The sequence below is a fragment of the Heterodontus francisci genome, chromosome 11, assembly GCF_036365525.1.
Source record: "Heterodontus francisci isolate sHetFra1 chromosome 11, sHetFra1.hap1, whole genome shotgun sequence".
Taxonomy (NCBI): Eukaryota; Metazoa; Chordata; class Chondrichthyes; order Heterodontiformes; family Heterodontidae; genus Heterodontus; species Heterodontus francisci.
In genome coordinates this window covers 56956005-57028093 of record NC_090381.1, presented here as the reverse complement: position 1 = coordinate 57028093, position 72089 = coordinate 56956005, and the positions used below count along the sequence as shown (strand labels likewise).

Here is a 72089-nt window from a genome sequence, read left to right as displayed (position 1 = left end):
TTTAGGCAAACTTTGACTTTTCGCCTTAAAGGGCTACAGCATGTGTTTAAAAGGAATGCTGTGGCTACATATGGGGTTGACATTTTTGGAGGCCTTTATAATGGCTGAATTTTTTAAATCCATTTTTCAGTCTAAGCAAAGGCTGTATGGGAATAAAAAGTTACAACCAAAAAACAAGAGAAGACATAAAAATTTGGAAGTACACAGGAGATTGTGGGCATATGACAAAGCAGCAGTAGAAGTAAAGAGGGCTGCTGTGTTGTCATGTGGTAAGTTTGTAAGGGAAAAGGAGATAAGGCTGTGATGTTAAAGGTACAATTTGATCTGCAGAAGAGATTTTAGTGTTGACGTGTGTTGTCATGGCTCTTGCAGTAAATGCCATCTGCATCTCCATTATTCCATTCTATAGTGCTCTTCCTCTCCATAATAGTGGTTTACAGGAATATGGTCATAGGGAATGCCAAACCTGCTCCCAAGAACCCCTGACTGTGGATAACAGCTGGAGTGGTGATCTGAAAATATGCCAGTGGTGTGATTCTGAGAAGCAAGTCCAGGTGTATGAAGGCAGAATATCAAAAGTGCTTTAAAAAGCATTTCTCAGCTGCAGAAGTCTGTATTCAAAATCTCCAGATTCTTCAGTGTCAGGGCATCCTCACTTCTAAATCAGCCGATCCTGGCAGCTGCTGCGCCTCATAAATCTTAGTCCACGTTACCCAGAGTGCAGTAACAGTGCAAGCTTAGAATATTTGCACCTGCTACATCACAGATTCCCACTCTGACATATACAAATTAACCCAGTGGGGATTTACTGGGCAGAGCTGGGAAGGCTCAAAAAGTGCATGGAGATTCACTTTAAAGGTACAAATGCAGCAGAAAAGACTGCCACCCAAATTTCCTGGCTAAAAAAAATCTATTTTCTTTATACACCTCTAATACATTGAAAATGGTGAGGACATTCACCCCAGGATTTCTATAAAAAATACTTAAAATAATAAAAATACATATCCACAGTTGCCTGCCAACTGGCCTAATGTTGAAAAACTTGGTACAGGATGTGAAAGTGCTATTCATGCATGAAATTTCAAACAATAATAAAGCAAATTCATTTAAATAGTCATTTAGTAATGCAGAACTTGAGTATGGCTGAAAATAGAGACATGTTGTCGAAGCTTTTCGTCTTGCACTCATCAGGACAATCCACAAGAATAACCAATGTAACGGAAAACAACAACAATACTGCATGAGAAGAGAGTGCTAATTGGTTGGCAAGTGAACTTTGATTGGTAGAGACGTTGCCATGGAGAATGCACCTGTTTACGGTGAATGACAGTTAACTGCCAAGCTTTGTTTGAAATTTAAACCAGGCAGCTTGACTCTGATTGGTCAAGGCATTGCCCTGAGGAATGAACCAGCGAATGGCTGTCACTTATTTTGTTCAGCTAAAACAGGCGCAATGTGTGTACGTGTTCTTTCTGTCTGCAAAGAACAGGGCCCTGTGTATTAATATATGTAGCTTCCAGTACGCGCAAATGCGCCACACTGTGAGCTCCACTGACAATCTTAAATTGGTTGTCAGCATAATTCTTAGCACACTGAGAATTATTTAGCAAATGATGTCCAATCACGGAATCACATTTAATGTTGGACACTGTGTTTTGAGTTTTGCAAGCACAGGCTGGTTGGATACATGTCCTATTTTCAGCAATACTCAAATTCAATTAAATTGCACCAAAACAAAATATTTACAAATAAACTTTAACAAGACAAATTTGTGTCACTTTGATGTTCATCTCTGGTACTGACAAAAGTGTATAATGTGTGTTTGACTATTAGGGTTATTGATCATAGAGATGCTGTTTTTGACGTTGGGATATAAGTGGTTTGCCAGTACTTTCATTAAGTTCATCACTGCTCCAGTTTGACTGAGTCATTGGCTGAAGAGTATTTTTGGAATATGAAAACTTGTTTAAGGCACCACACAATGCAAGATTTGAGTTGTTTGTTATATTCTAAGGAAGTTCATTTCTTCTTAGCAGATTGTGAATGCATAAATTAATGCCCCAGACTTTGCTATGGAAATAGCAGCGAGCCTGTTAGTGCGTTATTATGGAGTGATCAGACAGCAACTACTGGCGTCCACGCATGCAGTTAAATAAGGGAATCTGGAAGCCACTGTTCAGCTTTCCCTGCTGCTCCACAAGCTTTGCTACACAGATATGTCACTGAGAAATGTGGCATAAAAAAGCATGAAGGATGTGAATTTACATTATATATCCACTAGTTACTTCCTATACATGCCAGAAAAAGCTATAACTGGTGAATTCAGATACATGAATTTTTAATGACATGATAAATTTTAATTACTGCCAAACCTCCCTGAAAATTTAGTTTTACAAGTGTGGAGTTTCATTTCTTCAGAATTTAATTATTGTTGGAGTTTTTTTTAACTTTTCCTTTGTCTTTTATTTCTCTCAATCGGCCTCCAGGTTCCTGGAGGTGGCGGGGCCAGCTTAGCTGCCTGGAGGCAGCCTCCCAACAGCAGACCCAAGGGCCGGTGCTCCAGACAGGCTTAGAGGCTCTACCTGGCTGCCTGGATGCAACAACAACTGGAGGTCACCCTGTAGAGGGGATCCCCCTACTGCCACAGCATTGGCCCAGCTGCAAAGGCCATATTTTTATTATAAATTTTAAAAGGTTAGACAGAGGGCACTTTCATTTTGAAGCGCCCTCTCCCTCACTTACCTGCCATGACATCTGGCTGCTGCTTTCAAAATGGAAGGCCTCTGATTGGTTCCCAGGTTCAAGAGCCCACCCACCGTCCGTAATTGGATGGTGAAACCACCCTTGGGCCATTAATTGTCCATTCTGGTGGAAATCACATGAAGTGACTGTTTCGCATGCAGTGCGGGCTTCTGCCTGCCATTTGAGCCTGACAATGAAGTTCAGAAGCCCGCAGGGAATATCCTGCCCTGTGTGTCTCAGTGAAGATTCTTAAATCTGTTTGGTTGAAAAGATACTCTGTAGCTTTCTCTGTTTTCACATGCCGCAGATCCCCTGCAGAGGGTGCTATGTTGTAAAAGAGCTCTAAATACTGTAAGTTGCTGCTCAAAAGTCCACAAAAAGTCTGTGGACAGCTGTAAGTGCAAGGAATGGCAAGTGCCATTCCTTTGCCTCTGATCACAAAATGCAGGCCAATGTTTTTCATTTTTTAAGCATGCTGTCAAAAATGCAGACTTTCTCTCAGATGTATTGCAACTAATGTGCCTATCAAATCACACCTGCAATAATGCAACTGACTTACATTTTCCCAATTATTGCTATTAACAAAAAAAAAATTGGTCTGTGTGCTGATGTGCAATGGATGTGTTCATTCCTAGGAGCATAGGTCTACTCTACTAATGCATACAATTACTAGAGTGTAATGCACAGTTATTAGAGGTGTTACCTCTAACGCACATGGGACATTAGTACCCAATTGTATCTATTTGCATTTCTACTGGTGAACATGATGATACCTTAATTGCCCTCTTCCACCTCAGAGATCTGTTGTGTTGCTTCAGCAAATAAACTGATCTCTCATATGTCAAACCAACACAACAGAAGCATCTGAACTGTTTCAAATTTCATATGTGATATTATTAATGATCTAATACTCTTGTGATCTGCCTTACTTGTAGCATAATCCTTTTAGATGATTGACAAAGTGACCTAACTGCTGACTGCTACTGGGGCATAAATACTAATATTACACGCAAACAAGAATCAGTATTAATCTAAGTTAAAAGTCAAGACCAAACTGGAATTTGGGGAACAAAAATATATGTTGAGAATCTTGGTTTTGTATAGTTATTGGAGATCATCAGGAATTATATCATATATGGCCATTTTATGTGCTATGAGTCTTGTCTATTAACTGTCTATTCAGTATATGATGTGGACTGTAGCCTTTCACAACTATGCATAACAATTTCAGACAATATGCTCATGACAAACATTCCTTTATATACTACAGTGACAACAGTAGTTCGTATGACATTAATGGAATATTCAGCAAAAATACTTTTCATTTGGTTTAAATTCTGAATGCGATTAAGTGCTGAGGATGCAGTGGGCAATCAAGCTGAGGTTAAATATAAATTCATTGGCCTAAAAAGCTGATTTTAGAATTGTATTAAAACAATTGTACCACCAGTTTCAAATATTATGAACAAGTCAAAAAACAATCAAACTCCAAATTTGCATCCAAAATCCAAATTTTAACATTTATCAGCAGCCATCTCTCTCTTACTTAAATTTCTAAAAGTTATGTGCTGTATATTCTTCAATTTGAATTTAACTTATCTGTAAGTCTTTATATTCACTGTAAAGTTTGAATAAGTTGAGTATCAGCTGCCAAATTATAAAAAAGCCATACATTAACAGCAGAAATCTGTTAGAGCAAAGTTATGCACATTGGTTTGAAGCTGGCTTTGCACACGATTTTGATGTATGCATTTTTCTCTATGTTACATTCTTTAATGTAATATTTTTTCAGCCATCTTGTATGAAGTTCTAATTATATGCAATTGTTTTTGGCTAGCCTAACACGTTGCATATGACAAGGCTGCTCTGCAGCTCTATTATTTCAGATTTCCATTCAGCACCTCACCAAGTCATTCCTCTGGGACCTTTCAACAACGCGAACATGACCATGCATGGCTTGAACACAGAATAGCCATTATTTCACACAAGACTGAACATAGTTCAGGGTAATATGTTGAGCCTTTAGTTTATGTTGTTGATTCCTCTCCCTTATTTTAAAAGTAAGATTTAAAGAAACCTGTTTATTCTTTTTGGTGTACAGTTTTGGAAATGGTGATTTGCAGTTATTAACAACATGTTTTCCAGTTAAGGTTTACATAAGTATACACTCTTATTGCATTTATTGTAAGTGGTTTTCTAAAAGCATGTTCCTATCTTCTGTTGATGGGAATTGTTTAATTGGAGTGTCCCTAATTGTTTGAATACACAGTTGTATCCCATTTATATTAAGCATATCAAAGTTAGGATCAAATTCAGACTATAATTCATATCTGTTTGAATTAATGCCCGTGAATTTTCATTAACCAGCAAATATATTTTGGTGAAATATGCTAGTAAAGATACTGTTAATTAAAGTCACTGACCCAGTGAAATTGTGTGCTTTGTGTTCAATCTTGTGTGTAATTGAGTGCTGTGATTGTGCTCTCATAGCAAGAATGATGCTTCCAACAAAGAATTGATAGAATAAATATGTATTCTTAGCATGGCACTATTTAATCATCATTTCCTAGAAGTCACTAAAAAGCTGTTTATGTTGGTAAAACAATAGTTTTTGAATTAAAATAAATCCTTAATTTTGTCAAACATTTATTGAGATAATATTTCTGTACACAGTTAACTGAATTTTGGTTCTTTTTTTTCTGTTTTGCATGCTGTCAATTAAGGCAATGAGTGACCTCGTCTGGTTTGTCATGATTTACGGACATGAGTGAAAATATTTTGATAAAAAATTTTCAGAGACCAATGAAGCACTGCTACTTCAAGGGCTTAAACACATTAGAGCAAAGCTGAATGTCAGAATTACAATTTCCCAATAACAAGTAAAGGAAATATAATAGAGTGGGGAAAATTGCTAAGCCTTATTCCCTGACCTCCAGTAATAGTACACAATTGCTGACTGCTGGCCATCTTTTATTTAATATCTGAATTTTTCCAATAAAAAAAGCATTCCCAATGAGAACTGGTATGAAACAAATAGTTTACAATTATGTTGTTTATTATTGCTATAATTCATCACATTACTTTCATTTTTATAGTTTGAGTCAAGGTTCTGCACTTTAGAGGAATGCTGTGTGTCACATACCTAGCAAATCAAATATGATTGTTTTGAGCTATTTTGAGACTAAAGGTTTTAACAGAACAAGAACAAATTGAACCCAAATGGTAGGTTACCTCAAATTTTTAATGGCTAATCTGTAAAAACCTAGATGTTGGGCACACAGGTAATTTCAGCTGTAAGTTAGTCTGTTCTATTAAAAATCTCAATGGAAGTACACAGAAGTACCTGTTATTTTTGATGGCATTGTCAATGCACTGATTGGGATAGATAGTCTGCTTCTGTTGGGCAGGAGACGGGCAGAGTGAGTATGCTACCCGCACATTGGAAGTGATCAGAGACCTGAGGCATTTTCAAAGTCGGGCTCATTTAAATATAAATCAGTGAACCCCTAGAAATCCATTCAGTTGTAAACAATTGTTACAGAACACAAAAATAAAGAAAGATTGGATAGATCTATTGGTAATGGCCAGGACAAGACACAGGCAACCTTGGCTCAGCTGACCCTGTAAAGTCCTGTTCATTAACATTTGGGTCTGGGAGTTACTTGAAAGAGATTTTTTTCACAAACTAGCCAAGCAACAACCTGACTTACATATGGCTCTGTCAGTATGTCTATCAGCCAATATCCCAGACTCCATAATCAATCGGTAAGCATATCAGTGGGGCTGACCCAACAGAGGCAGGGTTAGTGGTAATACAGTCAATTGAATTTGGTTGTGGAAGTTCACAGCATGGAATCTGGATGTCATGAAGTCTCATGTCTTGAAGTCATATAAAGACAAGGAAACTTACTGATGACCAAATTAGGCCCTCCTCAACTGAAGAATTAGCACTCCTCTATGCTGAATATTACTTAGAGGATGCAATGAGGAATGCAAGGGTCTAGAATATGCTCTAGTGGATTGGCTCAATAGTACCATCAGTAACTAAGCTAACCAGTCCTACAGGACATAGCTGCCAGACTGAGCCTGTGACATGTGGTAATAGAATCAAAATTAGGGCATAATCTATTTGACCTTGTGCTGATTAAGCTACCTGGCATAGACATGTCTTGTCAATGATAACTGTTACGCTAATGTGCTTTGTTGAATGATCATTTTCTTTAATCCACTGATTGGAGATCTGAATTTATATTCTTTTTAAAAGGCATTTTCCAAAGACCAGCTAAAAGGATCACTTTTCTGGCAGCTTAAGATGGCTATCTAAGTTACAACACTGTGTCCTACACTGAAATGCTTGTGAGGAGGGAGATGAAATGTCTGCTCATGCTCCAGCAAGAATCAAGACCCAGGATGTTTAAAGGAACTGCCTGTTCTTTTTAGCAAGAGAGAAATACTGCTAACTGCTATGTTTGAATGGCTGTGACTGTCATGTGACAAGCCCCTCCCCATCTGTGGTTTTAAGCTTGTATCTTTCTGCAGCAGACAGAGAAGCAACTGGACTCTGACACATGCAGACCCAAGTGGGGGTCCCTCTCTCTCTCTTCATTCCACCTTGAAAGCTTTCAAATCCTGCTTGTTGACTGACCATCTCTGCATACTCTGGCTACAATCAGAAACCCTGTTGGAGGAAATCATCTGTCTCGCTGTCTCTAAGAAACTCACTGAACCAGCCTTTTCAAACTAAAAGCCTCAGGACCACTGAATTCAGCTAGAAGCCAGCCAAATCAACAAACTTCACAGACTGTATGCCCTTTTTTTTCCTATGAACTCTAACTCAACCAATTACCTTTCCCCACTTTGTAACCTATTTCTGTGTGTGTAAACCTCTAGTGTGTGTGTGAGTGAAAGTTGGCGTATTGCATATTGTATTTATTTGTTGGGTTTAGGTACAATAAAGTTAACCTCTTTGTTAACTCAAGAACACGTGTCTGATTGGTTCTTGTTATGATCAAAGCAAGTAATGAAACAACTACTGAATTGGCCAGTGTATCCACTTTAAGAAAGAATTTAACCTGTTGAGTCAAACAAGGAGAGGGAAAAGAGGGAAGCCCTTTGACCCCTCCTCACTTGACTGTAACAAAACATTGATAGGAATGACTGCCAGATAGGCTTTGTAAAGACAAAGAGGGTAAATTTCCATGGTGTTCTCCCACTCATCCATTGTAATTTCAACAGAAGAGCTATAGAAACTCCAGAACAATGGCATAAATAGTAAATTCTCTGCAATGTTTGGTCTTCACAATGAGGATACCCTCCATTGTGTAATGTGGCATGACCAACATGCTAAGTGGTGCTGATTAAGGACAGATCCAACAGCCCAAAATTGGGCATCCATGGGTCATCAGAAGCAGCATAATTGCAAACCACTAGCATCTGTAACCTTATGGCTCATCACCCCTTGTCCTGGTTCAATAGGGATTGCAGATGAGTGTCAAAAGCACACCAAAAAACACATTAAAATGAGGTACCAAGTCAGCAAACCTACAGCATTGAGCTACCTGCATGTAAAATACAAAACTCAACAGGCTATGGTTGAAGCCAAGAGTTCCCACAAGCAATGGATCAAAACAAAACACTACAGGTTCTAATCATATCCAGTCAGGAATGGTGTTGGGTAATAAGACACTTAAGAGGCTCAATAAACAAACTCATCTTCAATTATGACAGAGGCCTACCATGGAGAGTTTTGATAGGGCTTCTTGGTACCATACTCAGCCAAATGCTGCTTTGACATCAAGAGCAGCTACTCTTACCTCTCATTTAACATTCACCTCTTGTGGCTGAGTCAAGGCTGTGATGAGGTCTGGAGCTCAGTAGCTCTCGGGGTGATGCTGCTGAGCTGCTGGTCCTAAGATTGGGCCGGCAGCTCTTGGGGGTGGGCTGCTATCCTTAATTGGACAGCCGCCAGTAATATGCCGCCCCAGGTCCCGCCGTGTGCCGAAGCGGGTTCACCTTCCCAGCAGTGGGACTTCTGCCTTCTTCTGAAAATTCAGCCCAGAGTTCGACATCTCCTTTTTTAGATCTCCCACTCTCTCAGGTGACTTGGTCGACCACTTACTCTGCAAGCTTCTCTTGACAACCTTTGACATCATGTTCTGTTCACTCCCTCAACCTCCAGCACTGTGATGGGATTTATCCTGTTAGAGCCACTTACTACCGACCATGATTTTGTATTAAAGGGATGAGGGTAACTTGGGTACATAATTGGCTAAGAGATAGAAGGTAGAGAATAGTGGTGAACAAAAGTTTTTTTTTAATTGAGAGAGGTATGCAGTGGGGTCCCCACAAGGTTCGGTATTACATTAAATTTACAGCACAGAAACAGGCATGCGGCCTATTTGGTCTGTGCCAGTGTTTATGCTCAACATGAGCCGCCCCCATTATTAGGACCATTACATTTCTTGTTATATACAAATGAACTGAATTTGAGTATAGGGAGTACAATTTTGAAGTTTGGAAATAATACATAACTTGACAGCGTAGTAAATTGTGAGCAGGATAGTACAACAACTTGTACTTATATAGCATCTTCAATGTAAAACAAATGTGCCAGCACACATCACAGTGGCATTATAAAACAAAATATGACACCGAGACACAGAAGGAGGCATTAGGACAGATGACCAAAAGCTTCATTAAAGAGGTATGTATTAAGGACTATCTTAAAAGGATGAAAGGGAGGTTAAGAAGCAGAGAGCTTTAGGGAAGGAATTCCAGAGCTTAGGGCCAAAGTAACCAAAGGCACGGCTGCTGCTCCATGTGATGCATAAAATGACTACTTCCAAAAGCCTTTATTTACATATTTTGACATCAGAGGACACGTGTACGGCAAGGCAAAGTGTGCAAAAGTATTTATCAAAACATCCCCCTTTTCATAAAAGAAAAATTTGCATTTACATTGCAACTAAAAAAAATCATAGGGACCAGCACATTTACACATAAGTAAAACAGAATACCTAACAAATTTGACAAAATCCACAAAGGTGTACCAACAATTTCTGCCTTTTCTTAACTGTAAGTCCATTCAGAACCTTAGAGAGCTAACACCACACTCCAAACTCAATGGTCAGTGGTCAGTAGCAGGAAGGTGTGACTGCGAGTGAGGCAGGGAAGGGGATCGAGAAGGCAGAAATGAAGGAGTCTCAGCCCTTGCAATTGTCCAACAGGTCTGAGGGTCTTTCAGCTTGTATGGATGAGAGCGAGGGCTGCAAGGTGGATGAGAAAACTGACCATAGCACTGTGGTACAGGAAGCCATTCAAGCAGGGGAAGTAAACAGAAATGTAGTGGTAGTAGGAGATAGTATAGTCAGAGGGATTGACACAATTCTCTGCGGCCAAGAGCGAGAGTGCAGAAGGCTGTATTGCCTGCCTGGTGCCAGGGTTCGGGGCATCTGTTCTGGGCTGGAGAGGAACTTGCAGTGGGAGTGGGAGGATCCAGTTGTCATGGTCCATGTGGGTACCAACGACATAGATAAGACTAGGTCCTGCAAAGGGAGTATGAACAGCTACGGGCTAAATTAAAAAGCAGAACCTCAAAGGTAATAATCTCTGGTTTATTACCCGAGCCATGAACAAATTGGTGTAGAGTAAATAAGATTAGAGAGTTAAACGCATGGTTCAAAAATTGGTGTGGGTGAAATGGGTTTCAATTCATGGGGCACAGCATCAGTACTGGGGAAAGTGGGAGCTGTACCATTGGGAATGTCTTCACCTGAACCATGCTGAGACCAGTGTTCTGGCGAGTCGTATAACTAGGGCGGTAGAGAGGGCTTTAAACTAAATAGTGGGGGCAAGGGATCAAGTGAGAAAAAATATGTTAAATTAAAGAGAGAGCACAAGGCAAGAGAGCAAGGTAGAAACAAGGGAAATAATAATCAGAGCATGGCAGGAAGGGACAGGATGGACAAAATTAAGAGTGTGCAAGCAGCTAAGGCTAGAAGTTGCATAAAGAATAAAAAGACAGAACTGAAGGCTCTGTATTTGAATGCATGTAACATTCATAACAAAATAAATGAATTGATAGCTCAAATGGAAAAAAAATGTATGAGCTGATAACCATTACAGAGACATGGCTGCAAGATGACAAAGGCTGGGACCTAAATATTCAAAGGTACATGACATTTTGGAAGGACAGGAAACTAGGAGAAGGTGGAGGGGTAGCTCTGTTAATTACAGATGATATTAGTGCAATAGAGAGAGGTGACCTTAGTTCTAAAAATCAAGATGTAGAATCAGTTTGGGTAGGAATAAGAAACAGTAAAGGTGAGAAGTCACTTGTGGGAGTAGTTTATTGGCTGCAAACACTAACCACGCTGAAGGACGGGGTATACAGGAAGAAATAACGGGGGGCTTGTGAGAAAGATCCAGTGATAATCCTATGTGATTTTAATCTACATATAGATTGGAAGAACCAGATTGGCAAAGGTAGCCTAGATGATGAGTTCATAGTGTTTTCAGAACAGTTCCTTAGAGCAGCACGTTCTAGAGCCAACCAGAGAGCAGGCTATTCTAGATCTGGTAATGTGTAATGAAACAGGATTAATTAATGACCTCATAGTAAAGGCACCCCTAGGTAGCAGTGATCACAACATGATTGAATTTCTCATTCAGTTTGAGGGTGAGAGAGTGAATCTAAGACTAGTGTTTTAAACTTAAATAAGGGTAATTATGAGGGTTTGAGGACAGAGCTGGCGAAAGTAAACTGGCAAATTAGGTTATGGGATAGGTCATTAGAATGCAATGGCAGACGTTAAGGAGAAATTTCATCACACTCAGCAAAGATTCATTCCAGTGAAAAAGAGTCCAGGGGAAGGATGCACCATCCGAGGCTAACTAAGGAAGTTAAAGATAGTATCAAATTGAAAGAAAAAGTGTACAATTCAGTGAAGTGTAGTGGCAGGTCAGAATATTGGACAGAATAAAAAAAAAATCAAAGAACGATGAAATGAATGAGAGAGAAATTAGAGAATGAGAGAAAGCTAGCTAGAAATTTAAAAACAGATAGTAAGAGTTTTTACAGGTACTTGTAAAGGAAAAGAGTAAGTAAAGTGACTGTTGGTCCTCTAGAGAGTGGGCTGGCATTTAAGAGCCCGCCGCCAATCTCAGTGGCGAGCTCAAAAAATGATCTTAAGCTCGGCGACTCATTTAAATAGCCAGAGAGACCTGCCCTCCCACCACCCCCCCCAATCGTGTGGAGGGGGGGAGGGCTGTCCGTTCCCAGCAATGGCGTCAGCTGCCTGTGTGCAGGCACTGGCACCATTTTTAAAGCCCTGCCGGCATATTTATGTTTTTAAAGAAATATCCCCCCAAAATTAAATAACTATATTTCTTATGCCCCTTTCCCACCCCCCATTAACAATTACAATAACTATTTTCCCTTTCCCCCCAAATCACTTACCTTTTACATCTGACCTTCGCCCCCCCAAACCACACAAAGTTTAAGGTTCAACCCTTCCCACCATCCCCTACACCCATTACATATATTTGATCCTTTCCTCCATCCCCTGCATTGATAAACATACATCTTCCCTCCTCCCTCTTCCCCACCAGTGTGGCGCCTCATTTCCCCGGACAGGGATCTGAAGGCATGGGAGTGCTGGCTGTCATGCCGAAGATTGTGGCATGCCCTCAAGATTTCAGGTAAGTTTATTTAAATTTATAATTTTATTAATTTGAATAATTAAATTGTGGTCCTTTCACACAGTAGTGGGGCGCCACCTCGGAGCTACGCCACCACTGGAGGATCGGGCCGGGCCCTACCGGCATTGAGGTCCGTGGCGGGCCTCATCTGGAGCCATCTTCAGGCCTCCCCGCCATGGATCATGATGGCGAGGCCTTCTTCCAATCCAGCCCAGTGAGTCAATAATGGAAAATAGGGAAATGGCGGAGGAATTGAATAGAGTTTTTCCATCTGTCTTCACTGTAGAGGATACAAATAATGCTGGATATATTATTAAGGATGTTATGGAAGGTCATTTAGAAAATCTCAATGCAATCAGGCATTGTTTTGTGAACAGAAAATCATGTTCGACTACTTGATGAGCGTTCTTTGAGGAAGTAACAGGCAATGTGGATGAAGGGGCACCTGTGGATGTGGTGTACTTGGATTTCCAGAAGGCATTTGACAAGTTGCCACATCAAAGGTTACTAAACAAAATAAGAGCCCATGGTATATGGGGCAACATATTGGTTTGCTAAACGGAAACAGACAGTAGGCATAAATGGGTCATTTTTGGGTTGGCAAGCTGTAACTAGTGGAGTGCCACAAGGATCAGTGCTGGAGCCTCAACTATTTACAATCTATATCAATGACTTGGATGAAGGGACAGAATATATGGTTGCTAAATTTGCTGAGGACTCAAAGATAGGTAGAAAAGTAAGTTGTGAAGAGGGCTAAGGAGTCTGCAAAGGGATGTAGATAGGTTAAGTGAGTGGACAAAGATTTGGCAGATGGAATATAATGAAAGAAAGTGTGAACTTGTCCGCTTTTGCTGGAAGAATAGAAAAGCAACATATTATTTAAATGTAGAGAGATTTCAGAACGCACTGCAGCCTCACAGCTCCAGGGACCTGGGTTCAATTCTGGGTACTGCCTATGTGGAGTTTGCAAGTTCTCCCTGTGACCGCGTGGGTTTTCCCCGGGTGCTCCGGTTTCCTCCCACAGCCAAAGACTTGCAGGTGATAGGTAAACTGGCCATTGTAAATTGCCCCTAGTGTAGGTAGGTGGTAGGGAATATGGGATTACTGTAGGGTTAGTATAAATGGGTGGTTGTTGATTGGCACAGACTCGGTGGGCCGAAGGGCCTGTTTCAGTGCTGTATCTCTAAATAAAAAGTTAGTATGCAGGTACAGCAAGTGATTAAGAAGGCAAATGCAATGTTGTTGTTTATTGCAAGGGGAATGGAACATAAAAGTATAGATGTTTTGCTACAGTTGTACAGAACATTGGTGAGACCACATCTAGAGTATTGTGTGCAATTTTGGTGTCCTTACTTAAGGAAGGATATAATTGCATTGGAAGTAGTTCAGAGAAGGTTCACTCGACTGATTCCTGGGATGAGAGGGTTATCTTATGAGAAAAGGTTGGACAGGTTGGATCTGTATTCATTGGAGTTTAGAAGGATGAGAGGTGATCTGATGGAAACATGTAAGATCCTGAGGGGACTTGACAGGGTGGAAAGGATGTTTCCCCTTGTAGGAGAGCCTAAAACTCGTGAGCACGTTTAAAAATAAGAGGTCTCCCATTTAGGACAGAGATGAGGAGAAATGTTTTTCTCTCAGAGGGTCATGAGTCGAACTCTCTTCCCCGGAAAGCAGTCGAGGCAGGATTATTGAATGTTTTTAAGGCAGAGATAGACAGATTCTTGACAAACAAGGCAGTCAAAGGGTATTGGGGGTAAGCAGGAAAGTGGAGTTGAGTCCACAAATAGATCAGCCATGATCTTATGGAATGATGGGGCAGGCTTGAGGTGCCGAATGGCCTACTCCTGCTCCTAGTTCACATGTTAGTATGTTCATAGCCATCCAGTCCATGCAGAGCTCTGGAATGTCCAACTCTGAGGCAAATCAACAGAAGCTTTGTTTGAACACAAAAAGGTAGTCTTATTCGTCTTTTTAATCAAATTTGATTTTCTTTCCTTGAGGAGTCATTTTTCCACCTCTGAATCCTTCAAATCCACCCCATCCTCTTCTAGCTCTTCCAAAGGCTTGACCATCTCGCTGACTTTCACCCTTCAGTCTAGCAAAGTCAAGTGTAATTTTGCATCCATCAATCTCTCCACCTTCCACATTTCCTTAGCTGATTTTGCATCTTCTTCTGATGGGAAGTCCAGAAAGCCAAAACCTTTTGATCTTCCAGATTCTCTGTCTGTTGCAATTCCAGCACTCTCAGCTCCTTCAAAGGCATTTTTTAAAGTTTCTTCAGTGGTGTCATCAGAAAGGCCATGAACAAATAATGCCTTGCTGGCACCACCACCATTTCTGTGCCCTTGTTCTCCCTTTAATTTCTGCATTGCTGCGATTCTCAGGAGCTTCTTTAGCATCCACAATAGATTCAAATTTAACAAATGCAAACCTTTTTGGTCTGCCATTCTCTTCTAGTATTTTGATCAATGATGCTCTTTCAAAAATACTCTGAAGGGTTTCTTCTATTGCAGAATATGCCAAGTTATTTACAGTGAGTGTATCAGAATCTGGTTGAGTTTGTCTACCCTTTACATTTAACATTCTCTTATCGCCAGTCAAAGCAATAGCAGTGGCCTTACCCTGGACTTCACTGCTTTATTTCTGTTCCAATGCTGTATCTGCAGCTGTTTCATTTTCAAATTCAATATACGCAATGCCTCAAGTCCCTGAATCATCATGAGAAGCAGGAATTCTAATGTCAATGGCATCCTCAAAAATCTCTGAAGCCATCTTGAGTTAAGTTGAATAGGAGATTTTTGACAAACAAAGTCCTGCAGTCCCTTTCTCTTTTGCTATATGCATTGATTTCTTTGCTGCTGGCTTTATCAGGTTGGACTGCAAGTCCCAGCACTTTGTTTCCATTGAATTTCAATGCCTTTTACAGTTGTTCTTTAGTTTCAAAGTCTATGTGACTGAATTTTTTGCTAGATCCAATTCGTGACTGAAAATTTCTTTTTGGTGAAGAAGCCATTCAGGACTTTCTTTAATTCCTCAAAATTATTTTCAGAGTTCAAATTTCCAACAAATAGCAAAAAGGATGCATCATTCTCAATTTTATGCGTCTGTTCCTCTTTCTCTAGCCAACTTTCTTTGGCACACCTATTTCAGCTTCCTACTTTGCTTTTTTAGTAACAGCAGCTGCAGACTTGGAAGTAGATTTCTCGTCTGGTACGCAAAGGGTTACAAGTCCATGCTTTTGACTTGTTTCAGCCGAGATGAGGGAGTTTGCTTAATGTTCACTATTCGGAACTGAATTTCTTCTTTCTTCCCATTGCATTGGATGCTCAGCTTGGTTTCTCCTCTTAGGCTGAGCATTATTCCACCATAGAACCTCAACTTTACCTTTGACGGCTTCATATTCGGGTCACAATCTTGAGAAATTTCACATAAGTCTGTAAAGCTCATGATATTGCAGATAGAACCAGTGTCTATCTAACACCTCACATCAGCTTGTTGCTCTCCTTCTGCTGTCATCATTTCTACAGTCACAATCCACTTTCTACCTCAAGACTTGACGACACCTACATGCACTGGGGTGTACAGTGATTCGTCAGAATCATCATCTGACATCTCTCCAGCATCCATCTTTACAGGCTTGCTTTTCTTCTTTCTAGCAAAGCATTTGCATGCCAAGTGGTTCAGCTTCTTGCAGTTAGAGCACTGCTTTCCCTACGTTGGACATGCTTCCTTTTCCTTCTTGTGGTGTCCCCCACAGTATGTACTTGATATTTCTGTTAGCCATTCTGAAAGTTGTCCCTCCTTTTCATCATTGGCTTGTGCTTGGAAGACTTGGATTGCCTCTCAGCATAGTACACAGTTCTGAAGAAGGGTCACTGACCTGAAACATTAACTCTGCTTTTCTCTCCACAGATGCTGCCAGACCTGCTGAGTATTTACAGCATTTCTTGTTTTTATTTCAGATTTCCAGCATCTGCAGTATTTTGTTTTTATTATAGTACACAGCCTCATCATTTCTCCTATCAATAATCTTCAGCTGCTGATTAGCCACCTCAGAACATCTACACATGTCAATAGCTTTCTAAGAGTACGCTTCTCTGTGCTCTCACAGTGGGATGTCTTGTTCCTAAGACAATCCTATCTTTGATGAGATCATCCTTCAGTTGCCCAAACTCACAAGATTCAGCTGATCAATATTCTCCCTCTCTTACTGAGCTCTAGTGTTAAACACATAGTGGGGAATTTTATGCTGGCGGCGGGGATCTCGACATCTGGGGAAACCTAACAATGAGATCCCTATGTCACCTCTTTTCTGGAAGAGCTACTGAATTTCGTGCCAATCAGGCACTTAACTGGACAGCGGCGTGCCTTCCATATGATTTAGGACCCCGTTGCCGGAAGTCTCCACCTTACAGAGCTGCCAGTCAACCAGAGGCTGGCAACTGCAGTGCCACCATGGAGGTGGTGGCTGCTGCTGTAGCTGCAGCGACGAGACACCAAGGAGCGGCAATGGAACCAGGCTTAAGGTAGGTCAGGGCGGGAGGGGTCTCACAGGGTGGGGTTCGCGGGGGAGCGGAGTTGGCCCTCAGTGGGAGCCCCTCTTCCCAATGCCGAGTCCCTCATTCAGATACTAATTGCCTATGAACTAGGGACCACCCCCCCACCCGCCCGGAGCCGGGAAGCAGCCCACACGGTTTTTCGTGCCATGCTTCCCATGCAGCAACAGGGCAGCCCGCTACACGGGTAATTGCGGCTGTGGCAGGAAACGGCCCTTAATTGAGGATTAATTGCCCAGTTCAGGGCCTGAATTGGCGATGAGGCAGGAAGGCCGTTCACAGGCCTTCCCGCCGCGGACTAAATTTCGGCAGAGGTAGGATGGTGGCAGAGCCCCCCCCCACCCACTACCATCCCACCTGATTTTATGCTGCCCTAGCCTCCAAATTCGCCACGGGGGACAGCATAATAACACCATAGTGTTCATAAAAGACATTAGCGAAGGATTCAAATCGGGACTCCAAGGCCTCCAAAATTTCGCAAGTCTTGCTTTTCTTGCCCTCAGTAAGATCTAGGGTGCAATATAATTTAAGACACTCCTTACCTATCAATGTTAATACAGTTGTTACACTTATTTGTTCAGGTTTCTTGTCCAACTCTGTGGCAATCTCATAATTCTGCCATTGAGACTGGAAGAATTACCAATTCCTCTCAAATCTCCCTTCATGTCTCTTGGAGTACTGGAAAATCTGAAACCATAATGACTTACCCAGCTGTCACTGTCCTGTGCAAAGTTGCAGACAGGAATTTTTTTGTAAACTAAAATTTTCCCTGCTGAAACTCCACAGGGCCTAATTATTTCTGATGTTTTGCACATCTGTTGGCTTCTTACAGCTTTCAAAATCCTCTCAAAACCCGGTTACTCACTTCTGACACCATGTTCCATGTGGTGCATAAAATGACTACTGCCAAAAGCCTTTATTTACATATTATGACAACAGAAGCAAGTCAAAGTGTACAAAGCCTCTGATGTCATGATATGTAAATAAAGGCTTTTGGCAGTCGTCATTTTATGCACCACATGGAACATGGTGTCAGAAGTGAGTAATCAGGTTTTGAGAGGATTTTGATAGCTGTAAGAAGTCAACAGCCACCAATGGTAGAGTGATTAAAATCAGGGATGTTCAAGAGGCTCGAATTAGAGGAGCGCAGATAGTAGCAGATTTCAGGCAGAGATAGACAGACGGGTGAAATGGGCAGACAATTTAATGCAGACAAGTGAGAAATGATGCACAACATGGAGAAGTAATATAATCTAAATGGTAGCAGTTTGAGGGGGTGCACGAGCAGATGGACTTGAGCACGCATATTCACAAATCTTTGAAGGTGGCAGAACAAGTTAATAACAACATATATTTATACAGCACTTTTAACATAATAAAACATCCCAAGGCACTTCAGAAGTGCATTATAAAACTAAATATGACACCAAGCCACATAAGGAGATATTAGGTCAGATGACCAAATGCTTGGTCAAAGAGATAAGTTTTAAGGCATGTCTTAAAGAAGGAAAGTGAGGTAGAGAGATGGAGAGGTTTAGAGAGGGAATTGCAGAACTTAGGGCCAGTTGTAGCATGGATAGGTTCTCAGACAAATACTCAGGTTCAATAATAGGGAGGTAGAATTGAAAGATGCACAATTGTAGGCACTAAGGGAGACATGGTGGTAGAAAAACAGTTAAGAAGACAGACAGATTTTTTTTCCTGCAAAGATTTTTAGCACTTATGGAATATCTGAAGAATGACTGGGGCATGATGGGAATCATGCCTGTGAGAGAGAGTAGTAGAATGTTTTCCAAATGCTAACCCTGTAGAGGAGATCTACATGTCAGTAAATCAAGGAGTTGATGCAATTTCCAAAAGTGGACTATGATGGCAGGAATGATTTTTCAGATGGCACAGATCTTATATAAATCAAGTTGTCCCTTATTAGCTGTGTCTACAGATGTATAGCTGACAATAGGTTCTCCTCTTGCTCTTGCTGCGTTTTGCTGCCACCATATCCTGCTGCATTTCTTCGCTGTTCAATTCTTCCTCCATGATATGGGTCCAGTGGAATCTTTAATGAAAAGATTGTGTCTGTTGTGTATTGTTGTTAACGGAGTTCGAGCATTGTTTACAGATGTCTCGGAGTCTTGGTATGCCTAATTTTTTTTATATTTTATATACATAAATACTTACACGTTCATTAAGCCTGTCCAGCTGACACCTCTCATGATGCTTCTAGCTTCTTCCCAGCCTAAAACCCATGTTCCAACTACATCATCACCATTACAGTGGGAGGGGTTACTCTCACTGTCTCAGACATTAACCCTTTCAGACCCTTATACTACATCTCCCCCCCAAGTCTTTGTCCATATATATTTTTGATATATTTATTCATTTTGACTTTACATACTACTCCATCTCCCTCCAAGTCTCTGACATCACAGATTCAGTCTTCAGGAGGCTTCACGACTCTCCCAGATTGTGTTCTTGTTGGACTCGGAAGATCAGTAGTCTTTCTTGAAAGTCTTGTTTGACTACTTGGGTGGCCTTGACCAATGTTTGTAGTATCCTGTTGTCTCTGGGTTTCTTGATCATCATTTGGCTCTTCCAGACGTATGACTGGTTGTTGTGTTTGAGGTATGGGGATAATGTTTCTCTTATTTCAACATATAGTACCCTCATTACTGAGTACTACATAAGATCTCAAATGAGCTTTGTCTCTCTGGATGACTCTGCCTACATCCTAGATCTCGTATCCATACCTTCTCTCCTTCCTTTAACATTGGTAGGTTTCTGGTATGAAATCTCTTATTGTAATTGCGAGCTTATTGGTTTCTGAAAGACATATCTCTGTCTTGAACTTTTTTTGCAGTCTTGTACGTCTAGTCCCAGAAGTCGTTTTCTGAGTAGAATAAGAAGTTGAGTTTTTATCTTGCTCCCCATCAACAGATCTGAAGGTGAATGTCCACATAACAATGGAGTAGGTCGATAATTCAATAGTGCAGTTGGAAGATCTTCATTCTTCTTCATCAACAATTTAACAGTTCGTACTCCTCTCTCCGCTTCACCATTCAATTGAAGGTAATGAGGGGAACTTGTGAGATGTTCAAATCCCCATTTCCTCACAAATTGTGTGAAGTATTCATTTGCAAACTGTGGTCCAATCTCTGACACCACCTCATCAGGAATACCATGCATTGCAAAGATCTCCTGTGAAGTCTTCATAAGAGATTCTGTTGTTGCTGAGTACAATCTATCTTGAGAAATAATCAATCACTATGATGTAAGATTTTCCATTTTACATAAATAAATCCATACCTAGACATTCATATGTTCTGGTTGGAAATTGTGTTCCCTCTGGTCTGGTCTGTGTACCACACATACCTGGTAATTCAGGATCATGTTTTCTATGTCTTTGGATATTCTTGGCCACCAAACAGATGGCTGAGCTCGTGCTCTGCATTTTGTGATTCCCATGTGGCCTTGATGGATTCTTGCCAAGATATAAATAAATAATTTGAAGCATGGCAGGGCTGCTCACACCCGTCTAATGCACATCCTGTGCAATGTTTGGAATCCAGGACCCTCCCCATGTCCTGGACAACTACATGTGCAAAAAGTGCCACTAAATGCAAAAACTGGAGCGCTGAATCTTGGAACTCGAGGAGCAGCTGCAGTCACTGAGGTGCATTCGCGAGGATAGCACGTTTCAGGAGCTGGTCACCCCGCAGCTTAAGACAGCGCACGTAGAGAGGGACTGGGTGGATGCCAGATGGACAAGAAGGACAAGGCAGGTAGTGCAGGAGTCCCTGGAGGGCTTCTAAATTTCTAACCAGTATTCAGTTCTGAGTACCAATGGGAGAGAGGGTTCATCTGGAGAGTGCAGTGACAACCATGACCAGAGCACCATGGGTGGCTCAGCAGTGCAGGGAGGGAGGAGAAAACATAGGAGAGCAATAGTAGTAGGGGATTCTATAATTAGGGGACAGACAATCATTTCTGTGGTCACAGACATGATTCCAGGATGGTATGTTGTCTGAAATAAAAACAAGAAATGCTGGAAATATTCAGCAGGTCAGGCAGCATCTGTGGAGAGAGAAGCAGAATTGACGTTTCAGGTCAGTGACCCTTCATCAGAACTGGCAGAGACAGAAATGTAATAGGTTTTAAGCAAGTAAAGCGGGGGTGGGGCAAGAGGTAACAAAAGAGGTGTTGCTAGGGCAAGGTCACAGAGAATAACTGACCAGAAGGTCATGGAGCAAAGACAAACGGTATGTTAATGGTGTGCTGAAAGACAAAGTGTTAGTACAGAGAGGGTATTAATTGGCAGAAAACTGAACAGCCTGGTCCCAAGCACAAACATGAAAAAACAGTGGGTAGGCATAGTAGAAACAAACTAAACAAACTAAAATAAAATAAAGATATAAAAAAGAAAAAATAACTAAAAGTAAAAATAAAAAGGTGGGTGGGGTGCCGTCATGCTCTGAAATTATTGAACTCAATGTTCAGTCCGGCAGGCTGCAGTGTGCTTAATCAGTAAATGCGATGCTGTTCCTTGAGCTTGTATTGATGTTCGCTGGAACACTGCAGCAATCCCAGGATAGAAATGTGGGTATGAGGGCAGAGGGGAGTGTTGAAATGGCCAGCAGCCGGAAGCTTGGGGTCATCCATTTAATCTCGATCCATCTTGAGAAGTAATTGACTATAATTAGATAGGATCTCCCCTAAAAGAAGAATAAATCCATTGCCAACCGTTCCCACGGTCTAGTTGGGAATTGGGTCAAAATTAGAGGTTCTCTCTGATTCTATCTGTGAACTGCACATACGTCACAAATCAAAATCAGTTCTTCAATATCCTTTGAGTTTCTTGGCCACCACACAGTTGCCTGAGCCCGTGCTCTACATTTGGTTATGCCCATATGACCCTGGTGTATTTTCTCCAAGATATCTACTCTAAGTGACTCTGGAATCACCAATCTTTCATCACATACCAACAAATCATCTACTATGGTAAAGCGTCTTCTGTGTTTGAAGAAGATTTTCATCCTCTTATCCTTGGGACTCTGTTGTGTCCAACCTTGCTCACAATTTTAGCGGACATAGACGCATTTTTAATCTTGCCTCTATGGATGACGAATTTGGTGGAGTCTATTTGAACTTGCCAGCCATTGTGATGCAGTGACCTGTCAATATGACTCAATTTCATTAATAAAGTTAACATCCTGTTGAGTAGGACGGTCGACCGTCGCTCAAGATAATGCATCAGCTGTCATTTTTTGCTTGCCCTATACGTTTACTTTTCATAAGTGAACCTCAAAAGACTGAACCGGAATCTCTTGATCCGTGATGGCATTCTAGCAAGTTCCTTTTCAATGAGTAAGGAAACTAGGGGTTTGTGGTCTGTCTCAATGATAACCTTTAAGCCAATAATGTAGTTTGAAAATAGTCACTCGTAAGCCCAAGTGACTGCGAGAGCTTCCTTCTCTATCACGGTGTATCTCATCTCCATGTCAGATAATGCTCAACATGTGTAATAAACAGGTCTTCAACTTCCATCGGGCTGTTCTTGGAAAAGCACTGCCCTGATCCCTGTGAATGTGGCGTCAGCTACGATTGTAGTTGGAAGTGAAAGGTTATAATGGGCTAAAGCAGCCGGTGAAATCAGCATCTCCTTGATCCGTTGGGGTGCTTGATTCTGATGTGCATCCTAGCACCATGCCTCTGCTTTTCTCGACAGTTGTCGCAAAAGTTAGGTAACTTGGGCCTAATTAGGTAGGAATTTTGCCAACTGATTGGCTCAAAGTAGGACATGGAAATTCTCTAATAGCTCCCATCTCTTGCGGGTCTCCCATTATGCCACTACTGCTGACAATGTGTCCCAAAAAATGATGGGATGTTTTTGAAAACTCGCACTTTTTATTGACTGTTACGCTTTCGTCCTGCAGACGATTCAAAACTGCTCTAACCCTTCATTTATGTTCTTCTAGGGACTCCCCCATGAATTAGTATGTCATCCATAGGGCGGATTACACCTTCAAGGCCCTTTATAATACTTGACATAGTTCTCTGGTATATTTCTGGTGCTGACGTGATACCAAATGGAACATGGTTAAAACAAAATCTTCCAAAGGGAGTAATGAAGGTTGTCAATAACCTTGACTTCTTATCTAATGGAACTTGCCAAAAGCCACTATTCGCATCAAGCTTCACGAAGACAGTGCTTCTGGATAACTTTGCCAAAATTTCATCCAATGAGGGCATCGGATGGACTTCTCGCGCCACCACCTTATTAAGTTGAGCTAAGTCTACAAATATGCGAAGATTCCCGTTTGGTTTAGAAACTGGAACCATTCCTGAATACCAATCTATAGGGTCAGTAACAGGAGAAATGACTCCCATCTGGTTGTGTCTTCTAGTTGATGTTAAACTTGCTTCATTTGTGGGTGTGGAATCTTCCTCGGTGTGAAGAGACAAAGTGGTTTAGTGTCTTTTCACAAAGTAATACTATATCCGGTCGTTTCTCTCCCTAAATGTGTGAACAGTTTTGAGACTTCCTCCTGAAAGTGACTCCTGGATTCTTGTTGTTTAACTTCTTCTACTTTCTCTATAAGATGGAGGTCAATATAAGCTCGTATACATAACAGTGAGAACTCCTGATTTCTTAGGACATACAGTGTTTCTAATATCTGCTTTCCTTTCTACTGCAGTGTTGGCTGTAACTTCCCCTTTACTTCAAGTGGAACCCCTCCTGAGCCATAAAACTGAGCTTCTGTTGGTCGAAGAAAGTGTGTGGAAAGCCATGCCTCTTTGTCTGATAAGACGGTTACACTTTCTCTGGTATCATAAGAACATAAGAAATCGGAGCAGGAGTAGACCATTCAGCCCCTCAAGCCTGCCCCCCCCATTCAATAAGATCATGTCTGATCTGTCCCAGGCCTCAACTTATCTTACTGGCCTATTTGAAATTTGTTTGATGAATTAATTGTGTCGAGTTTGAAGTTAGTGATATGTCCGTTGACAAATATGCCTGCAGACCAAAATGCCCGATTCGGGTCATTGATCCTGCCAAGAAAATGTTTCAAGTGCACTGCTGCATGAGGTTGTTGAACTTTGTTAACCTCTCTATTCTTAAATGCTTTTCCTTTAGGGCTTGAGGTAGTCGAGATTTTATTTTGGCACATCTTATTGAAATGCCCTATTTTTCTGAAATAAAAGTATTCTGCTCTATTTGCAGGACATTGTTCGCCCCACATCGCTAGCAGAGTTTAATAGTGTTTTTCACTTCCCCCCACCAGTGTACTTTTTTTTCTGGTGATTCTTTTTCAGCCCTCTGGTGAAGGAACTGAACCATTGCAGGAGGTTTCCTGAACCAAGGACTTTCTTTACCTCACAAGATTAGTCTGTTGTTCTTCCAGACCTCAGCTTGCCTCACCAGCTAAATCGCTTTATCCAGGGTGAGGTCTTATTTAGACTGCAAAAGATCTGATATGGATTCATCAGCAGCATCCACAACAATACAATCGCTTATCAATTTGGCTTTAAGGTCTCCATACTCACATCCTTCTATAAGCCTGTAAAGGTCTCTGATAAAACCATCGACCATTTTGCCCAGTTTCAGGACCCTTTTCTTGAATTTTGCTCTTTCTGAAATTACTCCGCAAGTTGAAATAAGAATCAAAAGCTTTCAAAACTTCATTGAATTTGGCAAATGCCTCATTAAGAGAGTATTAACTTGCTCAGCCTCAGATTTGGTGTGTAGCTGAGAAGCTATTTTAAATCTTAGAAATATTTTTCTCCACATCAACCAATTCTGTATCTGATTGGGTCCTTCTGAATTCTGGAAGCTTTCAGGCATCATATATTTTGAATCCATTTTTCATAACTCATTAGGAATCTCTTCCTTTTTAAGAAAATTTTCTTTGCTTTCCTGGAGGTTTCCTGCACTTTTTGGAGGTTTCCCACTCTTTTTGGATGTTCCCGCACTTTTGCTCTGTGGTCTGCTTGTGTGATGGCCGCCGACTCCAGACTCACCCTCCCAAGGGGTCGACTTTGTTCTTCCCTGTCTCACCTAACCAGTGCACTGTTAAACACTAAATTCACCATTTCCAAAAGGTTTCTCACCCAATCCCCAACCATTGCTCGATACTGTGACTCAACCCAATCGTTGGACCTGGATTCTGCTCGCAGACCACCATGCATACGTTGTGCCTCCTGAATGCCTGCACGGCTGACTCACCAACTAGCTGTGTCTTCCTTTGGCTATGGAGCAGCTCTGGAGCTCTTCACAGTCTCCCTTCGAGATCTGCCGTCTTCTTGGTGCTGCTGTGCAAGATGAGGTCTTTCAATAATTTGTAGGTGTTTTCACGGTTGCCACCAAATTGCGTATTGTTGCTAGTGTAGTTCAAACATTGTTTAGAGATGTCTCAGAGTCTTGGTATGGTTAAATAGTAACTTGTTTATTCTATATACATAACTATCCACATTCTCATAAGCCTGTCCAGCTAACATCTCGCATGATGCTTCTAGCTTCTTTTAAGCCTAATACCCATGTGAATACTATGCCATCATCACTACAGTGGGAGGGGTTACTTTCACTGTCTCAAACATTAACCCTTTCAAACCCTTATAGTACAGTGTCCAGTGCTTCATAGATGAAAGTTCAAAAAAAATCATATCACCAGCAGCAATGCAGAAGTTGTTAGTAAGGTGAAGATAGAAAAATCTCCCCAAAAATAAAAATAGATTCTTCAGGAATAAAGATTGACCAAATGTATCACCTGAACAAGGTAGCCTTTAACAGTATTTCTCCCTGGCTAATGTTGAACCTATTCCTAAGCTAGCAACCAATAATTATCCCTTCACATAAATTTTATTTATTATGAAGGTCCATAGCTGGTAGGGGAGGGAACTCAACATTGGGATGAATTTTATTGAGGCGCCGCTGTCCATGCCCTTTGAACTCAGCGTCACGTCCACATTCACATTGTGCAGCAGGTGCTGGGGCCGTATTTAAAGTGCCCCAGCACCTGCTTCCTGACAGCTGTCAAAGAATACTTACCTGACTGCTGAAGAATGGGGTTGCTGTCAATCTGGCAGCAAAGCAGAAAGTTCTGCAGAAATCCAGCAGGTCAGGCAGCATCTGTGGAGAGAAAAGCAGAGTTAACTTGTCCAAGTTCACAGACCTGAAAGTTAACTCTGCTTCTCTCTCCACAAATGCTGCCTGACCTGCTGAGTGACCCCAGCACTTTCCGCTTTGCTGCCACATACTTACCCTGCTGTGTCCCAGTGTCCTGTGAAGTTGTGATCCTCTTCTCCCACTCAAGTGTGACATTCCTTCTTGTAGGCGTGCTGCACCTGGGTGAATAATCTTAATTTTGCACATTCCAGGATGTCTGACTTAAATAGACCATAAAAGGTATTACAGAGGTTTACAGAGAACACACTGAAACAAATGGGAATGCACGGGTGTCACAGCAATGTAAATACACTTTCACTAAATTTTCTTCACCAACATGTGTGTCGTTTTCTCTGTATGAATGATGTGTGCTAGCATGTCGTGCCAATGTCACATCCCTTTGCACTGTTGGCCTTTCAGGAGAGCCAGCGTACGCAATAACATCATTGCCGTGCCACCATTACTCATGAGCGTCTCCACGGATTCAGTGACATGGACATTGGCTCAGTCAGCTGCTGCCTCCAATGGTTTACACAGGGATGCTGCAGATGTGGACGGGTCCACAGCAGGTGAGCGAGGGTGATGTGTGGCTTGCAGAGCTCATGTCGGTTCCTGTGGAGCAGACAGCCTTTGTCTGATAAGCCACTTCCATACATCCCTAGCTCACTGCTAGACCTGTTTGAAGAGCCTGGGTGCCATCTGCCCTCCCAAGCGTCTTTCATGTTTCAGATCCTCAGCGTCCTCATAGTTCGAGGAGGAATCCTGTTGACGTCTCTCCTCATCATGCCAAGCCTGGCCCCTATTGGGTGCGTAGTTGTGCAGAGCAGCAAAGAAAGGAGCTGACCTTTTCGGCCCATAATTCAGGGCATCACCCTATCCATATAGACATTGGAGACACTCTTTCGGCATGCCGATCTCGTGCTCAATGGTGGCTCATGTAGCTCAGCGGCTGGTGTTGTATCTCTCCTCTGCAGCAGTGGTAGAGTCTATCACTGGTATCGGGATCCATGTCTGCAAAGGATAGCCCTTATCTCCAAGAAGCCACCCCTCCATCTGAGCCAGTTCAGTGAACAGCGGTGGCAGCCGGGACTGGCGCAAGACCCAGGTGTCATGGCAGCTGCCTGAGAAGCGGTCACACATTTGCTGCAAGCATCTGCAGTGTTCACATACCAACTTCACCTTGATTGAGAGGCCTTCTTTAATGGTGATGTCTGCAGGTCGTAGCCTGGCAGTAGGCCTGATGGCCACATGTGTGCAGTCTATGAACATTACAATTTATAGTTCTCTGGCAACGGTGCCATAACCAATAGCCCACTGGGCCTGGCTGTGTGAGTCTGTCCTGAAGCAGACATAGTCACTGGCACTCTGGTGCAGGGCATTGGTGACCTCCCTGATGCAGCAGTGCACTGCTGACTGTGTGACCCCACAAAAGTCTCTGGTGGGCCTCTAAAACGCTACAGAGGTGTCAGGCTTGAGAACCACTCCCACTATGAGGAACAATACATGGGATGTCCACCAGAGCCCATGGGCTGCAAGTCATCCTTGAGGGCACAGAGACGTGTCACCACCCTCTCTAAATGCTCAATCTCCTCTGACACTGGTGCTCTGACATCCAATGGCCTGTCATGTGGGGCCTGTAGATGTAAAGCAAACATAATGGCGAACTCCCCTTGGGGGCTGCTGCTCACGACCGGGGGCCTCTACGTGGATTGCACCTGCCTGTTGATATTGCCTCTTGTGCATACAGGTCCTCATGTGCAGAGGATCACAATATGTAGGATGAGCCATATCTATTTCCATGTGATAAATAAATTTGAACCCTGCATGTGTATTCAAAGGTTCCTAACAGGGCAGGGATTGGTGTTGACGGGTACATCAGCTGCTTTCTTAGATCAACTATGTGGCATGCCATAGAATTGCCCATCTTGGCCAACACTCAGAGTGGCACAGCATGAACACATCAAGATCCTACCAGCTGAATCGATTGCCCCCACCATCCATAAAACTTTAATGCTCCTGCTCTTTCTGGCACCCTTACCACACACAGGGTGCCTAGTGTGCCTTTGCCCCCTCACAAACATAGAGTGTACACTGTTAACGGAGGGATGATGTATGGTACCTCCCTTAATGCCAGCACAGCTTTCCCTCCATTAATCCCAGACCCACTCCCTTTCAGAATGCAGAGTGCAAGTCCTGTGTCTCCCGCCCCCCTCTATCCTCCCTTTCGGAATCCAGAGTTTTTCCCTGTGTATCCCCCCCACCTTTGAAAATGCAGTTAGACCCCTGAATATGCTCCCTCCCTCCTCCCTTCCGTAATGCGGAGTGAGGCCCCTGAATAACACAATTTACCTTTGCTGGAGACAACTTCTGCCCCTGAGGACCCGCTGGCTTTACAGATCGGGAATGGGACAACATGTGATGGCTGCCCGTTCAACGAAAAATCTGGCAGTGTTGGTGGAGAGGTGGCAGGCTGCATAATCAACAAAGGTAAGTAATCATTACCATATGTTAATTGTGGTTCTTCCGCTGTGCAGCGATGGAGGGGGTGGGGGGGGGCCGCACCGAGGTCCCGCCACCGCCGGTAATATGCAGCGGGCCCTTCTCCACGTCACGGGTCAAGGTGGGCCTCTCCCCGCAGCATTTTACCGGCCACCACGCCACGACCCGCGGTGTCGAGGGGCCAGTATAATTCAGCCCATTGTGTTTAAGGGGATAATTCATCTTACACTTGCATGTGGCAGATGGTACCCCAGTGGCACGGCAGTTTTCTCATATTGATAGTAAAGGAAAATTGCAATAATGTTTTGGACTGGCAAGAAATTAGTGTCAGGCCTCCCTACCAACATTCTCCTTCACTGTCTACTCAGAATCGACAACACGATAGATGGCAAACAGGAGGAAAATCACACCCAAAAAATATTATTTCAAAAGGTCCCTATTTTACAAAATCAATTCTAACTAAAGGATAAATCTATGCATAAAAATAAAAGCAGTATCAGAAAAAAAGCTCCAGGGATTAAAAAGGTGGTAATTGTTTAAATCCCTAATAAAGAGCAGCTTTAGTTGCATGGAATGTTTAATGCAATCATATGAATACTGATCTGAGCAGTTTAAATTAGGCAGTGAACCAGAGTAAGCAGAAAATAATTTCTCATCAGTAATATGTTGCAATACATGCAAGTTCAGCAAAACTTGTATCTTCTGTAAAAGGAGTTTGTGAGTAAGTATACCAATTAAAAGTTTTAGACATCTTTCCTCGAATAACTTAACACAGGTACTATAAATGGAATAAAATCTTGGGGTTACAAACCATTGGATCCTTATTTTACCAGACTTTATTCATCATTCTGCTACACATAAGTCAAATTCTTTTGGAAAGTATGGAGAGGATAAAGTAAATGAAGGACAAAGAAATTGATATGAAATTGAAGATTCGTGCATTACTGATTAGATGCCTGTTTCTTTCTAAAATAGGCTAAATAAAAGCATTGATTAGAAATTTTAAATATTAATATCAAGCTGATTGATTTACTTTACCAATAGTATAAACTTTTTGTTTGTGGGAGTTTTTTACCTCAGGGCTTGGTTCATGGAACTTGAGGTCCAGAGTGAACATGATATCATTCCTTTGCAGCAATGATCCATTTCCCAGATGAGCTATGTAAGGTGCACAAATAAATCAATCAGTTTGATATTAATATTTTTAATTTCTAATCAATGCTTTTATTTCGCCTATTTTAGAAAGAAACAGGCATCCAACCAGTAATGCACAAATCTTCAATTTAATATCAATTTCTTTGTCCTTCATTTACTTTATCCTCTCCATACTCATCAAAAGAATTTGGCGGAGAACATGTTTCATTTGGCTTAAGTGTAGCAGAATGATTAATAAAGTCTTTGGCTGTTTTATCTGCGATTAATCTGATTTGTCATGACTCTAGTATAATTAATCCCCTAGGATTATTCTTGTATAATGAAGATTAATCCCCAGCACAGAGAAAACTCATTTCAACCTGCTACTGTTGATCTCAATGTGATAGAGTAACTCCTTGAACTTCCCAGAGTGCATCTGTAATGCTTTCACAGATATTTAAATGTGGGAACATTTCAAGAAAATTCTTCATATAAATCATAACCTGAAAAGTAACAAGAAAATCAAAATCATCAGTACACTAGCTTCATGAACTGGAAAACTAACAATTGATGTGCAAACTAAAATAACAAACTGTAGACCGCATTTGCTAAAAACATTTAGTTAAAGAGACTAGATGGTTTAAACTTTTATATTGGCTTTCAATACTACTGTTCTGATTCTATTTAACAGAAAAGAACTTTAAATTTGTTAGAAAGGATGAAGCTTAAATAAAATCTGGAGAGATGAGAAATAACTTTTAAACAAAAGAAATGATTAACTAATAAATGTTAAAATTCAGTATGTTGCACAAAGGTAAATCACTAAATTAAAATCTAAGGTTTTGTCGGCTTCCTTCAGGTTTGGATATTAGATCATGAAGTAATTTCAAGTTGCTTTGATTTTTCAAATGAATTTACCCTGCTCCACTTTCAAAATCCAAAATCAACCATAGTTACTTTTATTGATAGGAATAGAGACTAGAAACAGGAATTAAACAAATTGATCAGAGTGTACTTTTTCTCAAAATTTTGTAATTTCAGCTTCACTTTAATGTGGTTCATTTTATTTCTTTAAGGAATGATTAAGCACAAATTGTAAAATGCTCTGGGAAGGCAATTAATATTTTAATGAGTATTACCTTAATAAAAGTGCAAACATTTTAACTAACTTTCAGCTAAACATCTTATCATCATAATTTTAAGGTATAAATTTGCATACTATGTTGCTCAGCTCAATTTCACCCATGAAATGCAACACATGAAATTATAATGAAAGTTTCAATAAAATGCTTTTCCTTGCATAAATAGTCAAATAAAATCAATTTAAAAATCACTGTCCATCAACGAGAAGATTATGTGAAAGAAAAATTGTGGTGCAACACCTCATCCTTTGATTTTGGATTGCAAATGGATCATACTCCTCAGAGCTCACCATTACAGTGATTTTTGTCACTGAACTAGAATTTAGTGGCCTAAAAACTAGATTGCACTGCGCCCATTTATAGACTTAAAACCGGCACCTAAAGGCACAATAGGGTTGGTGGTGTGCATGTGCTCATTCCCCGCTGCTCGGCAGACTGGCTAAAGCTCTTCTGTGAGTGTAAGAACTTTGCAAATGGAAATAGGGGCCCCAAAGTTTGTTTGAAAGTCAGCCTTGCAAAATTCAATTGTGAATGACCACAGCATGTGTCACGCGTGCTGTGGTCAGTTTCATCAGATGCTTGAAAGTCAAACCAGTGGCCCCTAAAGATCAGTCACAACTTTTTTTAAAAACGAACCTTATAGTGAAGCATTGCTGCTCCTCCCAGCTCCTCATTAAATTTTCAGGCAGCTGTCAGCCACTATTCACCCCCCAACCCCCGCCCTTTGCCTCCCCTCCCTTGGACTCTAAGAACCACAGCCAATTTCCAATCCGGTCTCTCTTGCTGCACACTGAGATCGGTTAGCTGCCTGAGAGTGACAAGTGCACAGAAAGTAATCTCAGTGGGGGACTTCAATGTCCATCACCAAGATTGGCTCGGTATTACCACTACTGACCGAGCAGGTCAAGTCCTGAAGGGCATAGCTGCTAGACTGGGCCTGTGGCAGGTGGTGAGGGAACCAACAAGAGGGAAAAACCTACTTGACCTTGTCCTCACTAATCTACCTGTTACAGATGCATCTGTCCATGGCAGTATTGGTAGGAGTAACCACTGTACAATCCTTGTGAAAACCAAGCCCCGACTTCACACTGAGGAAACCTTCCATCGTGTACCACTACCACCATGCTAAATGGAATAGGTCCAGAATAGATCTGGCTGCTCAAAACTAAGCATCCAGGAGGAGCTGTGGGCCATCAGCAGCAGCAGAATTATATTCAACCTCAATCTGTAACCTCGTGGTCTGGCATATTCCCCACTCTATCATTACCATCAAACTAGGGGATCAACCTTGCTCAATGAGGAGTGCAGGACAGCATGTCAGGAGCAGCACTAGGCATACCTCAAAATGAAGTGTTAACCTGGTAAAAATACAACATAGGACTACTTGCATGCCAAACAGCAGAAGCAGCATGCAACAGACTGAGTCAATCAATCTCACAATCAACGGATCAGATCAAATCTCTGCAGTCCTGCCACATTCAGTTATGAATGGTGGTGGACAATTAAACAACTAACAGGACAAAGGGACTACACAAATATCCCTATCCTCAATAATGGGGAGCTCAGCACATCAGTGCAAAAGAGAAGGCTGAAGCATTCACAACCATCTTCAGCCAGAAGTACTGAGTGGATGATCCATCTCAGCCTCCTCCTGAGGTCCCCAGCATCACAGGTGCCAGTTTTCAGCCAATCTGATTCACTCCATGTGATATCGAGAAACAGCTGAAGGCAAAGATACTGCAAAGGCTATGGGTTCTGACAACATCTTGGCTGTAGTACTGAAGACCTGTGCTGCAGAACTATCCCTGCCTCGAGCCAAGCTGTTCCAGTACAGCTACAACACTGGCATCTACCCAGCAATGTGGAAAATAGTACAGGTATGTCCTGTTCACAAAAGCCAGAACAAATACAAACTGGTCAATTACTGCCCCATCAGTCTACTTTCAATCATCAGCAAAGTGATGGAAGGTGTTGTCGACAGTGCTAACAAGCAGCACTTGCTCAGCAATAACCTGTGCACCGATGCTCAGTTTGGGCTCTGCCAGGGCCACTTGGCTCCTGACATCATTACAGCCTTGGTCCAAACATGGACAAAAGAGCTGAACTAAAGAGGTGAGGTGAGAGTGACTGCCCTTGACATCAAGGACATTAATTTGGCTGAGTGTGGCATTAAGGAGCCCTAGCAAAACTGGAGTCAATGGGAATTGGAGGGAAACACTCTGCTGGTTGGAGTCATACCTAGAGCAAAGAAAGATGGTTGTGGTTGTTGGAGGCCAATCATCTCAGCCCTAGGACCATCGCTGCAGGAGTTTCCCAGGGAAGTGTCCTAGACCCAACCATCGTCAGCTGTTTCATCATGACCTTTCCTCCATCATAAGGTCCGAAGTGGGGATGTTTGCTGATGATTGTATGATGTTCAGTACCATTCACAACTTCTCAGATACTGAAGCAGTCCAAGTTCATTTGCAACAAGACCTGGACAACATTCAGGCTTGGGCTGATAAGTGGCAAGTTACATTCGTGCCACACAAGTACCAGGCAATGAACATCTCCAACAAGAGAGAATCTAAATATCTCCCCTTGACATTCAATGGCATTACGATTGCTGAATCCCCTATTATCAACAACCTGCAGGTTACCATTGACCAGAAACTGAACTGGAGCAGCCACATCAATACCATGGCTACAAAAGCAGGGAATTCTGCACAGGTAACTCACCTCCTGACTCCCCGAAGCATGTCCACGATCTACAAGGCACAAGTCAGGAGTGTGATGGAATACTCTCCATTTGCCTAGATGAGTGCAGCTCCAATAACACTCAGGAAGCTCAACACCATCCAGGACAAAGCAGCCCGCTTCATTGTCACTCCATTCACAACCTTAAACTTTCACTTCCTCCACCACCGACGCACAATGGCAGCAGTGTGTACCATCTACAAGATGCACTGTAGTAACTCATCACACCTCCTTCGACAGACCCTTCCAAACCCACAACCTCTTCCACCTAGAAGAACAAGAACAGCAAATGCGTGGGAACACCACCATTTTCAAGTTCCCCTCCAAGTCACATAGAATCCTGACTTGGAAATATATCGCCGTTCCTTCACTGTTGCTGGATCAAAATCCTGGACCTCCCTCCCTAACAGCAATGTGTATCTACCCGCACCAGAAGGACTGCAACAGTTCAAGAAGGCAGCTCACCACCACATTGTCAAGGGCAATTAGTGTTGGGCAACAAATTCTGGTATTGCCAGAATAAAAAAAAGTATCATGGGAATTAATATATGGAGGGCTCAGCAGCAAGATGCATCACACTTTAACTTATCACTGAAGTGTTTACACCTATTTAACAAGCTCACTGTCACCAATGTCATTACCCCTTATCCCTGTCTTCACATAAATCGCAAATCTTTCAATCAATATGTGAAAGATCACATTAGATATCTTTGACAGTCTATGACCATACAAGTCTGTATAATATGAGTAACTGAACACAACAAAATGGCATCCTTTCCTATATCATTATAATCTCCATGAATGACTGAACATTAGCTAAGAGTGCTTTCTCCTTTGCCATAAATAACTCAAAAATGGGCATAAGCCATCTGACACTTTCTTCATGACATTCTTCCCTTGAGCATCTGAAAGTGCCTTTCTTTCATCCATTTACTGCATGCCTTAGGTGCAACTTGAGGGCCAGTATTGCAGGAGGAGGGTTGGCTGCTTCGGTGGTACAAAGGGCTCCTTGGATTAAGGTGAACCTCTACTCATGTCAGCTTGGTCCTGGATGGATTTGGTTCTGACTGCATCTCTGGAGCTTGTGGCTGTAAAGCCTGATGTAAATCCTTATGTGTCATTTGCATCATGCTCTGAGGATTTTTCTTCTTATTCATTTATGGGATGTGAGCACTGCTGGCAAGGACAGAATTTTTTGCCCATCACTTGAGAAGTTGGCCGTGAGTCATTTTCATGAACAACTGCATTCTGTGTGGTGAAGCTACTCCTGCACAGAGTACTAGTATTTTTGACCTAGCAATGCTGAAGGAATGGTAATATATTTCCAAGTTAGGATGCTGTGTGAGTTGGAGCACAACCGTGGTGCTTCCGTGCACCTGCAGCCCTTGTCTTTCTAGGTGATAGAGGACACGAGTTTTAAGAGGTGCTATTAAATCATCCTTGGCGTGTTTCTGCAGTGCATCCTGCAGATGGTACACACTACAGACATGTTGAACCTGTGGTGGAGGGAATGAATGTTTAAGACAGTAGATGTAGTGCTGATCAAGGGAGCTACTTTGTCCTGATGGTCTCAAGCTTCTTGAGTGTTGTTGGAGCTGTGCTCATCCACACAAGTGGAGAGTATTTCATCACACTCCTGACTTGAGCCTTGTGGGTGGTAGACAGGCTTTGGAGAGTCAGGGGGTGAGTTACTCACCACAGGATTCCTAGCCTCTGGCCTGCTCTTGTAGCCACAGTATTTCTGTGGCCGGTCCAGTTAAGTTTCTAGTTAATGGTGACCCCACCCAGGATGTTGATGTTGGGGGATTCGATGATGGTAACATCATTGAATGTCTAAGGAAGGTGGTCAGACACTCCCTTGTTGAAGATATTCATTGCTTGGCACTTGTGTGGCATGAATGTTACTTGCCACTTATCAGGTCTTGTTGCATATATTGCTTCATTATCTAAGGAGTTGTAAATGGTGCTGAACGTGGTGAAATCAGTAGCGAACATCGCCATTTCTGACCTTATTATGGAGGAAAAGTCATTAATGAAGCAGCTCAAGATTGTTGGGCTCAGGACGCTACCCTGCAGGAATGTCCTAGGGCTGAGATGATTGGCCTCCAAGAACCACAACCATCTTCCTTTGTACTGCGTATAATTCGAGTAAGTCAGTAGAGAGCTTTCCTCCAATCTGAACTGACTTCAATTTTACTCAGGCTCCTTGATGCCACACTCAGTCAAACGCTGCCTTTATGTCAAGGGTTATCATTCCCCACTTCACCCCTGGACTTCAGGTCTTTTGTCCATGTTTGTACCAACGCTGTAATGAGTCCTGGAATGGAGTGGTCCAGATGGAATCCAAAATGCGCATCAGTGAATGGGTTATTGGTGAGTAAGTGCCACTTGATATCACCATCAATGATACATTCCATCGCTTTGCTGCAGATTGAGTGTAGGATGATGGGGCAATAACTGGCCAGATAGGATTTGTCCTGCTTTTTTGTGGGCTAGACATTCCTAAGAATTTTCCATTTTGTCAGATAGATGCCAGTGTTGTAGCTGTACTGGAACAACTTGATTGGAAGCATGGCTATTTCGGGAGCACAATTCTTCAGCACTATAGCTGGGACGCTGTCATGGCCTCTAGCCTTGGCTGTATCCAGTGTGCTCAGTTATTTCTTGATATCATGTGGAATGAATTGAATTGGCTGAAGACTGACATCTGTGATAGCGGTGACCTCAGAAAGAAGCTGAGATGGATTATCCACTTGACAGTTCTGAATATGATTGCAAAAGCTTCAGCCTTGACTTTTGCACTCACAGACTGGGCTCGGCCATCATTGAGGATGAGGATGTTCATAGAACCGCCTCTTCCTCCCATTAGTTGTTTAATAGTCCACCACCATTCATGACTGGATGCAGCAGGACTGTAGAGTTTTAATCTGGTCAGTTTGTTGTGGGCTCACTTGGCTCTGTCTACAGTATGCTGCTTCTGTTGGTTAGAATGCATGTAGTCCTCTATCATAGCTTCACCAATTTTCCACCTCATTTTTAGAAATGCCTGGTGCTGCTCCTGGCATGCTGTGCTACATTCCTCATTGAACTAGAGCTGGTCCCCTGGTTTGATTGTAATGGTGGAGTGAGGGACATGCCAGGCCATTAGGTTACAGATTGTGTTGGAATATAATTCTGTTGCCTCTGATAACCCACAGAATCTTATGGATGCCTGTTTTGAACTGCTAGATTTGTTCTGAATGTATCCCATTCAGCCCAGTGGTAGTGCCATATAACACGACAGAGGGTGTCCTCAGTGTGAAAACAAGGGGCTGAATTTTAAATCCCCCCAAAAAGCAGGATGATGGTGGGGGGTGGGGGTGGGGTGGGTGACATAAAATGGACTGGGAGGCTCAGGGGGCCCTCCCGACCTGTTCCCGCCTCCGCCGCCATTTTACGTAGGGCGGTGGCGGCGATAAACAGCCCGCCCGACCCAGGCTCATCAAAGCCCTTAAGTGGCCACTTAATAGCTACTTAAGGGCCTTCGCCTGCCTCCACGGTGATTCTACGCATGGCAAGCAGGCGTCCTAGACCCGAGAAAAGTCACCTGACAAAAGCAGGCAGCTTTCCGACGACCTGGGAGGGGGCCCTCCTGATCAGGCACCCTGTGCCTGATGAAGGGCCCCCTCCACTGCCCCAGCCACCCTCAAAACGCACCCCTCCCCCGTGCCCCCAATCAACCACACTTGCCTCGCCGGGGCCACTCCCGGTGGCACTGCTGGGACAGAGAGCTGCCAGCCCGCTGATTGGCTACCAGTTCTATTAGGTGGGACCTCCTACCTCAAGCGGGTGGAACCGCCTTAGAAGAGTTAAAAGCCGGGAACCCGCAAAATACAGGTCGGATCCCTAGACCAGGCAGACGCGGGTGCGCCACCGACTTTTCAGTCCGTGGCCAGCTCCCATCCACCAAGGGCTAAATTCCGGCCAGGGCTTTGACTCCATAAGGCCTGTGCAGTAGTTACTGCTACAATACTTGTTCATGTTGATTCTCTTACCACCTGTTTAAAGTCCCATCTGACAGCTATGTCTTTTAGGACTGAACCAGTTCCATCAGTTTTGATGCTACTGAGCCACTCTTGCTGATGGATATTGAATTCCCCCCCACTCAGAGTACCTTCTGTACCCTCAATGCTTCTTTTAAGTGCTGTTTAACAGGAAGCAACACTGATTTTGTCAGTTGAGGGAGGACATAGGTGATAATCAGCAGGAGGGTTCCCTGTCCACATTTAGCCTGATGCCATGAGATTTCATGAAGTCCAGAGTCAATGTTGAGGACTTCCAGAATTACTCCCCCTGTCTGATATACCATTACGCTGCTACCTCTGGTGGGTCTGTCCTGCCAGTGGGACAGGACATAGCTGGGATGATGATGGAGGAGTCTGGAACAGTTGTTGATATGTGTGATTCTGTGAGTATGATCTTCCAGGCTGTTGCTCAACTAGTCTTTGGTACAGCTCTCCCAATTTTGATCTAAGTCCCCAGATGTTAGTGAAGAGGACTTTGCAGGGTCGATTGGGCTGGGTTTGCCTTTGTTGAGTCCAAGTCCAATACCTAGGACAATGTTGAATAGTCTGTTGGGTTTTAAATATGTAATTTTTTTAGCTGTTTGGTAATCTAAGTGGCTTGCTAGGTGTTATGACCAGGTGAGAAAGGTGTCTAAGGGTCCCTCTCAGCCTTCACCTGGCCTTACCGTAACAGGGTTTAATTTTAAACACACTGTTTTTAGCTCCCCTTTGTTGAATCTTGTTCACTGCTTCCAATTATAAGGCAAAGAAACCAGCACAAACAGGCTTTCTTAGGTTTAAAGAAGAAAAATTGAAATTTATTAAACTCAAATTCGTTTGACATCTACAGATACACAACGCGCCCATGCTAGCATGCATACGCGATACACACATGCAAATAGAGACAGAAGTGAGCAGAAGGAAAATAAAGTGGAAAAGTTTGAGGCAATATCTGAAGAGTCGTTGTTACGGTTCTTCAAGCTCACTGTAGAGTCCTTGATTGTAGGTAGATCATGCTTTTCTTTGGGGCCCAGTATTCTTCTTAAATCGTGTTCGCTATAGAGACTTTGCTCTCTTGGGGGCCATGTGTCTTCAGTGGATTCAGAGGCTTGTAAGAAAGAGATGAGAGCAGACAGGAGAGATCTTCTCAGTCCAGGAGCAAACAGTCGTTCTGAGTTCAAACTCTCTGTGGCTAGTTCAAAAAACCCCTGGAACATGTGACCAGCTGGTCCAACCAGTCCTGGATTGTATCACCTTAGCAGTCTCTGGAATGCTCCTCTTAGACACAAAACTTGGTGATCAAGGTCCATTGTGCGTTGACTGTGTCAGGGAATGGTCCTTTGTCCTTCCAAGCACTATCTGTTAATATGCAAGTATCTTTTCTAGCCACGGCTAGTCTGTTTAACAAGTCCTTTCCTCGCTCCAGAAACAGTTTAAAATCAATATTCATGACAAAATTAATGTGCGTCATTCTTGGCAGGTGGGGGCCTAGCATGACACTCGGCCATTTTAGAGAGTAATTGAGAGTCATCCACATTGCTGTGGTCTGGAGTTACGTACAGGCAGATCAGGTAAGAACAGCATGTTTCTTTCCCTAAAGGACACTAGTGAACCAGTTGGATTTTTACAATAATCCAACAGCTTCATAGCCATGATTACTGATATTAGCTTTTTATTCCAGATTTATTTAATGAACTGAAATCAATTTCAGAAACTGCCATGGTGGCATTTGAATTCATGTCTCTGGATTATTAGTTCAGGCTGCTGGATTACCAGTCCAATAACATAACCACTATGCTACCGTACCTCAGAGAGGCTAAATGCCGAGCCTGAGCTTTTGTGCTGAGATAAAGCAGCATCCTTGTCTCTATAATCTCCTCCAGTCCTAGCACCTTTTGAAATATCTGCACTCCTTCAATTCTGGCCTTTTGCCCATCCCCAATTTTAATTGATCCACCATTAGTGGCCATGCCTTCAGCTGCTGAGGCCCTAAGCTCTGGAATTCCTTTCCTACACCTGTCTGCCTTTCCACCTCTCTTTTCTCCCTTAAGACAATCTTTAAAACCAAACTTATTTTGTTCATCTGCCCAATTATCCCCTTATTTGCCTCGATGTCAAATTTTGTTCGATAATACTCCTGTGAAGCATCTTGGAATGCTTTATTACAGTAAATGGCATTATATAAATGCAAGCAGTTGTTATTGTTGCTGTTCCTGAAGATCCACATTGTTCTGAGAGCTAGATTCGTGTGCCCACAGATCAGCACGCTGGCAGTTCTAATTGCAGCTCAGATTCAGAAAGACAGTGGCTGGAATTTTACGCCACCCCAGCAAGCCGGATGGTGACCCGCTCCCGCCTCCACCCCACTTTACATAGGGCAATGGGGGGGGGGCGAAAAACGAGCCGCCCACCCCAGGCCAATCAAGGCCCTTAAGTTGCCAATTAACAGCCACTTATGGGCCTTCACCCGCCTCCACGGGGATTTTACCCGTGGCAAGCGGGCATTCTGGAGCCAGGAAAGGCCATCCGGTGAAAGCTGGCAGCCTCTCAGCACCCCGGGGGTTGGGCCCTGACAAATGGGCATGGGGTGCCCAATTGAAGGCTGCCCCCGCTTACCCAAACACCCCCAGGACCCAGACGCACCCCCCCCCCCCACCCCCCAAATGACCAGTGTTGCCTCGCCGGGGCCCGACCAATTACCCCCAGCGAGGCAACCTAAACTTACCTGCACTCCTGTCTCCATGTCCTCGTCTGAGCTGCAATCCCTGCAGTGGCCACCGCTCGTGGTGATGCCGCCTGGCCTAAGAGCTGCCAGCCCAATGGTTGGCCAGCAGCTCAATGAGGTGGGACTTCCTTCCACAAGCAGGTGGAAGTCCTGCCTCGGAATGATTGAAGCCTGGGGACCCATAAAATGCGTGTCGGATCCCCAGGCTAGGCGGTAGTGGGTTTGCCACCAACTTTTACGTCGGTGGCCAGCTCCCGTCCGCCCAACATAAAATCCAGCCCAGTGTCATCCATCCCAAGTAGCTAAAAGCAAGTACTGTTGGTGCTGCTGAACAACTCCTTTATTGTAACCAGGGCAACAGATTGGGGAAGCAGAGGCACCACAAACTATGGTATAACAACTCATGGTTTTGTGATTTGATAATCTGAAATAAAAGTTTAAAGAAGAAAAAATACAATGATGAAAGAAGTAAACTATTAAACTCATTATCCAGAATTGTAAAGAAAAGGTTTTGTTCAACAAATATCAAAACATATGAAAATTTACACTTTTAAATTCTCAGAAAACCCAAAATCCAGGGAAAGTTTATAAAGAGATAGTTATAAGTTTTCAAGTCCAATTGTATGGGACGTTACGTGGAATGAACTTGTATGTTTAAATTGTATCTGGTATTTTTTTGAAAGCACAATGTTGCCCCAAAATCCTTGATCATATGAAATACAGATACACCAAATCTAAAATTATAATGTTGAAAGTAACTGGTGAATACTGTGCTTTTGGCTCTGATGTTAAGTTCTTAGGTGTTGCTGTGCATTAGGCAGCAGTTCCTGTAATAAGGGCATCATAGCCTTCTAACTGCCTGATGCTCATAATGCATCCTAATACAACACAGAAGTGCCTGTAGCACCTGTTGTATACTGGGCTCATTAAAGTCTCAATTTGTATGTAATCTGGAGAATGAAACCATAATGCATTTGCAGTGCCTGAACACCACTCCAGATGCTCAAAACCTACATAAAATGGGCACTACATGAAAGGCCTTTTCCCTTGCTGTTAAAGTATTTTTGATACTTTTTTTCAGATGTCTGGGAAGAAGGATATTAGTGAAACTAATTAAAGCCTTATTAACAGATTCTCTTATTGCTTATTTGTGCCTGTTTTGATAGAAAGCAGTCATTGTGTGCTGTTTTGAACTATGTGTATCCTTCTGGGAATCCAATTTGCTGGTTCTGGAGAAGGAGACAGATAAAGATAACAGGAGTCATGCCAAACAAATAAGTTTGCAACTCAGGAAGTCCATGAGGGACCATGATTATAGCACTAGCTGTGGGCACACACATTTATATCTAAGCATGACAGATGAAATCTGTATGGCAAAACAACACTTTTGCAGAAACTTTTCATATTTCTGCAGCTAGGGACAACTGTCTCTCATTGTTACTGGTGACTGTAGTCTTGAACCTTTAAAACGGTAGAGTAATTCCATGCAATAGCGGGTGATATTTGCTAAAATCATCCAACCTGCAGAGCAAACATGCATCATGCAGGTCATAGATGCCTCATTTACCCAGGCCTCTTAATTCATTAACATCTCCATGAAAAACAAACGGCAATACGACAGGTTATGAACTTGAAAAGATCATGGCCTAACCTTCCCCACTCCTATTTTTTCCACACTCAGAATCTCCAGAGCCCTTTGTTTGCAAGAAGTAAAGGCTAACAGCCTAGATGTACCTCTTACTGCCTTTATTCACTGGTGTCAGTAGTATCTAGCAAGCATTTAGAACAAGCTACATATGTTGAACTAAGGAACAAGAGAGTTGCATGTTGTATTCAAGTATGTTCTGTGGTTAGTATGTTTGGTGTTTTTTGCTTGATAAATGCCTTGGGCCACAAAAAGAAAGATTAACATTTATATAGCATCTTTCATGACCACCGGATGTCTCAAAGCACTTTACAGCCGATGAAATTTTTGAAGTGTAGTCATTGTTGTAACATGGCAGCCATTTTGCACACAGCAAACTCCCAGAAACAGCAATGTGAAAATATCTAAATAAACAGTTTTTGTGATGTTGGCTGAGGAGTAAATATTGGCCGGGACACCAGGGATAATTCCCCTGCTCTTCTTCAAAATAGCACCAATGAATCTTTTAGACCACCTGAGAGGGCAGGCAGAGCCTCAGTTTCTCATCACATCTGAAAGACAGCACCTCCAACAGTGCAGCACTCCCAGTACTGCACTGGGGTGTCAACCTTGAATTTGTGCTCAAGGCTTCGAGTGGGACATAAGTCCAGAACCTTCTGACTCAGAGGCAAAAGTGTTACCAACTGAGCCACACCAAACATATTGTGATAGTAGGATGGCAGAGTGCCCTGGTAAAGCATGGGCATGTTCTTTTTTTCACTTGAGAAGTACCTGACTAGTTTCTAGAAAGTTGGGTATGGTTTCTCTGTGATGCAGCATCATGATACCTTGCAAGACTACACTGTTAAATCATATGAAGCATGGGCAGACTTACTTTAGCAATTAGGCATAGTGCAGCAAATGGTGAGACAGCATTATCTCTCTGCCATATCAATCTAGGTTGCTCTGGCAGTACATTTAACTAGAAGGTGCCCCTCTGATGCCCTCTGGTCCAAAAATATACACCCTTCACTCTAGCACCTCCTGCAAAAATACCATCAAAACCACTGCACCTTGCTTCTGCCACCATTTTATATTTTCAGCCAGTTCTCTATTAATGGTGACAGTGGCCCTTTAAGAGCTCCGAGTGCCTGATGACCCATCATTTTGACCCCTTCTTGCTCTGCACCGGATGTGACAACATTTATTTGATGAGCTGTTCTTACATTATAGTGCAAGATCAGCTCAGTAGAGTGCAGGCACACACAGCATCTCACATGAATGACTTTAAGAAGGCCTTAATAAACAAACATCAGCTACAATTCTTGTTTTCACTGCATTTGTTAATCTATTTTTGAGGGGGTAGAAATCCGCAGAGCAGCACTAAGCACTGATAAGCTGTCAGGGAGTGGTTTTACCTACACTACCCCAATATTTACAGATAACCAATTTTTCACTGTAAATATAGTGAAGGCACAGTGCTAGTCATCAAATTATGTACATACCCATATGATTTATAATAAATCAATTTGCAGTTTGGTCTCAAGTTATTCACTTTAAAGGGACTGAAAATACATTTTCATTAAGACCACTGCGAACACATTGGGGATCATTTGCTGGTGGCAAGGAAATCTCATTGCTGCCAGCACATTGTCAGAAAATCACAGGCTCTGATACATGTTGGTGTTGGGCAAGGTTCCCCGTGTTAGCATGCACTTTTATCACATTTTATTCAAACACATAAGTTTTCTTGGTTATGTTACAAAATATGTAAAATAAATATTCCATTTCTATTTTTGGCGGAAACTTTAAAGATGTTTCAATATAGAGTCATAGAGTCATAGAGTCGTACAGCATAGAAACAGGCCCTTCGGCCCACCGCGTCCATGCCGACCATAATGCCTATCAATATTAATCCCACCTGCCTGCATTAATTCCATATCCCTCTATGCCTTGCTCATTCAAGTACCTGTTCAGATGCCTCTTAAATGTTGCTGCTGTTCCTGCCTCCACCACCTCCTCAGGCAGCTCATTCCAGATACCCACTATTCTTTGTGTGAAAAATTTACTCCTTTGATCCCCTTTAAACCTCCTTCCTCTCACCTTAAATCTATGCTCTCTAGTTTTAGTCACCCCTACAATGGGAAACAGAATCTGGCTGTCTAGCCTATCTATGCCTCTCATAATTTTATATCCCTCTATCATGTCCCCTCTCAGCCTCCCTCTCTCCAGGGAAAACTGACCCAGCCTATCCAATCTCTTTTTAAACTCAAGCCCTCCAAACCAGGCAACATCCTTGTGAATTTTTTCTGCACCCTCTCTAGCTTAATCACATCTTTCCTGTAGTGCGGCGACCAGAACTGCACACAGTACTCCAAGTGCAGCCTAACCAACGTTATGTACAACTGTAACATGACATCCCAACTCTTGTATTCAATGCCTCGACCGATGAAGGCAAGCACGCCATACGCTTTATGTCTCAATAAATATGGATGTACAATCCCAATAATATGGCAATATCCTGGATTTAAATCACCTTTTGGGATGGAGCCCTTGCATTAAGAAAAATGCCTGTTTTCAGCTTTATGGGCAATTTCATTTTTCTTATCTCCTATACAATGAGAGAAGCTTGTTTGCAGTTATACCTCATATTCTTTATTGAACTTCCAACTTCTCCATGTTAATTTAATGATGCCATGATAAATATAATTTTAAGGACTTGATTATGCTACATCATAAATCTGTGTGACAAAAATAGTGCAAAACCTGCAATCAATTTGATTCAATATTGATTGCATACTAAATGCTACAAATATAGAAATATGGTTAGACAATACAATCAAGATTATTTGTTCATGTATGTTAGAAAGAAAACACCTCACGTTCTGCCTGGGTGATATACCTGACATCATGTGGCTATCATTAGCGACTTGATTTCAGATAAACACCCTTCTAGGAAGTTATCCAAGCTGAAATGATAATTGGTGTGCACTCTTCAAAAGTCTCTCTAGGTTCTTAATTTTTCCCATTATAATCCAGAGATATTTAAGATGAAATATCTAGTGCCAATCCACTTCTAGAAGGATTTATGTTCAGTCCCACTTGTGACTGCTGTGCAGTCTTCTTATTTGTGGGGCACTCCTTCATTCATTATCCTCATGGTACCAGAGGAGGTGGAAGTGAAAATGGGATCCAACAGTGGGTATTGAGGTTCCACTGAAGTCAACCCCTAACTCCCAAGTCTGTAGACTCAGATCTCTGAGCTCCTGCTCTAAAAATGATAGTGGATGAGCATCATATTCAAATGGAGGCATTGAGGACCATCTCAGAAGACAGAGATGGTAGAAGGGATCACAGCTGATTCCACTGCTAGTGCCAATCTCTGAGAAGGATTTGAAACTTTGCAGGACTACTTGGAGCAGGTGACAGTACCATGAACAACTGCGTGCATCCCCAATGACAGGCACACAGCTGCATTTGTTAATCTATTTTTGTAGGGGTAGAAATCCTCATAATAGCACGAAGAATTGATGAACAGTAAGGGGGTGACAGGTCAGTCAGTGCACCGTAATCCGGCAAGCATGCATAGATCATTGACCTTCAGGTCTTGGGATATCAATGAAAAGCAGTTTCCGAGAAATCTGGGGCAATATCTTTCAAGATGTACAGGATCCAACTAATGCTGCTCTCGATGGGCTACTGCTGATCAAAGGGCTCTCAGATCCAGGAACCAATACAGTTTGTGTAGCTACAGTTCACCTTCATATTGCAGTCCTCTTTCTAGTTAACTCCTCATTTCCTTTCTAGTCAGCTCCCTCAGGTGCTTATTCATATTTGTGTCAGGGATCAGGACTAGGTTGACCTCACATCTGGACTGGCAGCTTGCTGAGTCTCCTCCCATAACTCAGATGCCCTGAGGTGGTGATGACCAGTTTCAAGAGGCTCATCATACAGCAGCAAATCTAGCACTGGCATCCATGAGCCTCAGCTACCACCTTAAACTTATCTTGATGCAATGTCAAGGTGAGCACAAAGAAACATCAGGGGTAGGCACAGTGATAAAAATAGGTACTAGCTGTAAATGTACATGTGTACAGTAAAACAAATTTGTGATATGAAATTCAGTGTTCTCTGGTTAAGTTTGGGTGATATTTATAAAGGTTAGTTTACAGTGGGACACAGTTCTGTGTATGCTTCTTTACTTGAGTGATTCCCTCCATAAACAGTTTCATCCAAGACATCGTTGTAGGAGAAGATTAGTTTGTACAGTCTGGCGGGAGGAAATATTTGTGATATTATTTACCTAGGACATAGTATGACCTGCTTAAAATACAAGTCTCTTTGGTTGTGCTCCCCACAATCTCTTACTCTTAGTTCTTTTTGCTATAATTGCAGTATTTGCTTAAGATTCCTTTATTTATTCATCCCAGTGAAAAATAACTTATTTTTCTCCATTATTTGCATGATTAGAAAAATATAATCTTCCTTCACTTCCAATGGGTGGGGGGGGGGGGGGGGTGGATCTGTAGTTTTACTGAAACGTTCAATATGTGTGATGCTACACCAAGATAGTTTTGAGTTTACAAGATGTTGATCACTGAACACATGGTCATTCACAATCTTCCAGGCTGGAATTCCTGACTGCATACAATGAAGTACCTCATAAATATCTGGCACTGATGCAAACATTAGTCTTGTTCGAGGACGCACATTTATCCTGTACACAAATGTTAATTCAGATTTTTTTTAAAGGCTTAAACTGTAAAAACTGTTGAAAATGTTCATCTTTATTATTCGTTTAATATATCTGCATATATTAATATGGTATGTGACGCAACAGTAATGCATCACCTTACCACTCAAGAATATATTATTATACTGAACTATATAACCTTTAAGCCCAAAGATTTCAATTGGCTTTCGAAGCAGACTCTGCTTATTATATGCAATCAAAAGACATTTTCTATATCTTACACTTCTCTGTACAAAACTACTATTTTGCTCAGATTAAATATACTGGGAACAAATCCCAAGCAGCTCAGGCTTTATCCATGTTATGACGATTATGTATGGTGAGTTAATTAACAGTTTGAGACAGAATGTAATCGTACTGGATCCTTGACCCAATTCAATGAAGAGATTTGATCCGATTCGAAGACGATACTGCTAGGTTTATCCAGCATGGTTAAGTCGCACAGTTACAGCCAAATAAACGTTTCTCCTCGAAACCGCGTTTTGAATATAAAAGGTAAGATAAGCTATAGGATATATCGCACATTATAAACTTCTTTCTCTAAACGGCATAAATTATTTAATTTTTTTTTCCAACAGGAAGTCGATATGGCGATTTGCGCAGTCCAATTAAATGCTGGTGTTTCGGAACTAATTCGAGACTCCTGCCCGAGTTGTGCTTTTCAGCACCAGTGACAGCTCCTCTGTGTGAAAGAAAAATGCTGTTTCAACAGTGGAGCCGAATAATAGTCAAAGCAGAACAAAATGTACAGAAGAGCATTTCTCCAAATATGACTGCCAAACGAAGATCGACATTATTACATTTCACAATTTTCACTGTTTTCAGGAGTATTTGAATTACCAGAACGAAGAACGCGTCTGTTTCCAGACCGTCTTCTGAATAACGCACACTCCTTGCAGTACGTGCAGGTTAAAGATTCAGTGCAACAGCTTTTTGCAGTTTTCTCCAGTTTCTGTTTGCTGCATTGCTCCAATACAAAGAGCAACAGCGTCGTCTCCTGTTCGTTGTCACAAACAGACTCTGGAAAGTAAAGTTTGTATGCTTTCGAGTCTGCGAAGCTTGTGGTTTTTTGTGTTTATGGTGACACGCGCCACAACAGATCTTTTGGTAGATTTTGTGCCCATTGAGAATGAAGTTTATTCCATGCATCATTGAAATAGCTACTGATAAATTCATACCCGGACACAGCGTTTATCAGGCGGGGCAACATAAAAAAAACTACGTTATTAGTACAAATGTTGAAAAAGATTCCACCCATGATCTATCTTTTCATTACAGTGAGCTATTAATAACCTTATATGTAAATTGACACAATATCCAGAGCACCAGTGTTTCAGTGTAAGTTATTTGCTCTGACTTCATTAGAATCAGAGAGTTATACAGCACAGAAACAGGCCCTTCGGCCCATTGTGTCTGTGCCTGACATCAAGCACCTATCTATTCTAATCCCATTTTCAGCACTTGGCCTGTAGCCTTGTATGCTACTGCGTTTCAAGTGCTCATCTAAATACTTCTTAAATGTTGTGAGGGTTCCAGCTGTACCACCCCTTTAGGTTCTAGATCCCAACCACCCTCTGGGTGAAAAAATGTTTCCTCAAATCCCCTCTAAACCTCCTGCCCCTTACCTTATATCTATTCCCCCTGGTTATTGACACCTCTGCTAAGAGAAAAAGTTTCTTCCTATCTACCCTATCTATGCTCCTCATAATTTTGTATACCTCAATCAGGTCCCCCCTCAGCCTTCTCTGCTCTAAGGAAAACAACCCTAAGCTATCCAGTCTCTCTTCAAAGCAGAAATGCTCCAGCCCAGGCTGGTGAATCTCCTTTACACTCTCTCCAGTGCAATCACATCCTTCCTATAGTGTGGCGACCAGAACTGTACACAGTACTCCAGCTGTGGCCTAACTAGCATTTCATACAGCTCCAGCATAACCTCCCTGCTCTTAAATTCTGTGCCTTGGCTAATAAAGGCAAGTATCCCATATGCCTTCCTAACCACCTTATCTACCTGTGCTGCTGCCTTCAGTGATCTATGGACAAATACACCAATTTCCCTCTGACCCTCTGTACTTCCTAGGGTCCTACCATCCATTGTATATTCCCTTGCCTTGTTAGTCCTCCCAAAATGCATCATGTCACACTTCTCAGAAATAAATTCCATTTGCCACTGCTCCTCCCATCTTACTAGCCTATCTATATCATTCTGTAATCTAAGGCTTTCCTCCTCACTATTTACGACAGCACCAATTTTCATGTCATCTGCGAACTTACTGATCATACCTCCTAGATTCACTAAGCCAATTTTGGATCCAATATGCCCAAATTGCCCTAGATCCCATGGGCTCTTACATTCTTGACCAATCTCCCATGCAGGACCTTATCAAAAGCCTTACTGAAGTCTATGTAGACTACATCAACTTCTTTACCCTCATCTACACATCTAGTCACCTCCTCGAAAAATTCAATCAAATTTGCTAGACATGATCTTCCCCTGACAAAGCCATGCTGACTATTCTTGATTAATCCCTGCCTCTCCAAGTGGAGATTAATCCTATCCCTCAGAATTTTTTCCGATAGTTTCCCTACCACTGATGTTAGACTCACTGGCCTGCAATTACCTCGTTTATCCCTACTACCCTTCTTGAATAATGATACCACATTCACTATATCCAGTCCCTATATCGATCTCAGCACCTTGCAACTTCCTGCTGTGGCTTATTGTTTCTCAACCGTTTTACCATTCTAAATTTCCATATCCACATATAAAATGGGTTTTATCCATGTAAATTCTAGATTTGGGCCAGATTTTGCATTCCCATAGTGGTGAATGTCAGCGGCTCCGCAATTGCCAGCATGCGCACTTGCGCCAAAAGTCTGAAGTTGCAGTGCGTGGGAATGCACTCCAGGGGAGCCTTTGCTGATGGTCCTGCGGAACTGCTTTGTAAAGTGGCAAGGTCCCATAGTTTGTTAAATTGGGTTAATTGCCCACAACTAGCTAACTTTTACATGGTTTTGTTTAGAGCTTGTATTATCAGATGCAGAGTTTGCTCGGGAGAGTTAATTCTGTCCAGGAAGGCACTGGCAGCAATATACGGGAACTTTCAGAGATAAGTGCAGACATTTTGAATGTTAAAATGTTATTTGTTAATTGTTAATATAACTTTTTAGCATGGGTTATCAGACTTCTTAAATGAATTTTATTTATTTGACATCTTTAACAAGATTGAAGTGACTTTTAAAAAATCTTTGAATGTATTGACTTTATCAATCTTTATCTGACTTCTTTAATGTTTCAATGTAAATGACTCTTTAGAAAGATTGAAGTGACTTTTTAAAAAAAATCTGATGTTTTAATATCCTTATATGCACATGACATTGTAAGATGACTTCAAAATAACTGAGACTATCTTTCTAACAGGTACTGAAATACATTAAAGCCTGTGAGAAAGGAACATGCCTTTACAACTCTGTGAACCAGTTTTATATGGTTTCTGTTATATGCCAGCCCAATACAGGGATCAACAAAGAAGAGTCAGGCACCATGCCCAAAAGCTGATCAGGAAGCACTTTTGCACAACTTTGCCCTGCAGGAAGGACTGACCCTCCACACCACAGATGAGATTGTGGCAGCAATAGATAAAATAGAGGATCCCAGAATGGATGTTGCTGAAGCCATGCCACATTATTGACCTGAGGAAGCCACCAGCTACAGCTGCCAGGGTGGCTAGAGAGCAGCTAATAGCTGATTTGGATATTGAGAGTGGCAAAAGTACTCCCTCCCCCAGGAAATCAGAAAAACTGATGGAAAGTGAAAAGTGACATTTTATTTTAGCAGCAAAGACTCATTGCCGAACAATGTAAATTTAAGGCGCCTAGTGCAAAACTTTTAACACCATTTGTGCTAATTAACTATGTTTCTACTATGTAAACTGTTGTAATGTTATAATGGTTCATGTTAATAACATTATTTTGAATACTTTAGAATGACTACAGGCTGATATGTAAGTACAATAACCGACTCAAGTTGAACACAAACAGTAATTTATAAATATAACTCTCAATAATTAACAGAACACTGCCTGGTCCTCTCTTCATACTCATTAAGATCCTTCAGAAAGACCATATAACCCAAGTCAATGAATGCCTCAGGAACTATGAGGCATCTTACTCTAAACAGACTTTCAAAATAAACATCACTTTGTGCCTTTTTGGTGAATTGGATGAGATTTGTTGGGTGATTCAGAAACAATTTCACACTTCTACTCTGTGGGGTGCAGTTAAGTGATATTTACAAGCACATAGGCAACTAAATTTTATGACCACTTAATGTCATCTAACCCTGAACACCCCATCCACCTGCAAACAAGACCTTTGCTTCATAACCTTTTAAATCTTAAATGAAAAAATTTCCAAGAAATCCACAAACCCTGGCAGATCATGTTAAATCATTTCTTGTGACATTGCTCCACGGTCTGTGGAACAGTGCTGCTAGCAGTCACAGCCTCTGTGACCTTCTTCCACACCAAGGTGCTAACTTTTCTAGGCACCTAATACATATCATTACTGATAAACCAGTGATACTTTGCCTCCACCTCATTGAGAAGTGTGCTGAGGTCTTCACTAAAGTTACAGCACAATTTCCTCTCATCTGCCTTTTGCACTGCCATCAAATTCTCTGGTCACTATTATTCCATGGAAGACAAAACAGGTCACTGTTGGGAATAGGATTGCTGCATATGGGTACAACTATGGAATGAAATTATCAATATTCCACGGGACATAATGGTTTCTCTCCTGCTGGGAGAAGAGGAAATGTTGGAGCTGCGAGAATGGATACATATTTTGGATTTTGTCTAATAGGTTGCATTGAAAAGGTACATATGAATATTAAACAAATACCTGCGCAATTAATTAAGATCTTAGACAAAGAGGCCAGCAACCATTCTTTGTTACATTTTTCCTTCTGATTTTTTCTATACAATACCTTCTATTGTATTGTTTCTCTGTGCATTCTGTTTAAATATTTTCCTCCCATTTTTGAACTTTTTTTCTGTCCATTATTCTTACCATTCTTAATTTCTCTATTCATTCTGATCATGAAGGCACTGCACCTTTTGGCTCTCAATTTATACCATTTGTTAAGCTTGCAGCAGCAGAACTCAGTAGTACAGTATGCTGCTCTTAGCTGGAAGAAAAATGTACAATTTTGCAGCAAGTATCAGAAGTGTAATCAGAACTGTGGTATGTGAAGGGATTTTCAGTTTCCTCTCTTCACCTCCCCAACACCCAATCATTTATAAAGAAAAGAAGGAGGTCTTACTGATCTCTTCTATATATCACTTGCATAATTTCTTGTACTTGATTTTCTAGTTTCAGATCATTTCATTTTTCATGCTAATTTTTTCAGACAATTCTGTGATCATCAGCTGCGAGTGGTAACAAAAGATGTGATAACTTGACCGTTGTTCTGCTTATTGAAGTATGTAGAAAGCTAATGATTACATTTGTTTTTAAAGATGGTTCCCATGAATATTCTAGTATATATTGGCTGGCTCACTAATTTTTTTCAAATCAGATCATGCTTTGGGAAATCAGCTTTGTTTCTTGTTTTATTCTCTTTTATTTTGTAACTTCATGGTATGCAACTTCCTTCACTACTGTAACACACAACTTACTCATTCACAAACACATTATTGCCCAGAATTTACTGGAGTCTTGTCATTCTAATGGCACAGCTATGGTGTATAACTTGTTTTATGGCACAAAAGTCACAGGTGTAAATGACTCACACCATTGCTTATGCCATGATAAGTTTTCTTAAGAATCTTGCATGCTCTATTTTCATTGGCAACATTTTTTAATTTAAAAATGATTTTCATAGCTTTGCTCCCTTTAAAATCAATGGTGATTTTTTAAAAAGTACTCTGTTCACTAATGACTCTTTTTAAAAACATGTATTTTGTTTATATTTCATCAATAAAAGAACATAAAATAATTAAAATATGGCAATATTGCAGAAGGTATAATAGTATGAGATCCAGAGACAAGAGACAATGTGCCAACAACCCCAACCCCTAAAATACACTCATTCATTCTTAACTAATTCTTGCAGATGTATTTTAATTCGTTGTTTGATTGACTAGATTATTTCTTGTCCGAAAACTGAGGTCAATTTCATGTTTACTTAAAGTTCTTAAATAACCCAGCTATTAAATCTTTTAACCATAATTCAATTACTGGAGTTATCCATTGGCAGCACCACTTATGATTCACCACTATTCCAATCAGTACTGCAATAAATCTTGATGTAAATTTGCCACTAGAAGATCGGAGAGCACAATAGTTTCATCGTCCATATCTCCATTGCAGTGAACATGATTGCACTGCATATATATGGATACATATTGGGTCATTATTTGCTGTAGCAGGGCAATTAACATTGTATGCTGTTACTTCGACTTGCTCGTGCATGTTTAGGTTTTTAAACCTTTTGCGTGGCAAATTCTTGAAAGTGTAATCTGACAATGGTGCAGCAAGATAAACGGAACCTGAATAAACATACAAACATACATACAAACATGCGAATGAGGAGCAGGAGTAGGCCACTCGGCCCCTCGAGCCTGCTCCGCCATTCAGCAGATCATAGCTGATTTGTTTGTAACCTCACATTCCCGCCTAGCCCCGATAGCCTTTCACGCCCTTGCTTACCAATAATCTATCCACCTCGGCCTTAAAAATATTCAAAGACTCTGCTTCCACTGCCTTTTGAGGAAAAGAGTTCCAAAGACTTAAGACCCTCAGAAAAAAATCTCATCATCTCTGTCTTAAATGGGCGACCCCGTATTTTTAAACAGTGATCACTAGTTCTAGATTCTCCCACAAGAGGAAACGTCCTTTCCACATCCACCCTATCAAGATCTCTAAGAACGTTACAAGTTTCTATCAAGTCACCTCTTACTCGTCTAAACTCCAGCGGATACAAGCCTAGTCTGTCCAACCTTTCTTCATAAGGCAACCCACCCATTCCAGGTATTAGACTAGTAAACCTTCTTTGAACTGCTTCCAACGCATTTACATCCTTCCTTCAATAAGGAGACTAAAACTGTACACAGGACGAACAGCTGTGGGCTGAATTTTACAAGTGCGCCGCCACGACCTGCGGCGCAGTCTGATGGCAGCATGCATCCTGCACGGATGCACTGTCCCTGAGCACCCATGATATTACGTGTGGGGGCAGATTAAATAGAGGGGGCGGAGTGGCCGACCCCGATGACGTAGAGGAGGTGGCCAGCGCGTCCCTGGCAAAGGTGTCCAGTGCCACCGCGGAGGTGCCACTGCCATTTTTAAAGGGCTTTAAGCCCTTCGCAAAAATTAGAATTTTTAAAGGTGTATCAGTTTTAATTTTTATTAAGTAAAAACTTATGTGCTGGAGGCCCTTCCCCAACCTCCCCCACCCCACCCCCCACAATGGTCATTTCATTGCCTGAGATAGCTAAAGCATGCCTTTTTCCCTACCTGAACTTTACCCCACAACCTTCTAACTTGTGCCCTTCAACCCCTGCCCACCATCCCCACATCCAATCAAAAGTGTTTTCCCAGCTTCCCCACCCCTCCCGCCCTGAAAATTTTATTCCTTCCCCCTCCCCACCAGGTTATCGCCTCAGAGCTCTGTATTACTGTGCATTTAAATATATAGATGAAGGGCCCGTCGCCAGGCAGCATGGGTGGGGGGAGAGGGGTGTGCTACACCTGCAAGGACTGAGAAAGACATGTAAATTAGAGTGGGTCAAATCAGATACAGAAAGGAAATACTTTTTAAAATCTTCATCAACAACTAAAACCTTAAGGAATTAGACCCAAACATGTAACAGTTAATTTTTATGTGCCAGAAATGTTGTTTGGCAGTAATTGACATTTATTGCATGCTTAAAAGGGTACTTAGACTGGAATGGACAAGACTCAGATTTCTGTGGTGAGATTGGTTTGTAACCAACTTCATGCTGTTCAATACACATCAATGATGAGACAGACAGCAAGATACCACTTCTGCAAAGGCAATGGCATCTTGGACAGCAACTTTTTGATATCCATATTTAACCATGCATCTGCACTTCAATTGAAGTTGCTGTACCATTTGTGCATAAATAGCAGTGAGCACCACTAGCCTTACTGTTATTTTGACAGAAATAAGGGAACTTCAGAAATCAATAGAAGTATGCAATTCCATTGGGACGTAGACAAATAATGAGAAAAGACTTCTACTCACCCCTCTGTTTTGCTGTGAGTAAACAGATTACCTAGTATGTGAGCCATACGTGAGAAAAATCTCCAGTTCAATTCTTGTATTAATTTGTCTCAGTTGGGACAGTATTTGTATTTCAGCCTCTCGAGACTACAAACAGGACAAATCCAGCAGAGATCCTGCTTCTGATCATGATACACAGACCCCTTGTTGGAAAATGTCAGGTAAGAAAAGAATCTTGAACAAGCTTTGATCTCACATGACAGAGTTACCTTCTAACATGCACCATCCACACTCACACACAAAGAGCAACTGAGTGAGACTCACTTATAGGAATGTAAAGTACAATTAAACTGTCTGCAATTAAGTGGAGTAGAATGCACCATATGAGTTTGTCCCAAAATATAAGGTGGTAAAATTATGGTCAGGAAATAGATAAATGGGCAAAAGAATCCTAAGTTCCATTATGTTTCCAAACTGTTTAAAGAGCTGTGAGGATACCATCCAATAAATAACAGTTTAGAATGCTAAACATCTTCCAAATAAAGATACTTAATATTTAAACTTCATTTCTGATATTTCTAGTAGAGAAGTCATGGGACTAGAATGAGTACTGATTTCAGCACTGCTCCTGATGATCATCTAGTTATAGGTTTTAGACTGAGTCAATTTGCTGGTGGTGCACTATCATATTAGGAAGCTAATATTGTGCCGCACAGTAAAATGTAATAATACGATGTACTTTGAAATGTATGAATTTCTGTCAGCAATATATTCAGTATTACAAAAATGTTTAGTATTAATACTTATTGTTATATTTGCATTAGAATATGAATGATAAAGTTATTTACGTTGCCATGCCAACTTACTTAAATGATAATTTTCTTTAATCTGCTGACTGGAGATCTGAATTTTTATGTTTTGAAGAATTTCTTTTTTAAAAGACAAAAAAGATTAATGACTTTGCTGGTAGCTTAGGATGGCCACCTAATTTGCAAGACTGGGCTGAACTTTACATGTCCACCGCCGAGAGAGGCGGCAGACGTAAACTATGGCGGTCCGCCCGTGCGGATCATCGGTCGCAGAACCGTGATATTAAACACGGCGGTTCATTTAAATGGCTGGGCAGACCTCTCCCCTCCCAACACCGCTCCCTGATGAGGTGACAGTGTGGGAGGGGGGGTGGTGGCAGTCCGTCCCCGGCAACAGCGTCCAGAGCCATTGCACAAGCGCCAACGCCATTTTTAAGGGGCTTCCAGCCCTTCCATTTCATTTAAAAATTTAAAGATACAGGCATTTTAAATGTAATTTAAAAAATTAAATGTTTCTAGAGCCTCTGACAAACACCCCCCCCCAATAACCAGACAACTCATGCTGTGCCCTCTCCCCCCAAAAAATATTTACCATGTGTACCTGACCTTTGTCCCCCACCCAAAGTTCACAAACGTATCTTTAACCCTTCCCACCATCCCATCCACCAATCATATTAGTTTAACTCTGCTCCCCACTCCCGCACAGAAAAATCTACCTGCTCCTCCTTCCCCCCTCCCTCCGAACAGAGATCCGAAGGCACGGGACTGCTGGCCACCAGCACAAATATCGGAGCAGAGCAGACAGTGGGAGCATGACGCTCATTATTGCAGGTGTTTACATTTTTTTGTACATGTAGATTTGGCTCCCATCGCCGAGCGGTGGGGGGGGGGGGGGGGGGGGTCGCCATGAGGCCTCGCCGCCGCCAGCAATATCAGACCTGGCCTTCCTGGCATCGAAACCCACGGCTGGCCTCTCCTGGAGGCATTTTCCAGCACCCCACCCCTGCCCAACCATGACCCCCAAAATCAGGGGGCCTATAAAATCCAGCCCACTGCATCCTGTGAGGAGGGAGATGAAATGTCTGCTCATTTCCTAGCAAGAACCAAGACCCAGGAAGTTTAAAGGAACTACCTGTTCTTCTTAGCAAAAAGAAAAACACTGCTGCTATGTTTGAATCACTGAGTGACTGTCATGTGACAAGCCCCTCACCAGCTGTGGTTTTAAGTTTGTGTTTCTCTACAGCAGAGGAGAAGCTTCTGGACTCTGACACATACTGACCCAAGTGAAGTCCCTCTCTCTCTCTCCCTCTCTCTCTCTCTACATTCCAGCTTGAAAGCTTCAACTTCTGCCTGTTGACAGAGTCCGGCTCTGGCTACAATCAGAAACCCCGTTGGAGGAAATCATCCACATCGCTGTTTCCATGAGACCCACTGAACCAGCCATCTACCTCTTCAAACTAAAAGCCTCAGGACCACTGAATTCAGCGGGAAGCCAAACGAATCACTAAATGACACAGACTTTATGCCCCTTTTTTTCTATGGACTCTAACTCAATCAAATTACCTTTCCCAATTCTAACCTATTTGTGTGTGTATAAACCTCCAGTGTGTGTGTGTCAGTGCAAGTTGGCACATAGTTTATTATTTTCATTAGTTCAGTTTAGGTACAATAAAGTTAACCTCTTTCATTGTTAAACCCAAGAAAACCTGCCTGATTGGTTCTTGTTATGAGTATAGCAAGTATGTAATCAAACACCTACTGAATTGGCCAGTACATCCACTTTAAGAAAGAATTAAACCTGTTGTGATCAAACAAGGAGAGGGAACAGAGAGAAACCCTTCGATCCCTCCTCACTTGACCATAACAAAATAAAAGTGAAAGAACTTCATGCTTCGAAGCATTAAAAGGTATTTGCTTCACCATTTCATGAGCAACACAGTGACTTTCCTAAATCATGTATCCAACATTTAAATTCTATCGGATGCCCCTAGTTATATCGTAAATAATTCCCTCTTGCTTGATCAGATCTCATCACTGATAGCTAGAAAACCACTTTCCTGAAGATAGCAAATCATAAATTCACTGGATTAAGCAACCTTATTTACCCAGTGCAGTTGGATCTCAGACAAAAACGCTCGAGATACAGATTAAAGTTAGAATGAATGGATTGACAGGGTCAAGGTTATTCTTTTGCTTGACACTGCTAACAGAAAAAGATGAAGAACTAAAGAGATTGATGTTGATTGGAAAGGACAGAAATAGATGAAGGAGCAGAGAGTGATAGTGAATGGAAGCAAAAGTGAAATGCTGCATATAGAAAAGTAGTTACATCAGATTGTACTATCCACATTAAGTTATTTTTAAAACTATGAGTCATGCTTCCACTGAACAATTCTTTTTCCAAATAGTACTAAGTGTACAAGTATGAATTGAACAATAATACTGAGAAATTCTACAAGTGCCATGAGAATGAAGATAAATTAATCATTGGAAGAATTTTATGAGCATTTCTAGGTGACCTTGTTGTTCAGCCTCCAATCTCAAACAGAAAGTGCAGCACCTGCAGAAATACGAAGGACTAAATCGCTTAACAGTAATAGTACTTGCACTTATATAGTTTCTTTCACAGCAAACTGTCTCAAAACAATTTACACAATTAATTACTTTTGAAGTGATGACTAATGTCATGCAGCCAAATGGGTGGCACACAGCAATAGCTAAACTACAAATGGGCTGGTCTTTCCTTCATGGTGGGTTTACCACCAGAAGCCGCAGACTTCCAAGCGTCACTGTGATCCTACTTTTATCACTTGCAGGCTCCCAGCACTACCTGCTCCTTTTATTAGCAGTTCACTTCAGGCGGTGGGAAATCTGGCACTGCAACAGTATTTAAGTGGCTGCAACATTTTCAAGGGAGGGTCAGCAATTATATGTGAGTAAGAAATTGAATTACTGAGAGGTTGTATATATGAAGCTGCTGCAGCAGGACCTAGAGCCCTCAAATATTCTGAATTGGCATAAAGATTTTGTTATCATAAATAAAGCAAAGGAGGTATTTGGCACAGAGAGAAAGAGGTCAACAAAAGGCAATATACAGGCCCAGTGAAAGGATATGACCTTGACAATGAGTAACCTGTTTGGCTACTCAGTGGCAGACAATGTTGAATGGCCTGAAAGAGTAGTGGAAGCAAATTCAATAGTGACTATCAAAAGTCAATTGGATAAATACTTGAAGGGGAAACATTTGCAGGGCTATGGGAACAGGGACTAACTAAATAGCTCCTTCAAAGAACTGGCATAGGCACAATGCGCTGAATGGCCTCTTTCTGTGCTGTATCATTTGTCATGCAGGCCCCTACCTGCCAAGAATGAGGCACATATTATTTTGCCACATGAACATTAAAACTTAAAATTGCAAGCCCCTGACTGGAAAGATATTTGCATGGTAACAGACAGTATTGGAACAAGGGACAAAGGACCATGCTTTGACACATTCAACCAACTTTTGATTTTGATTACCAGACGTTGAAGCATTCCAGGTTAACTACTAAGATGGCCGAATACACAGAAGAAGTGGTCAGACCAATTTGGTCACATGATTGACTGACTGTTTGAGTTTTTGAATTTGAACTTCCAACAGGGAATTTGTGATCAGAAAGCTTTTCTCCTTAACTGGAAAAGACCTCTTGTGGCTGGCTTGCCGTAGCCTCTCCTCACACCAGCATCACGAACCATTGAAGACATATGAACACTAAGAGAGAAAAGTCTCCTACAGTGAACAAGGTTTAAGAAGAATACTGGGCCCCAACGAAAAGTAAGAACTGTCTACAATAAAGGAATCTACGGCGAGCTGGAAACACAGAACAGTAAACAAGAAACTCTTCTGAAATTGCCACAAATGTCTCCATTTTATTTTTCTTCTCTTTTCTGTCCCTATTTGCATGTGGGCATGGCATGTACATGCTAACATGGGCGCATTGTATATCCGTAGGCGTTAACCGTATTAGAGTTTAAGTTTGAGTAAGTTTAATAAATTTCACTTTTCTTCTTTCAACCTAAGAAAAACCTGCTGTGTTCATTTCTTTGCCTTATAATTGGAAAGCTGTGAACAAGGATTCACAAAGGGGGAGCTCAAAACACAGTGTGTTTAAAATTAAACCCCATTACAATAAGACCAGGTGAAGACAGCAAAAGACCCCTAGACACCTTTCTCAACTGGCTGTAACGTTCTGAAGAGATCCTTGTGACCCATCCCTATGTTCCCGGACTCCAGGTCAAAAGAGATGTTACGACCAGAGGAGAAAGGTGTCTAGGGGTCTTTCTCAGCCTTCATCAAGTCTTCTTGTAACAGGCTTTAATTTTTACTTTTCTAATTTTTAATTTTTAAACTCTAATTCGTTTAACGCTGATGGATACACGCCATACCCCACGCTAGCATGCATACATGATACGCACATGCAAATAGAGACTGAAAAGGGAAGAAAAAATAAAGCACAGAGGTTTGAGGGAATATCATAAGAGTATTCTTGTTACTGTGCTTCAAGCTCACTGGAGTCCTTTTGTAGGTAGTTCTTGTCTGTAGGTAATTCTTGCTTTTCGTTGGGGCCCAGTATTCCTCTTAAACCTTGTTCACTGTAGGAGACTTTTCTCTCGTGGGATTCCTGTGGCTTCAATGGATTCCAAAGCGTCCCGAAACGTTAACTCTGCTTCTCTTTCCACAGATGCTGCCAGACCTGCTGAGTGAATCCAGCATTTCTTGTTTTTGTTTCAGATTTCCAGCATCCGCAGTATTTTGCTTTTATTATAGGAATTAGAGAGTTTGGTGTTTATTCTGAGGTACCAGATAGGAGACAGCCGCCTAAATGGATTAGTACTGAAAAAGTCCTTGCAGGTGGGACTTATAAGGCTAAAGCGAGGCTAGTTGCGAGGGGTTTTGAAGAGCGACTGGGTGATACTGATGTTAGAGTGGACTCTCCCACAGCTGGAAAAGTAATCTTGAATTTATTTTAGCTCTTTTGGCCACATATTCATGGGAATGTAAATCAATTAACATATAAGCTGTGTTTCTTCAGGGTCATACCTTTTAGAGAGGAATGTTTCTAAAACTACTTAAAGAGGCAGCAGATGCAGAAGGAAAACTATAGAAACTAAACAAATGCATCTGTGACCTTAATGATGCTTCCTGGGCACAGTATTTCTTGGTGAGATCCGTTTTGCTGAAAATTGGTAATGTTCGACTAAAAGTAGATCTCACAATGTTTTATTGATATATAGGGAAACTTTCAGGCATCTGGTTGTGCACTCAGACTAGACTGATGCTAGTTTTGATGTGTTGGAGTTAAGTATTATGATGAAAAACTCAAAAGTTGAGATTGTTTTAAGAGTAAATAAAACATTAATAAAATTAAATCTGGAGAAATGTATACTGAAGTTCCCATCCTTAGGTGACCCAATAAAATATGAAACTAATCATCTTTAGTGATGGTTCACATGTTAATCTTGCTGATGGGTATTTGAGTGCAGCTGGTTCCATAGTATTTTTGATGGCTGAAAATGGGAAATGTTGGGAGGCTAAGAAAATAAAAAGAGTCATTAGAAGTACTTTAACTGTGGAAACACTGGGTCTTGTGGAGGCAGTGGGAATAGGGTTCTATTTGCCAAATATTTTAGATGAGATTCTGTACAAAGGGCAGACTGAAGATGTGATACCCATTGTAAGTTATGTAGATAATTGTTCCTTGTTGGATAATACACACTCTACCAAAAGTGTGTGAAAAAAATTACGGATTGATATTGGTGGATTGAAACAAATGTTGGAGAGAAAGGAGAGCTCCAAAATTAAATGGGTACATGCAAGTCATCAACTATCTGATTGTTTTAGAAAAAGAAATGCTTGACAAAGAAATTGTTATGGGTCCTATAGGAGGTGTGTCTCTCAATGTAATTCTTTGTACAGAATATGGAATTTATTTTGATTTGTTTTGAAGTATTTTTGTATTGTATATTCTAAGTTTTATTTAAAGTAAAAGAATGGAATCTGTTAATTATGTTTAATCATATGCAGGTGGAGGGTGCTAATTTGGGTCTTACTTGAGTATACATAAGGAAAAAATTCGGAAACTCGGTGAAGATTTGAGTAAGGAGCTGCATGTTTGTAATCTTTTGACTTCGTAAAATAAATGTAAGACTGCATAAAGATTGGTTCCAGCATAATCCTTCAACAACAAGTTTTCTGAAGTATAACATTAACTACATATGTAGTTTTGATGCCATAGTGAAATATTCTATCAGAAATAACAAAAAAGACAAGAAGATTAATGCCCTTACAGGTGTTGGATCATTTCAAATAAAGATTGAAATAGTGTCTGAACAATTGCATGCCAGTGAAGTGAACTGAATTTATTTCCCCCATGAGTGAGCATTACACTCTGTTATTGCGTGAGAAAGCTTAGCAACTTGTCTATTTTTTCCATTTAAAGAAGCTGATGCTAATTGACATAGATTTGGAGCACATTGCTAAAATTTGCTATTTGGCTCACTATCAGGGACAGCTGCACCAGGTTAAATGTTGCACTAGGTTAAGAAAATAACATGCCTTGAAGTTATAATGTGTTGAATTTGAAGTGGTATGTTGTGTGAATTATTCATTAGCTTGTCATTGTAGAAAAATGATATCACCATTTGGGATGCACTTGAGCTGTCTTTGGCAAATCATTTTTCCTAAATTAACTTTAAAGGGTTTTGTTTTATTGTCAGCATTAGCCATAGATGTTTAGAACACAGAAAGAGACCAATAAGCACATCATGTCCACATGTGCTCTTTTCTACAGCAACCCAAAACTAATCCCACTGCCTACACTTTCCCATATCCTGGAGACCTCTTGGGCAGGTATTTGTTCTGCCCTTGGAGGCGGGCACGAAGGTGGGGGGAGCAAACAAAATGGCATGGAGCACAGTTCCCAAGGACGGCCTTCCTGCCCAAGCTAATTGAGGCCCTTCAGTGGCCAGGCCCTTAAGTGGCCAATTAATGGTCACTTAAGGGCCTCTTCCTGCCTCCACCTCAATGTTATTGAAGATGGAGGTGCCAGTTGCTGTGGGAAGACGCCATCAGGTAAAGCCTAGTGGCTTCCTAGCAGGGTCCAGGTGTCTCTCCTTTGGGAGAAATCCATGGCCCCCCCCCTACCCTCACTAACACCCTCCCACCCCTCCACCAAGGCCTGTCTGAATGGCCCTAGTGCCTTCGACCCCACTTACCTCTCCCAAGTGTTCTGTCTTCGAACTGCAGGGTCTCCTGCAATACTGGCAGTGGCCATGACTCTTGGTGTCGCTGCCAGTACTGCAGAGCTGCTAGCCTTACAACTGGCCAGCAGTTCAAGAGCCAGGAGCTCGTCCCTTAAAAGGACAGTGTCCCGACAGTGGGCAGTTAATTGCTTGCCCACCGTGAAATAGCAATGGGGGTCCAACAGAGGGCTGACTCGAGGTCTCCCCCCGCCTTCCAGCCCGTTGCCAGCACCCCAATCACCTGAATAAAATGTGGCCCCTTATGCTTCAAATTTTATCTAATTTTTCATTTAAAAGATGCAATTGTCTCTAACTTAAAATTCGTTGCAACAAATTCGGTTAAGTGAGTGGGCAAAAACCTGGCAGATGGTGTTCAATGTGGGAAATTGTGAGGTCATCCACTTTGGTAGGTAGAATAAAAAGGCAGATTATTATTTAGATGGAGAAAGACTACAAAATACTGCAGTACAGAGGGATCTGGGTGTTCTTGTACATGAAACACAAAAGGTTAGCATGCAGGTGCAACAAGTAATTAGGAAGACAAATGGAATTTTGGCCTTTATTGCTAGGGGGTTAGTGTTTAAAAATAGGGAAGTCTTGTTACAACTGTACAGGGTGTTGGTGAGGCCACCTGGAGTACTGCGTACAGTTTTGGTTTAAAGAGGGATATACTAACATTGGAGGCAGTTCAGAAAAGGTTCACTAGGCTGATTCCTGTGATGAAGGGGTTGTCTTATCAAGAACAGCGAACGAGGTGAGGCCTTTATTCATTGGAGTTTAGAGGAATGAGAGGTGATCGTATTGATACATATAAGATTCTAATGGGCTTGACAGGGTAGATGTTGAGAATATGTTTCCACTGGTGGGGGAATCTCGAACTAGGGGACATAGTTACAGAACAAGGGGGCACACATTTAAACTGAGATGCAAAGGAATTTCTTCTCTCAGAGGTGAATCTCTGGAATTCTCTACCTCAGAGAGTTGTGGAGGCTAGGTCACTAAATGTACTTCAGGAGGAGGTAGATAGATTTTTGAAATCTCAGTGAGTCGAGGATTATGCGGAGCAGGCCCAAAAGAGGAGTTGAGGCCTGGGACAAATCAGCCATGATTTTATTGAATGGCGGGGCAGGCTTGAGGGGCTGAATGGCCTCCTCCTGCTCCTATTTCTTATGTTCTTATGTTCTAATGACATAGAATTCTATGCTTCAACAACCCTCCTTGTAAAGAAGTTTCTCCTAACCTCTCTCCTCACAATCAATGATAATTTGATGATCCCATACGATTGACTCTCCAGGCAGAGGAGGTAATCGTTCCTTATTCACTCTATCAAAACTCTTTATAATTATAATGAAAACCTCATTTAAATCGCCTTTTAGCCCTTGCAACTCCATTGGAAATAGTTCCAGTATCTCAAAGCTCACTTCATAAGTTCCCATCCAAGCACCATCCTGAACCGACATTGTACACTTTCTGTGGTTTTAATATTATATAATGAGCACCTGAAAACCGCACACAGTACTCTAACTGTGGCCTAACCAATGTTTTGTATAAATTTTCTATTACTTCTTTACTCTTGCATTTGATACTTTTATTAATAATACGAAAAATGATGTTGCCCTTTATGGCTTTATCTACCTGCAGCCACAAAAACTTAGTGTTTTCAACATTGCTGTGGTATAATTTTTTTAACCAGTTAAACTATTCTTTGTGTAAAAACTTTGAACTGATTTCATTTTGGTCTGAAAAGGGATGGTAGCATGATTGATGTAGTGTATTAAAAGACAACCTGAGAGCAGATGTATTCTAGGAAGATTCTGTAAGCAAAAGGACATGAAGCTTCATGGCGGTGGTATTCTGTGTGTTAAAAGATAGCTGGTATAAGGCCACAGAAATATTCAATTAGTGTAATTACTGGCAAGGAAAAAATAATACAATTGAGGGCTATCTGTCATTTGTTAGAATTAGATATTAAGATGTAGAAATTAATTAAAACTAGGTGCTCTATTTTCTTGCTGTTACCTTGAGAATTTCATTAACTATGCTTTCAATTTCAACCCTCACCTCGGTTTGATCCATCTTTGACTCTTTCTCCCCCTTCCTGGGTTTCTCCTTCTCTAATCCTAGTGATGAGCTTTCCAACACAAATATACTTCAAGTTCATGGACTTCACTATTACCTGAATTTTTTCTTTGTTTCATTCATGGGATGTGGGCGTCGCTGGCTAGGCCAGCATTTATTGCCCATCCCTAATTGCCCTTGAGAAGGTGGTGGTGAGCTGCCTTCTTGAACCGCTGCAGTCCATGTGAGGTAAGTACACCCACAGTGCTGCTGAAAAGGGAGTTCTAGGATTTTGACCCAGCGACAGTGAAGGAATTGCGATGTAGTTCCAAGTCAGGCTGGTGTGTGACTTGGAGGGGAACTTGCAGGTGGTGGTGTTCCCATGCATTTGCTGCCCTTGCCCTTCTAGTTGGTAGAGGACGCAGGTTTGGAAGGGGCTGTCTAAGGAGCCTTGGTGCATTGCTACAGTGCATCTTGTAGATGGTACACACTGCTGCCACTGTGCGTCGGAGGGAGTGAATGTTTGTGGATGAGGTGCCAATCAAGCGGGCTGCTTTGTCCTGGATGGTGTCGAACTTTTTGAGTGTTATTGGAGCTGCACCCATCCAGGTAAGTGGAGAGTATTCCATCACACTCCTGACTTGTGCCTTGTAGATGGTGGACAGGCTTTGGGGAGTCAGGAGGTGAGTTACTCACTGCAGGATTCCTAGCCTCTGACCTGCTGTTGTAGCCACGGTATTTATATGGCTACTCCAGTTCCCACCCTGTTTTCTGTAATAACTCAGTGACCTTTTCTGTCAGTTTCTCCATCCCTGTCACATCTGCTCTAACTCTACCTTCTGCCCCAGTACTGCTGAAATGTCTTTCTTTTTCCTCAACTGAAGTTTCTCCTCTGGTGTCATTGACAGGCCCCTAACCAATTCCATACCATTTCCCTTGCTTTTGCTCTTACCCACTCTTCCTCCTATAAGCGGGACATGGCCCCCCTTTTCCTCACTTTTCATGTCACCTGTCTTTGCATTACCAGATCACATTCTGCTATTTCTGTCATCTACATGACCCCATCCCCACTGGCAAAGACAGCTTTGATGAAGAGCTGTGTGTCTAAAATCATAACTTATCTATTTTCTCTACAAATGTTACTGAGCTATTCTGTGTCTCCAGTCATTTCGTTTTTTCATGATTTATAATATTTGAATTTTTTATTTGCATTTTATTAGCCATTTACCGGGATTAGGAAAAAAGGTGCAGTACATAAGAATTTAGCCCTTGTGCAAAAATATTCCTTCTAAACTCTGCCTTATGTAATCCATTATAAAAAAAATTACGGGGCCAGATATGGAATGAACAATTAAAGACTTGGATAATAATGATCTGATTGGGCATAGTCAACATGGATTTATGAATGGGAAATCAGCAGGGATCAGTGCTTGGGCCCCAGCTGTTCACAATATATTTCAATGATTTGGATGTGGGGACCAAATATAGTACTTCCAAGTTTGCAGATGACACAAAACAAGGTGGGAATATGTGTTATGAGGAAGATGCAAGGCGACTTCAAGGTGATTTGGAAAGACTTAGTGAATGGGCAAGAATGTGGCAGATGGAATATAATGTGGAAAAATGTAGGAGGAATTGATGTGCAGAGTATTTCTTAAATGGTCAGGGATTAGACAGTGTACAAAGGGACCTGGGTGTTCTTGTCAATAAGTCACTGAAAGCTAACATGCAGGGGCAGCACGGCAGTTAAGAAGGTCAATGGTATATTAGCCTTTATCGCAAGAGGATTTGAGTACAGGAGTAGCAAAGTCTTGCTTCAATTTTATAGAACATTGTTTAAACCGCACCTGGAGTACTGTGTGCAGTTTTGATCCCCTTTCCTTAGGAAGGATATGATTGCCATAGAGGGAATGCAACGAAGGTTCACCAGACTTGTTCCCAGGATGGCAGGACTGTCCTATGAAGAGAGATTGGGGAAACTGGGCCTGTATTCTCTCCAGTTTCAAAGAATGATTTTATTGAAACCGACAAAATACTTAAAGGAATAGACAGGGTAGATGCAGGTAAGATATTTCCCCTGGTTGGGAATCTAGAACCAGGGGACACAATTTCAAAATAAAGGGGAAGCCACTTAGGTCAAAGATGAGGAGCAATTTCTTTACTCAGAGGGTTGTGAATCTTTGCAATTCTCTCCCCCAGAGGGCTGTGAAAGCTCAGTTATTGAGTATGTTTAAAGCAGAGATTGACAGATTTCTAAATACAAATGACATGAAGGTATATGAGGATAGTGTGGAAAAAAGGCATTAAAGTGGATGATCAGCCATGATCGTACTGAATGACAGAGCAGGCTCGATGTGCTGAATGGCCTGCTCCTATGTTCCTATGTTCCTAAAACAGCAAAGTTCCTTTACAAGAGATGTTCATCAGCAACATCCTATGGAAAAAATGCTGCCTCACACTGTATATCTCATTAACTCTTCCAAATGTCATCAACAATCACTTCCCAGTTTGTCATTTTTTAAAAGAAAATAAAAATAAATGTTTGTTATTTGGAATTCATTGTAAAACTGGGTTTTAAGATATTGTATTGATGGTGAAACTGGCACTTCAACAACTGATTTTCCAACTAAAGACCTCAGATATCGATGTACTAAATGATATAATTATAGAAGAGTAGCTGCCTCTCGCGCAATAAGTGCTTAATATTCTTTGCTATAATTTAGCCACTTTTCCTGCTTGTCGCATAGAAATAAACTCCAAAATATGAAATCTCAAACTTCATCTAGTCTAGTTAAAAGCAATAAACTTTGCTAAAATGTGATGTCTGTTGAATGCAAGATTTAATAGTGTCCCCTTTAATCTAATAGTTAAAATACTTACTTGTGTTTTCTAAAAAGGAATCACTTAGACAACTATAAAAAAATTCTATAAAAAATGATCTGCTAAAAAGTTTAGCTTTACAGCCCACTTTGCGCACGTGTCTTGAAATGGCTTCCCAATGTACTGCAGACTGTTATCCGACACTATCTCACCCAGGGAACCAAAGGGACTGAAAATTAAGCTCATCGGGCTGAATTTAATGACCCCGCCACCAGGACGGTGGGCCTGGCAAAGGGAGCTTTTCCTGTCCGCCCCGTGGGTGCCCGCCACACCACAATTATGCAGCAGCCAGCCATTTTGCATAGGGGAGGCACGGGTTCCCCCCACCCCCCCAATCACATGGCAGGGGTGGAAGTGGTGTCGTTGATTACAGCCTCAGTTGACTCCACAGCAGGTGCTGGCCCCATATTTAAAGGCCTGCCAGCCCTGCATTCACTCCTGACTTGGATTCATTGTCAACTTTGTCCGAGTGGTTCCTGTATTCCCCCACCACCAACTCCCCGAGGAGGGCAGATGACTTTAGCTGAGGCAAGACACAAGGTGGCCCTATGGTTCAGTGATGCCTCCAGCTGCAAGGGATGGCAAGAAGAGGGTCTCCCGCCTGACCAAGCAAGCCTGGGTGGAGATCACAGAGGAGGTTAGCAGCCGTGGGGTCACCCAGCAAACTGGGTCCAGCTCAGGAAGAGGGTCAATTAACTCTTGCGTACAGCCAAGGTGAGAATTCCATACCAGTTGCCTTTTTGAGGATTGCATGTGACTACACGGCAGGTTGCGCGACATAGGGAGGGTAGCAGTGCTGCAACGCTGGCTGAGTGGCTAGGGTTCTGTCTCTTCCAGACAGATGCTTGGTTGTCTCTCAGCCACAGGCCACCTTCCTTCATAGCTTAACTCCCCTGACAGCGACTGTCAACATGAGAGACATCAAATTCCCCAGTAGAACTGTCATGTTAATCTCTGTGCCATTCTGTACCATCTCCATCCTTCTTCTTGCAAGACAAGAGAGCGCATAATTAGAGGGAGTTGACCCAGACAGGTTGAGGACTCCCAGATCTATATCCACTCACCTCCACTGAGGTATATGCCTTGGAACTGTTGGGCAACCAGGGCAGCTGCACAATATTGGACAGGGAGATTGGAGTGCCTGTGCAAGAGAGAGAGGATTGACTCCAATCGGCATTCATATCAATGTTGAAGACCCACATAATGCTTGGTTGGCATCAAGAGATCTGCACAGCCTAACCCACATATGTTTATGCTCTCTCATTTGCAGGGTTCTGCAGCCATAGGTGGACTGGCATCCACCTCTGAGGAGGAGGACCACTCAGAGGATGCACCATCCCATGACTCTCTTGCTCCCTCCACCAGCACAGGTATACACTCAGCTGTAGAATCAGGGGAACAAGCTGGTGAGAGTTCCACACACGCACCCAAGCAGCTGCCTGAGACTGAGACAAATGAGGCCTCTGCCAGGCCCATGCTGAGCACCAAAATGATGAGCTTCTGGTATCAACAGCACAGGGCATCCTGAAGTTGCAGAGAGGTAAGGCAACATCTTGCAGGGAGGCCAAAGGTTATACGCCGCCACGAGCGGACGATGGAGGAGTCCATCCATGCCATGACTGCTACCATGTCTCAGGCGTATGAACACATGGCTTCCTCCATTGAGAGGTCGGCGACCCTCGTGGAGAGACAGATTCTACAAATGCGTGCAGAACTGTACATCATCGCCTTTGCCATGAATTCAATGCAGCAGTGGTAAGGCGAGAGAAGATACAGGAGCCTGGAGGTTTCTGCAGCTCCTGGTCCTTCTCTGGTGAGCAGCAAGGCTCAAGAGAGCATTCAAAAGCAGGAGGAGAGGCTGCTGGCCACATCTGGGGACTCCCACCAGAGTGCTACAAGTTTGGTCACTGGCTCCTCAGCCCCTCCACCAGTGAGCCCAACTCCAGCAGCCGTGATGCCTAAGGAGAGTCCTGCACCAGTCCAGGACACCCCCAGGCAGCCAGGGCCTTCCAGGCCTCAGACAGCCAGAAGACGCCCATCAAAGTCATCACACGTCAAAGAGAAGCCTGCCTCCAGCCCAGCTGCTGCCACTGGGTTCACACTGCATAAGAACACCCGCAAACGTATTAAGAAGAGCACATAGCCACACTTTGGGTTTCATGGGTGTGTTATGATCCTGCAGTTTTTTTTTCTTTTCTGGGAAGTATACGGTATGACTTTAAGGCTGTAAAAGGATCAGTACTGCTTTAAGAACAAGCCAGCCTCAGAAGTTAGCGGGAGTTATAGAGAAGGTGAATTCTGGTTGTCATTGGATACAAACCTACAGAGAGGGAACCAACCAATTTCAACTAGTGCATTTTTGGTTACCCGCCAACAGCTATTCAGAGCCCAAGGACACGAGAAACAATGTTGCCAATTGCCTTTTGAAAAACTGGCTAACTGGTTTGTTCAGATACACACAGGCTGTCTGCCAGCATATACTGAAAGAAATAAGAGAGAGCTATTCCTCTGTCTGTTTAAACCCTATTTATTATAGTCTCAGAATTCGGAAGAGTCAAGCCAGATTAATTTCTTAAAAGAAAATAACCAATTACTTTAACGATTGAGCTGTAATTGCTGGTCATCACTGGATGAACAAAGAGTTGAAGCTTCGGATGTTGGACATTTTTTTATTCCCATCGGATGGCTGCGAGGACTTCAAGCAACCTTGGACCGTTCCACATTGGAAGATTCCACTTTGGCAGGAGCGTAAATCTGCATGGACTTTATTGTATTTACTATTTTTTTTAATGTTGTTTATATCTTAGTAGTGTTTAAGAATTTAGTTTTTCTAATTAAACAGTTAATTTGTTGATCTAAAGACACTTGGTTTGGTTCGCCTCATTTGGTGGTTAATTGATGGTTCAATTTGGCTGTGGTTTTCTTTAATTCAAAAAGTTTAAAGTGAAATGTTAGGTGATCTGTGGAGGGATGGCACTGAATCGACAGTGTGTTTCTCCCACCGCAATCAGAATCATGTATTTTGATTGGTGGCTTTGTCTTGAATGGGCAGTCGTAACATATTAATTGGGGGCTCGCTCGCAATTGAATCATATTTTTATTAAGTGGCTCGTATCTGGGATCAGAATCAGACTAATTTGGAGGGCTCACATTTGGAATCATATTAACTACTCATCTCTGGGATAACATTTAAATTGGGGTCTTGCATTTGGCATCATATTTAATTGCTCTAGCATCTGGGATCATAGCAATTGGAAACTCGATTGTTGGGATCTAAGTCTAATGCCAATTACAAAGAAATTAAAAGAACCAGGTCTCTTGTAGAATAAGGTACAGTATATACCACTGTAATGACATTAGTGGTTGCAGCAGAGTTTTTGGGAAAGCATAATGTTTCCCTGAGTGACCTGATAACTTTAACTAAGAGCAAATTAAAAGATTTGGCAGCAAAATTGGAATTGGAATTGAAATTAGGTGACAAAAAAGCAGAGATAATTGACATAATAGCCAAACATATGGAATTAGTAGAAGAAGATGATGATGATGATGATGATGCTGATGAAGGGCAATATGAGGAACAAGAAAGTAGAAGGTCTGAGAGTGGTATTGGCTAGGATTCAGTTAGAAATGAAAAAACTTGAGGTGGAAAAGGATAAACAAAACCTTAACAAGAGAAAGAAACAGCAATAGCATTGGAAAGACTTAAGCATGCATTCCAGAAAGAGGAAAAGGAGAAAGAGAGGGAATTTAAGTAAAAAGAAATGACACTAAGACAAAAGGATAGTCTTGATTCCAGGGAAAATTTGGGTCAGGAAGAATCTGAATTCAGATCAGGAACCAGCAAAAAGTTGTTTAAATTTATATAGGCTCTTCCTAAGTGCGAGGAAACTTTTCATATCTTTTGAAAAAATGGCCAAACAGATGAAATGGCTGAAAGAAAGCTGGACACTGCTTATTCAGGGCAGGCTGGTAGGCAGAGCTTATGAAGCTTATGCCATGC

The 72089-nt window shown here is 41.9% G+C and overlaps 1 pseudogene; it reads right to left on the bottom strand.

Annotated features, from left to right (window-relative positions):
• Positions 1 to 14415: 14415 nt before the first annotated feature.
• LOC137375027 (nucleolin-like) lies at positions 14416 to 64611 on the bottom strand (annotated as a pseudogene).
• Between the last annotated feature and the right edge of the window lie 7478 nt (positions 64612 to 72089).